General features: G+C 37.0%; 7 protein-coding genes, 1 long non-coding RNA gene and 1 pseudogene across 10 annotated transcripts; 4 read left to right on the top strand and 5 right to left on the bottom strand.

The window, feature by feature from the left end:
* Window positions 1-4,833: 4,833 nt before the first annotated feature.
* LOC126788833 (uncharacterized) lies at window positions 4,834-7,111 on the top strand. The gene is made up of 3 exons (XR_007671434.1): window positions 4,834-5,000; window positions 5,451-5,514; window positions 6,824-7,111. It is a non-coding gene; the product is annotated as an uncharacterized LOC126788833 (long non-coding RNA).
* Window positions 7,112-19,190: 12,079 nt separating this feature from the next.
* Window positions 19,191-20,257, top strand: LOC126785647 (small ubiquitin-related modifier 1). The gene is made up of 3 exons (XM_050511253.1): window positions 19,191-19,357; window positions 19,755-19,904; window positions 19,988-20,257. The coding sequence occupies exons 1-3, from the start codon at window positions 19,277-19,279 to the stop codon at window positions 20,051-20,053; spliced, it is 297 nt and encodes a 98-aa protein (XP_050367210.1). The 5' UTR covers window positions 19,191-19,276; the 3' UTR covers window positions 20,054-20,257.
* Window positions 20,258-22,554: 2,297 nt separating this feature from the next.
* Window positions 22,555-30,132, top strand: LOC126787146 (endoglucanase 11-like; annotated as a pseudogene).
* Window positions 30,133-33,545: 3,413 nt separating this feature from the next.
* LOC126788711 (uncharacterized) lies at window positions 33,546-34,485 on the bottom strand. Its single transcript, XM_050514727.1, has 2 exons — window positions 34,278-34,485; window positions 33,546-34,155 (listed from the first exon to the last, which is right to left on the bottom strand). Exons 1-2 carry the CDS (start codon window positions 34,371-34,373, stop codon window positions 33,895-33,897), a joined length of 357 nt encoding a protein of 118 aa, XP_050370684.1. The 5' UTR covers window positions 34,374-34,485; the 3' UTR covers window positions 33,546-33,894.
* A 4,437-nt stretch (window positions 34,486-38,922) lies between these two features.
* Window positions 38,923-42,744, bottom strand: LOC126785991 (adenylyltransferase and sulfurtransferase MOCS3). Its single transcript, XM_050511688.1, has 11 exons — window positions 42,443-42,744; window positions 42,135-42,227; window positions 41,987-42,042; window positions 41,766-41,830; window positions 41,517-41,591; window positions 41,293-41,371; window positions 40,715-40,753; window positions 40,471-40,579; window positions 40,114-40,232; window positions 39,609-39,725; window positions 38,923-39,501 (listed from the first exon to the last, which is right to left on the bottom strand). Exons 1-11 carry the CDS (start codon window positions 42,708-42,710, stop codon window positions 39,121-39,123), a joined length of 1,401 nt encoding a protein of 466 aa, XP_050367645.1. The 5' UTR covers window positions 42,711-42,744; the 3' UTR covers window positions 38,923-39,120.
* A 149-nt stretch (window positions 42,745-42,893) lies between these two features.
* Window positions 42,894-45,300, top strand: LOC126785992 (uncharacterized). The gene is made up of 9 exons (XM_050511689.1): window positions 42,894-42,954; window positions 43,498-43,620; window positions 43,703-43,786; window positions 43,893-43,973; window positions 44,045-44,184; window positions 44,288-44,402; window positions 44,483-44,552; window positions 44,892-44,954; window positions 45,039-45,300. The coding sequence occupies exons 2-9, from the start codon at window positions 43,559-43,561 to the stop codon at window positions 45,114-45,116; spliced, it is 693 nt and encodes a 230-aa protein (XP_050367646.1). The 5' UTR covers window positions 42,894-42,954; window positions 43,498-43,558; the 3' UTR covers window positions 45,117-45,300.
* A 610-nt stretch (window positions 45,301-45,910) lies between these two features.
* Window positions 45,911-47,030, bottom strand: LOC126788579 (uncharacterized). Of its 3 annotated transcripts, none has more exons than XM_050514582.1 (2): window positions 46,804-47,030; window positions 45,911-46,340 (listed from the first exon to the last, which is right to left on the bottom strand). In XM_050514582.1, the coding sequence occupies exon 2, from the start codon at window positions 46,327-46,329 to the stop codon at window positions 46,120-46,122; it is 210 nt and encodes a 69-aa protein (XP_050370539.1). In that variant the 5' UTR covers window positions 46,330-46,340; window positions 46,804-47,030; the 3' UTR covers window positions 45,911-46,119. The 3 variants fall into 3 exon arrangements, with proteins under 3 accessions (XP_050370539.1, XP_050370540.1, XP_050370538.1); XM_050514583.1 differs by having other exon boundaries at window positions 46,841-47,030; XM_050514581.1 differs by having other exon boundaries at window positions 45,911-46,332; window positions 46,841-47,028.
* A 15,439-nt stretch (window positions 47,031-62,469) lies between these two features.
* Window positions 62,470-64,765, bottom strand: LOC126788401 (protein ACCELERATED CELL DEATH 6-like). The gene is given in 5 exon segments (XM_050514390.1): window positions 62,470-63,029; window positions 63,032-63,349; window positions 63,446-63,936; window positions 63,939-63,977; window positions 64,081-64,765. Coding segments are annotated over 5 exon segments (1,983 nt in total). The 3' UTR covers window positions 62,470-62,579.
* A 372-nt stretch (window positions 64,766-65,137) lies between these two features.
* LOC126787740 (GDP-L-galactose phosphorylase 2-like) lies at window positions 65,138-68,042 on the bottom strand. The gene is made up of 7 exons (XM_050513640.1): window positions 67,349-68,042; window positions 67,005-67,126; window positions 66,849-66,908; window positions 66,499-66,741; window positions 66,227-66,412; window positions 65,852-66,100; window positions 65,138-65,755 (listed from the first exon to the last, which is right to left on the bottom strand). Exons 1-7 carry the CDS (start codon window positions 67,467-67,469, stop codon window positions 65,396-65,398), a joined length of 1,341 nt encoding a protein of 446 aa, XP_050369597.1. The 5' UTR covers window positions 67,470-68,042; the 3' UTR covers window positions 65,138-65,395.
* Between the last annotated feature and the right edge of the window lie 3,536 nt (window positions 68,043-71,578).

Here is a 71,578-nt window from a genome sequence, read left to right as displayed (position 1 = left end):
GCTTGAAATTCCGATAGTATCAAGGACACCATTAAAGACCTGATCACGATCTGTATCCTTGTCAAATTGAAATAGGTACTTCTCACCAGCATCATGGATAGAAAGACCATGACATTAACGCCATATAGGTGGTATCGCACTCTTAAAACAAGGGAGTTTGAAGAAAAGAAGTCAACCCACAAGATATAAATGACGACTGATCGCCGCCGCCTACCTCGCCGAACTAAGGACCACACAAGCGGAGCCAGACAACCCGGAGGAGGAACCACGAATAGGAGATTGATCAACCATGCTGAATTAAGGAGATTTTGTTGAGCTTTTTCTGAAACCTTAGTGGCTAGGGTAGAGAGAAAAGGACAATAGGGTATTTTTTTAATATAAACTTGATATGCTATAGCACTATTTAATAATACTTCAAAAAAAATTCATCGATTGATATTTATGACACACCACCAATCATCCTTTTGAAAATAAATAAACTAACCACCGACAAAAACATACATTCTAAAACATTTCCACACTATTCAATCTAATGGCTATTAATATTGGATTTTGATCAAATTACAAATAATATAATGCTAACACGTGACCCTATCAATTTATCAAATTTTGTTGAAAAAATGTCAACAAATAGAATTTGGTTTTTCAATACACACAAAATATGAATTTAACAAAACATCACAATTTTGTATCCTTCTAGCACTACACATGTTTTCCCCCTCATTGCAATGAATAGGTTGGGGATAATATTAAAGATGATGAAGCGATGTTGACGACCAATGCAAACTTAAGCTTAGTTATTGTTGCATCCACATACCTTCCTTGAAAGCATGGTTCTAATTTCGGTCGTCATCCAAACCAAGAGATAATAAATTATGCTTCAAGAACTAGTTTATCGAACGTCTAATTTTTATAGATCAGAAATTTTGAACTCAATATAGAATGAGTCCAAACATTTTCCAAAGAATACGTGGTGACCGTTGCCGATATGATTAATAATTTGTCCAATAAATCAAATGCTGCTAAGCAAGCTTGACAGCTTACGGAGCTGAAGATGACAAATTTTTGTGAATGCTTGCTTTTGATGTTGAAAGATGTGCATGGTCGAATGGAAAAATCTATGTCCATTGAGTTTTTTTAGAGATTTACAAGAGGAATTGCTACTTTGAACATTAATGAGCGTTATTGCAGTTCATCATAGAAGACTTCTAGTTATAAATGAGAGGAGAGGCTTTTAAAGGATGATTGGGAACATTTATTGTAAGATGCTAGGTAGTATAAGATTATTTTAAAATGATGTGCTTGAAGCTATACAGCGTAGAGTGCATAGATATACCTTTAAATGCAACAATAATGTATGATTCTCTTACCATAGTTGGTTCCAGAATCTTCAGAACCAGTTTCATCTTGAACTCGGCTCAACCAGAATGAACACGTTTATTATGTTTCGTCACATAGGAAAATTGCCAACACATTTTATACTTACACAACTTCATCAACACAAGATGTCCACAAATCTTGTATTCTCTGATATGAGTGTTGATCTGATGGCATGCATTGATAAATAAAAGTTGATTAACATTGTTGTGGACTAGCTTAAACAGTTGTTTCCTTTGTCTACTTCATAAATGGTATCATATCTAAATCGACTTCGTTCAAGAATTTGTGAGTTTTCTTTGTCATACGATCAATTAAATTTTCCATGAACAATCAACATTCATAGAAGTTTTCTTATATTTTTCTTAATAATTATATTTGTTATTGTAAGATTGGTATAGAGGATCTCATAAGGTATCTATTATTTTCTTCCTTAGATGTAAGAACCTTAGTGATTTGTGGTAGTGCCCAACAATACCATAATTTCACTAGGCCAAACAACAATTCTTGGAAAAGTGCATACCAATAATTCCTTGGGAGTAGGGATATAGACTGATTTAGATATGTGATATATCCAATGGGTAAGATAAGTTTTATCAATCCTGATATGGTTGAAGCATTAAATGAGGTCTGGGAATGAGTATATTTAGATTCGATGAATGAAGATATATTATGCCACCTTTTGGTTTAAGCATTTTGATGAATTAACACATCAACTAACCAAATACTCAGGAAGACATATCCAAAATGCCCACTACGTCAGTATTACTGGATTAATAGGAGTGACACAATCCTTAATTTTCATCGTATCCTAGGATTGGTGTGCCTTGATGTGGATGACTTCAACCGTGAATACAAATTCAAGAATGATATGTTGGAGGATAGATATTTGATATTATGAAACTATAACTTAATTATGTAGTGAGGAGGTTGATTATTTGGAGTGCTTGAATTACATAAATTAGATGAATTTGGGGATTTAGTCTGTGCTGAGTATTATATGAGTGAGAGTTTATTCAAATCTTTTTGGGCACTCAGATTATAGATAACACATATTTTTCGCATAAGTTGTGCATTATTTTCTTTAGTTTTGATTTTGTTTATGTACGTTGTTTCATTTTATAGTTTGTTCTGCTGGTTTCTAAGATAATTCATATTATAGAGAAATAAAAAATTATGCATGATTAACTAATTAACCTTGAGTAAAGGTGAAATTGAAGCTATTTCCTAGAGGAATTTAATCTATAGCCGGGCTGAGAGGGGCTGGAGATGGTTCATGGTGAGTGCATCTGATCCTTGATCAGTGACATTAGGACTTGCATTTGATGTCTCAATTTTGTATTAACCACCAATTGTGCTTTAATCATACTCCAATGATCCTTGATATCTTTGTTGAGAATATCTAGTTGTTAGTTAAAACCATTTCGAACAAACCAGTTACCCCATTGTCCCACACATGTGTGTTCCAGTTGGTAGTGTGATTTAAACGGGTAGATAGAGCTACATATTCCTTTGATTTATCACTCAGCTCAACAATAGAGTCAGTGGACTGACAATTTTGGATGGTGGCTTGCATGAGGTCTTTCATGATAGGGTTGGATTTCAAGAGTATGATTAAACTTCATCAACTTATCCGTGTAGAAGAGTTTGTTTTCCAGTGCATGCTTGACGACATCAATAATGAGTTCTATCAGCTTAGGGTTGGACTTGACCTTTATGTTGTCCATAACAAAACTTTAATGTGTGCCAAACTATGCTAATGATTTTAAATTTCTACAAAAGTTCAAATGAAAAATTTGTAATTCTACTTCATTGTCTAAATATTCAACATTTGTTTATTTTACAAAAATGGCTATTTAATGATAATTATTTATTTGAAAATGGGTAGAATTTTACCCCAATTTAGGAGAAGTAAAAGTTAAAATGAAAGAAAGAACGAAATAAATATAAATATTCTTCAATAATTCTCAAAAACCCTACAATTGAACCAATACACCCTATTTTCCAGTCACATGCACAACATATATCCAAATCAAACGACTTTAAAATCAAACCAAAAGATCCATGTTTGGGTTGATTAATTTCCTCTCCACGTGTTTTTCTATAGTCTACTATCATTTGGAAGGAAATACTACATCTTAAATTAAATTTGCATTTTCTTAAAATATATTTGTTGAGATTATATATACAAGATGATTACATTAACGTTTTGAATATCTTATGAATGTAATAAGTCGCATGTGTAACAGTTTCAATATTGAAGTTGTTCATTCATTTTTATAAAAAAATGTAATTAATTGATATCTCTATGATAAGATTGTCATTACTCACTTTGAAACCTACTTTATTACATTTTTTTCTCCCCAATTTTTGAAGTCATTGTCGCTGGTATGACTGTAGGTGGTGGAAATGTGGGAGTAGTTCTAAGGGCATCTTTATCAATGTACTAAAAACCTATACCCAAACTCAAATTTTGAGCTCCTTGGTTGTTTATCTCCAACAAGAGTAACTCAAACTCATACCCAATTTTATAGAGATTCGCGGAGCCATCGGGAATTAAAATCAACGCTGTTGTATTTTTTGTCCTATGCGAGATGCAGAACCAAACCCATGCTCCAACGCGTTATATCTCTGCAATTGAATGTGTGGGGCCCGCTGTAATAGTAATGAGAATTCCTATTTAACAGATGAAGTAATATAGGCAAGGATATAGGCAATTAAGCCAAATGCATTTTGGGTTTCATTGTTGGAGACAATTTTTTGGTAGATGGCAACCCGTTTGGGTATGAGTCTAACTGGTTGGAGATGCCCTAACCCAATTGATATTCTTCAAATGATCCAAGTACTTAAGAAAGGCAATGATCACTCTAATCGAGATTATGATCATATGTTGCACTCTCCTAATGGCTTTGATACACTTCGCACAATGGGGTGGAATGTTTTGTAATAACCCGAATTTTTAGAAACTAAATGCCGAGTATTTTCAAAGTGTTAAACTTGTGAAATTAATTCAAGACGACAATTGGAGGTTTGCGACATTTCGAAACGAAAACGGAAACGTTCTCGGATCGTTTAATTAGAAAACGTAACGTTACCGCAACGTATAGATCGACTTTTATTCCGTCACTCGGTTGCGAAAACTTCCTTCACGAAAGTCGTAGAACTCATCAATACGAATTTGTGGACACATCATGCGTTCGAACCGGACGTCGGACGCGAAAGTAATTAACGTCGGAAGTTCGTTTCCGATTTTGGAAATAGTATAAAAGGAATGAAGGAGATTAAAAATCAGAAAATCAGATTTTTCTAAAAATCAGCTCGGGTACTGTTCACCCGAGCTCGTGCACTGTTCACCCGACCCAAAAACCTTCTCCGGCCGATTTCTCCACCATCCGACGTCGCGTCGTGTCGTGCCACTTATCAAACTGACGGGCCCGACGAGCTTCATCTTTTGGGCTACGCCTTGCACTCCGGCAACAACCACACACGGTGTAGCAACCGCCGGAAGTTACTGTTGTGGCGGCGCCGCCTCCTCCGGCCACCATGGCTCGAGATTCTTGGGGGGTTTTGCTTGTCTCAGTCCCAGCAACATTCCCACAAAAGGAATCGAGCCAAATCGAAGTGTAAGTACCCGAATCAAAATTTCAATTTTCTAGGGTTTGTGAATAGTGCCGAATATATGTTCTTCGTTGTTTGGACTGTTTAGACTCGGATTTAGAACTTGGTGTCAACTAGGAAGTTGTTGGAAATGTTGTTTAGGTTGTGGTGGTGAAATTTGGTGATGATTGGTGGCGGTCGGTGAACAGTAACGCCGCATGAATAGTAACTGTGAATAGTACCGACGCATGAATAGTAGCTGTGAATAGTACAGGCGCATGAATAGTAGCTGTGAATAGTGCTGGTGCATGAATAGTACTGTGAATAGTGATCTGTGAACAGTAGTTTGTAGAAACAGTGATTAGTAAACATGAACAGTGTTCCATGAACAATGTTTTATGAACAACACTTAGCTGTGCTGAACTCGTTACCTGATATTTTAAGTATCATTTTCTAAGCATTTATCGTGCTATTAGGTGACTGACGAAACGAGTGAGGAAATTACTTTCAGAGTCGTGGAAGTTGCACGCAGGAAAGAAGGTGAGTAAAATCTCACTTATTTACGAATCTACCCTTGCGGTGATTCAAGATTTTGCAAGAGTTTTTAAGATTAAATTACGACACGTATACAATATAGTGGATTACATATATATATCGTATAAATGGTAATAAGTACATATATATATAGTTTGTTATATTATATACTGTTATGAATTCATTGGAATTGGTCATTTCGAATGACGAGAATTAAATATTGAGCATGTGATTTGATTTTTGTACAATATGAGGTGTGATTATTGTACGTGGTTTTAACATGAGTTTGTTAAAATGTTTTGTCTTCGGACGAGTTTTGTCTTCGGACGAGTTTATGAAATATGACATGTATATGGTATAATGGATTATATATATATTGTATAAATGGTAAATATGTACGTATATATATAGTTTGCTATATAATATACTGTTATGATTTTATCGTGATTTATGTCATTTCGATGACAAGATTTAAATATCGAGCATGTGATTTTGATTTGTACAATATGATGTGAGATTATTGTACGTGATTTTAACATTGAGATTGTTAAAATGTTGATTTGTCTTCGGACATGATTTTTGGTACAATATGATGTGAGATTATTGTATGTGATTTTAACATTGAGATTGTTAAAATGTTGATTTGTCTTCGGACATGATTTTTGGTACAATATGATGTGAGATTATTGTACGTGATTTTAACATTGAGATTGTTAAAATGTTGATTTGTCTTCGGACATGATTTTTGGTACAATATGATGTGAGATTATTGTATGTGATTTTAACATTGAGATTGTTAAAATGTTGATTTGTCTTCGGACGTGATTTGGTACAATATGATGTGAGATTATTGTACGTGTTTGGCAAGTCGGAACCTAGCCTTTGGCCGGGCGAAAGTTACGATACAGTTAGAGCTCTAGTCTGTCTGTCGTAGTACTGCATGTGAGGTAACGGGTGGTTATCTGCTCATGGGTACTCAGATTGTTTTGGATGTTGGGTAGCGGGTGGCTATCCAATATCGGCGGTGTATTACGAGAGGGGTAACAGATGTGTACCAGCGTTCTTGGTACCCGTATTATAAATGCATTTGGGTAACCAGAAGGGTTACTTAATTTCTCATGAACGCTTCTTTTCATATTTCTTTGGGACAACCAGATGGGCCGTCCATTTACTCATGAGTGCATTTATATTTGTTTGATTTGTGGATGTTCGTATATATATTAATATGCGAGTTATATTTTCATTTTACTCATACGAGCTGTAAAGCTTACCGGGTTTGTGTTTACAATCCCGGTGCACCAATTCGATGGTGTAGTGGATAACTCCGCAGGTGTGGATTAGCGGGAATTGACGGACCGCTCAGAGGACTTGAAGTTATTTATCTCCAGCTTGTGTGAGGATTTTGTGTGACTATCTTGTGAGTTTGTTGTGAGGATTACGCAATTCCATTTGTTATAATATTGAATTATAATTTGGGTTGTAATAATCGGTTTAACTGAGTTGTATTTTGAACTCAGAGATGATCCGCTGTGGCATTTTAAATGATTTCGATTCGTTGAAATTGTTTGGTGTTTAACGACTTTGAAATTTTGAGTTTTTAAGCTTGAAATTTTGGGGTCGTTACATGTTTTTTGGTCCATCATGCGGTAATGGTGCAATCAAAGAAGACTATTACATGTCTGAATGGAGCATAAAGGAGAAGGAGAAAGGTTATCACCATGAAAGTGTGAAGTTTACTGGGAATAGTCGAAGAAAAGGAGGAAAACGAGACTTTGTAACCAAGCCATTTGATGAGGCTTCACCTACACATGTTTAGATTTGACCTCTACTGCGTCAAATGTAAACTTTGCACATTATCTTCTGATGATTTATGCTCATACTTTATAGTAGTTGAATTGATCAAGTAATGTATTGGTTTATCAGTAGCAATTCAACGAAGTAATAATGGTTTTGGTTTTTTTTTTCTTTCTCTCATCGTGTGTAAAAGTGTAAATTGGTAATATATGTTTGGGTTGAAGCCTTGAAGATATGTAGTAAGACAAATAAATTTCAGTGCTCCATGTGGATCACGTGGTTATGCCTAGGGGTCATATGCACTAATTAAACAATGATACATATACATGTAGAGATCGTGGGTGATTGCATAAGTTGTTTTTCTCTTCCTATCTTTGGCAGAATCCTCAATTTCAGCTTGCACGTTTGTGCATTTTGTTTAGCGATTTCATGATAGTATCCTTCAAATAGTATTTAGAATTTGGTGAAGAATAATAAATCATGGGCTATTATGGGTAGTTTAAGAATTTAACCATCTCATATTCCTTCTGGTTTATAGTAGGTTACTCTTAAAATAAATATTTGTGTGAGACGAACCCAATGAAAATTTCATTAACTCATATGGTTTTAATTGGTCTTCAATATGATGTTGCTCTCTGCCACATATAAAAAAAAAATTATTAGTTAGTTTAAAAAAAAACAGAAAAGAGGAACGATAACTTACATATGAGGCTCCACTCCATCATTATTATCATTATTAGACGAACTAGGCATTGAGGAGGACATATTACCTACACCTCGCACCACAGTTCTAGCATTACTCTCATCAAAATGAAGGACATCCTGGAGAATATCCGGAACCGACAATGAGCTAAATGCAACTTCTCTATATAATTTCGCAAAGTGAACCAAATGATGCGCTACACTATTTGCTTCACGACGAACATGAGTGACAGAAATAAAAGCAAAGGAACTCATCAAAGCACGACAATCATCGAGGACCATACTAACCTCAACCAGGTCACGAGCTTCATTGTTGAGAGATGCAACCAGAATGCTGCAATCACTCTCTACTTCCAATTCGTGACAACCTTGCTCTAGAGCAACTCCAAGGCTGATACGACTTGCCATTACCTCGACAAACAGAGGGGAAGAAACAAAATTCAATATGCTTGACCACGCGCTCTGAACCACTCCAACCTCATCTCTCACAATCATCCCAACACCTCCCCCTCAGACGTCCGTATGAAAAGAGCCATCAATATTAAGTTTCAATCTGCCTCCAGTTTCCTTGCACTTTCTCTCTTACCCTAACACGAGCTCTTCTAGGCTTTATAGGATGAACCTGTTTGTAGTCAAATAACATGTTCATAGCCCAATGCACCATACGAATTGGATCAAATGATGCTCCCTTCCAATCTAAATTGTTCCTCTCTACCCATATTTCCCATAGTAACATAAAGAAAATCTCAACTTGAGCAGAATTAAAAGATCTCTATACTACGCAAATACTAACTTGAGTTAGTTTTCTTATACCTTGAGTTGCACTTGACAGTAGCAATGTGCTTAACCACCTCGACCACACCACCATATATACCTAAACTATTGTTAAAATTCGGTGCCCTCTCTTCTTTGTGCACTGGTGAGTTGCCAAGTTTGCTCGGTAGCAAGGCTATGTCTGGGCCTAATCAAATGATCAAACATGATCGAACTAGCAGCAAACAACATAATCATATCAATAAATAGAAACAAAATTAACACGTCATAAGAATCCAAATCCTCAACTCAATGTGAGTCGCAACACGAAGCGATCAAACACGAAGTCACAATTATTGTTCCAAAAAAGAAACACGAAGTCACAATTATGCAATTAGGTCCAGTGCACGACTAGCAAGGGTTTCTCTAACAAAAATGAATTGAATTAGCACTCATTTTGGTTAGAGAAAGCTCACTGTAATTCAAAACAAGTGTGAAGGCGAAACCACATAATTAAACAATTACTAGTATATTACACATACGATGGATGTGTAAGACATTTATTTATTTATTTCCTTTTAAAGCCTCCTTTTTTTTCTTGAATTGAGTAGTGAGAAGTTATTGTATGTGTATATAGTGGGATATATTTTATATACATGCAGTTTTCCTTATTTTTTTATCAAATTTTTATTTTATTTTGTAACATCTCTAAATTCAGAACAATAAAATTTCGAATTTATAGATGCTAACACTCTGATATAACTTCAATAAATGAAATTACGTTACAACAGTTGATTATTATTACCAAGTTTAACAAAATACTTGGATTATAAACTGTAACAAAACGTAATTACACGAATGTAAGTTGTACAGTAATCACTCTCACAAGTCCTCACCAAAATCAAACTAAAATGAACAAAAGTAAAAACAACGCTCTGCTGTCACGCTGTGGAAAATCGTCCACCTCTACTGTCTCGCAGTACCTACAGTACTACCTCATGCACCAATAATGATACACCAGAATTGTAAACACAAACATGGTATGAGTAAACTAAAAGAACTACTCACAGATAATATAACATATTTCTAAACTCAGAATTATGTATAAAAACAACATTATCATCAGAACACTAACAACGTCAAACACACAACCAATGCCACAACAAACATCACATATCGCAACACATGCATAATCATAACACACAATCACATCGCAACACATGCAGAATGTTCTGGGTTAATGCGACCTTCAAGTCGCACCCAGAAGATTGACAGTAATACTAGAGCTCTAGATGATCATCCCCACAACCGGCCAAAAATTGGTTCTGACATATGTCTATGCCACTAAGGCCGCCACAAAGGTAGAACATTGAAATACATTTTGCCACTTAGATCGCCGCTAAGGCTAAATCATATGTATTCATTTTCTTTCGCCAAATTGGCCGCCCCTAAGGCAGAACCACTCACACAAATTCTTTTGCCTTAAAAAGGTCGCCACAAAGACAACACCACAACCCATGTAACAATCATACCAGAATGTACATTTTCTTCTCTTTCGGTAACAACATAACAACAATATAACTCAATAATGCCGGAAGATACATTTTCTTCCATCCCGACCACAAAACATAATAACACCGGAAGATACATTTTCTTCCCTCCCGGCCACACAATATATAAGCACTTCGACTGTACAAATATGTCATCTAAAATCCTCCAATTTACCGAGATGTACATTTTTTCGCTCAGTCTCATCGTCCACAATTCAATATAAACCAACTATAAATACACTATATATTTCACAAACATAATAGCTCTATATACTTAGTGATAAATATATGCATATCATATTACAATTTAGATATACATATATAAATCACCAAATATATACACATTTATATTTCAATCACACAACAAGTAAAATTATACAAAATGTAAGTTCACACGTCTAGTTACCACCAAGGGTAACTAGACCAAACGTGAGGTTTACTCACCTCTAAGCTTGCTCCAACTTCCAGTTCACCGAGTATGAAAACTCATCTCCACCTCAAACACCTAAGTGCCAACAAAAATCACTTAGTAAGGAAAATAACCCAAGACAACCCAACAACCCTCTTATGAACCAAAGAGCTAGGTTCTTCCTCTCCTACCTCAACCTTTCTAAAATAACCAAAAAGACAAGCTCCTAATTTACTAAGGCCACCCTCTCGGCCAAACTCACCAATCTTAACAAACCGAAACCTCACTACCCCAAGTTCACCAAACCGAAACTCTAAACTCAAACACTCCACAACCTTGTTGCCGGCCTTACTAAAACTAACCACCCTTCACCACTCAAATTCTCAAACACTCACCTTTTGCCCACACATCCATAGAAAACACAGTCACCAAATCATCACCAAACATAACAACTAACTCAACTTTCCTCTACCACAACACAGCAGCTCTGCTGCAGGCCTAAAAAACACACACCCAAAACCACAAAATTTACACTCACTAACTAGCTTCAACAAACAACCCAATGTCCTTAACTTTTAAATACAAATTTGAGAGAAAAGAGGGTATGCTTACAAGCTAGAATCGTCTGAAAAGGCAAGGGGATTGCCGGAAGAGCTTTTGTAACCTCCTTTGCCGAAAGTGTAGTTATGGCACATCAAAGCCACTGAGCTCCTCACTGTAACTTGTGCAACTGTAAGGACCAGGTAGGAAAGATCCCTAGCCCACCTCTGTTGATGGCACAACAGCTTGTAGTCCCTGTGTCATTCACTGCTGGAACGGCTTGTGTAGCAGCTCCTAGCTCAGATGTCGTAGTAGCTTGCTTCTTCGACCGGAAGGAATGTGGAATTAACACAGTTCAACTTACTCGGTGGTGATAGGTTTGTTGGTTGAATGATGAGATTGGAGGTGGAGAGATTTTTCTGAAAATGAAGAAGAAAGAGGTTGGTTAGAGTTTGAAGAAAAGAACTAATGGAGAAGAAGAAGAAGAAATAGGTGTGTTCGGTGGAGGGAGAGGGAGAAGATAAGTGTGAGAAGATATTTTCAAATCCTCTCTCCATTTTACCCTTCTGAGCAAACAACCTTCTGTAATTAATTTCTCACCCCTTCGACTTTTGAAAATTGTGTGCTTAATGTCTACGAACTTGTTTTGACGAGCTCTACAACTTTTGTGAAAGAAGTTTTCTGGAACGAGTGACGGGTTAAAAATCAACTCTCGAGTCAAATAAATTTAATCGAATAACGACTTATTGGTTCTCGAATCAATTTCTACTTTGAATGAATGCTATTTAAAAGACATAAAATATGCTATAACCAAAATATCATTTCATTAAACGCCAAGAAATGAATAACGAAATTCAGATTATTACATATTTATTATTTTACTATTTACTATATTATCCGTCATATGTATATTAAAAGCTGTTTTAAATTACGATATATTTATAGTTATTTCTTACCCATTTTTGTTGACAAAGTGGGTTCTCTTTTTAAGAGTATAGATAGGTCAACGGTTTCTCTTCCTATAGTTGAATAGGACAAGATGAATAATTGCCTGAGAAAGAATTAACAATCCGTGAGCATCAGGCGTACGTGAATCATCAGAAGAAACATGAAATTCATTTAAAGCTCAGATGGTCGAGTGACACAAATCGTAACTCTTAAAAAAAGTAGGGACAACAGGTTATGAAGTTTAATTGTGTGTTTTTCTTTTTGTAATTTCACTATTCGGGCATTGTTAGAATGCACAACTATTTAATTTTATATTATAAGTTTATTGAAGTTTAATTAAATTTCATATATGAGTAAAATTTTGAGGATGCATTGTTACATTGTTAAATTGCGGAGTGTTAAAATGGGGAGATATTTTATTCTATATTATGAGTTTGTTGAAGTTTAAATTTCATATACACAAGTTCTATGAGATAAAGTTTAACTTCTATTGAAAAGATACAAAATTATCAATGAAAAAAATGTCTCCATAGTTTGGTCTAATGTTGAGTAGAGGGTAATTTTAATTAGCTTGGTTGCATTATTTTACCTTCTATGTTTTCAAGGCTACCGAAATAAAGTACTATAGACGGTCCTTAGAAGGTTAATGTACGTTTGTTTATTTCGGATCTAGGAGAAGCTAGAAACTGAGTTTTCATCGGAGGGACTTTTATTGTCGGCCCTAATGAGTGTGTTTCTTTTTCCATTTAGTGTTCATTAGGTATTAAATTGGATTGGCATTTCTACAAAAAAAAAAGGTTTAAATTTCATATAAGAGTAAATGTTTAAGGGCCGCATTGTAAACTTTCACACAGGTTATTCAAAATGTTTGAGATAGCCATGAACATAACACATTATATTTGAAATGGGTGAGTATGTAGAATATATAATTCGAAATTGTGTTTTTTTTAAGTAACAATTCATTCAATAGAACTTGCCGAAAATTAGGCAAGAACTACACTACACCAATAAACATGAGATTGGCAAGGAAACAACCTACCTCATGAATAGGCATAGCTGATTACAAGATAATTCCGCTCACATTTAAGCAGGCCTAATACAAAACAACAGTTCTCATCCCAAAAGACGCCAAACTATCTATACTATTACATGTCGAAAACACGCATATATGGCACACGCAACACTATAGACACACCTTAGAAATATTAACCTAAGCATGTATCAGACTTGGAGATAAAAAGAATTAAACAAAACATGCCTCTAACCTCGTAGGGCACATGTTTCCATTGTTATTTCTTGTAGAATCCTAGGCCTAACATAGAACCCAAACCATACTACTATGGATAAACAAAAGGATGGGCAAACGTCTTCTGTCATCTCTATCGCTGACAGATTAGTCGGTTGCCCTTCCTAACGCATCACAACCATCATCACATGTAAGAAAAGAAACCTTGCAACTAACAGGTGGCGACCATTGATTGGCCACTTGGTGCCGCGTGTCATCACCACAAGAAAACCACCCACCTTATTCCTCCACTTGACACGTGTCCCATATGACTCACTCTAAAAAACGGACCAATGAGAAGGTGACACGTCACCATACGACATAAGTTCGACCAAATTTCGAAAATAGCTAAAAATAGTTCGAAACTTCGAACAATTTACTAAAATATATGGCGAATTCGTGACGATCTCTAATTTCTATTTTTCATAAGATAAAAATAGAATTTAACATACTCCAAAAATCAGGATATTACACAACAACCAACAACTCCATAACTATATAATGACAAGAGCCGAGGATAAGGATCTTCATCGCACTTACTAAACTCACTAGGTCAGGACCTAGAGAGAGAGAGAGAGCGATGCTAATTAAAATTTCGAAGTAGTGTTGAGTACGTGGAAAAAAGATGTAAATAAATAATTTGATTTAAAAATGATCCTTCTTTTAAAGATTTTTTTTATTTTTTTATTATTAAAAAATATATAAAATGTAGAATGACATTATTAACCTCATTTGCATGGCATGTGATGCAAAATTTGATGGAAATAATTAAACTTAACTGAGGAGTTGTAATAAGTTGGCAAATTTTACCAAGTTTAGGAGATAAATTGATTTAATTGAAAGTTCGGGGTGCAAACTCACAACTATGGCTAGGGTTGGGAGCAGTACATGACGATCCGAGATTATGCTCAAACCAATACCAAACTGAACAAATAGACCGTTCGGTACTTTTTCGATACCAAATTGGCAAACAACACCTACATATGCATCATTCATTACACTAACTAGGATCAATCATGAACAAAATTCACATAAAAGATACAATTGACACACTTCACATTTTCAGAAAAGCTGAAAGATACAAAATGAGAATAGTTTCTACAACTTGATATACTTCACAAATTGAAAGCTTTACAGTACACAAATTCATACTTCAGCATAAAAAAGTAACCACAAAACACAAACTCCTTCGATTTAAAACGAACACGAAGTCAAACCATAACACAAAGAAAGTAAAACCCAAAACCCAAGTTGCATATATGATTCATACTTTAAGATTTCAGTTGATAATTTGAGATTGAGTTAAGGTTTACATTCAGTTTTCCCATTGAGATTATGAGAGACTGTGATTGAGAATTAAGATTGAGAGTGAAGGCCGAAGTCAGTGATTAAGAATGAAAGACGAAGACACGAAGTCCCGAAGACATGAAGTGAAAGAATGAAATCGCGAAGTGAATGGAGGCGATGAGTTTTCGATGAAATGAGTTCGGGTATATGGGCTTTTGTGAATCCTAAAACCCCCCAAAAATATGGGCTTTTATAGTTTCGGTACGTGCCGATATATTCAGTATCAGATCCAATGAAACCAGCCCGTCCCTGTTATATGTTTCTGGTATTGGTATCAGAAATTTTTACTGATTCATCTTGTTTCAATGGAATTCAATATGGGGCGAACGGTTTCGGCACAATTTTTTCAGTACCAACTCCCAACTCTAACTATGGCCAAATTTTGAGTGTATTTTGACAATTTCGTCTTTTTTTACTGGAAGTCCTGAAAATAACGAAGTGAGGAGTAGAGAAAGTGTGAAAGAACTCTCATCTATTCTCTATTTAAACGTTGTAGGGGTTAGAGTTATCGTCAATGAAAAATATCTATCATTTTCTTCTTCATTTTCTTCTACCCCTTTGAGCTGATTGTGGAGGAATCACTAGTCCCATAGTCGATCACGCCGTTCTCTCTGTTGTGGTTAGGTGAAGTTGTTGAGATCGGTTGTAAATTTGCAAGACCGTGCTGTGGTGACGTTGGCGACAACATTTGTTAAGTGTTGGGTTGCTGCTGCACCTGAGATCTGTGAAAATCCAACAACATTTGTTTAAAATCACCCACCATTTCAATACGCAAAGATGAAACAGTGCTCTACAACTCATTCAATTTAGCAGTGTTTTCATCCTTGTAATTCTGAAATTCAAGTTCTAAGGCACCAAGATCACATGAGGATGAACCCCCAGCCCCTTTGATCTGACCATTGCTGGTCTCTGATACCACATTATTAGGATAGTGACCTAATTCTGGAGATTACTACAACTAAATTCTACAATTGAAATGAAGAAGAAAATGATAGATATTTTTCATTGACGATAACTCTAACCCCTACAACGTTTAAATAGAGAAAGGATGACACGATCTCTTAGGATTTATGTTACAGCAGTGGAATATTTACTTTTCCTAATTACTGTTATCTTAGTAGTATGATGTCGTTTAGGTATTACGACATAGCCCAGTTGTTTTAGTAAAATAGGACGGATCTGTTCGGAACCTGCAGCTGAGTCAATTTCGATAGAGCTTTGTGATCAGCTCCAAATGAACTAGGTTGTGAATCACATATCACTGGAAATCCACGGATGTCTACTTTTCAGAACATTTTACGGTTCATCCATACCTATTGTATCAAAGAGGTTGTGACTGTTTAAGTGCGTGAATGTCATACCACGTGTGAATCTGATTTTCATTGCAAACTCTTGTTTTAAGTTGTTATGCAATTCTCTTTCTTTTGATCCATGTACGGATAAGTGTACATGTTTGATTTAAGAATGTTTGGCGAGATTTGATTTTCAAGTCATTGACCCATTGCTACTTTTGAAGAATGTGAAGAGCGTTCGTATACGTTATCTATCTAAACTCTGAGATTGAGTTACCGATCATGGGGAGTTGTTTTGCAGACTTCAGGAGGAGTTTATTCCACATGTCATCTTCAATTGTAGTTGGTGCATTGTGCTCTTTTTCCCTTCGACCAAGTTTTTTATTTTACCTAAGAGGTTTTTGTTTTGCTTGGCAAGGTTTTTACCAAGGCAACGGTTATGCACCGTGACACATTAGAATTGTGATACAAGGGGGAGTGTTGTATGAGAATTATCTTTGTAATCTTCTGGTGTATCTTATCCTAATTAGTATATGTTAGAATAGATAAGGAAGAATATATAATCTCTTATTCTACAAGACACTCAATGTAATGCCTATATAAAGGCTCCCTAATCAATTAATAAAGATGGTGCTTCTCCCTATTTGATGCGTATTATATTCTTCTGTAACATAAAAGTCATTTAAGGTAGCCAATTTAGAAATGTGTATACATCAATTCTCTTTATTATAACTTTATTTGATTTTAGAGTATTAATTACATAACTAAAAAGTATATTAAATTTTATTATAAATTATATATAATTTCATACAATGAATGTTTTAATTTCTAATATTTTAATTTTGAACTATCTCGGTAGAGAAATCTGTTGAATGAACTAGCTCAAGGTTAAGCTAAAGTTATAATAGAGAGTCTAATGCAGCCACTAGTTTTTGTAAAAAGCTAAACATATTTCCTAAAATAGCTTTAAAATTATAATAAAGATTATGCTGAAGATGTTCTGATCATATGATCTCTATCTCTGGAACTATCTCCATTTCCATTACAATTTTTTTTTTGAAACTGTTAGGTGGTGGCAAAACCAAATGTAGGTTAATTTGTATTACTAGAATGACAATTGTGTAAGGGTAAGGACACACCTTAACCGACATTAGGATTTATGATAGAAAACTAAAAGCATAAAGACCTAAGAAGCACAGACATGCCCCTCAACTATCATATCGCGTGTCCGACACGGACATGAACATGGACACGAATACGGTGAAATATGCCTAAATACGCTTAGACACGTGCATTGAACTTAGACACTGATTGGATACAAGTGTCTCCGAAAATGGACACACAATAAGGCAAGACACGCAGGTTATTTTCATTATTCATGTTCTAAGAGAAGAAAAAACATATTAGGTCGATGAATCATACCTCTTCTCATATCTAAGCCGATCCCCTCGTTCGGGATCGAAAAAGATTATCACCAATCACGAGAAACCTTGACAAGTAGAGGCAACTAGCTATCTTACCATGTAGATCAGTGGATGTATGAAGCAGATGAATAATCCTCATTATGCAGAAGATATCTCTATCTATAGAAGTATACTTGCGAAAAGGAGAGGGAAATGATGAGGGAGAGGAACTAAATCAATGAACAAATGAGCTTCTTGGATTGGTGCTTCTTCGCCTATTGATTTGGACATTGATCCGAGGCGAGTTGAGTTCAAGATCATTTCTGGCTAGGATTGAGAAGAGATGAAGGCTGGGGTTAAGGAAAGATGGCAATGGTGAGATTCGGATCAGATATGTTGGTGTAGCAAAATGGTGTGTGTGGTTTGTTTAGGGGGAAAGTGTTGAGTAGTGGCCCTCTCACTATTTCACCAAACGACGAACGCACTTAGAATTTCGACACCGCACCTTACCTACTTTCTAAATTATGATATTGCATACTATTATTTAGAAAAAAAAACATATATACATCATAAGATATATGCAAACACTGTAATTTTATCATGATGTTAATTAGTTGAGGTTGCGTTCTGAATCGAGTGTTGGTTTTAGGATAAAATAAGAAAATGGGGAGATGGAAGAGATGAATCAATATTTAAGAAACCAAATGCAAGGTGGAGACTCTACCATGAATTCAATGATGTCATGGTTGCAACGTGAGAAGGAGAACGAGCTATTGAGTTGTGTCCCATTTTCTTTTTCTATGCACATTCGCACCATTTTTTTTTTCAAAGAATTTTTTCTTAATGAAGGTTATATTTTTTTAAAATAATATTTAATTGATTTGTCCATCGCGTGTCTATATCCCATCAAATTTTCATTCGTTGTATCCACGTATCATATTGTATCCAATATTTGTGATTCTTATATCAAGACCAAAACGTAGGTTAATTGTAGGGGTGGGCATAAAAAACGGAAATCCCGATCCCGTCCTGAAATTCATAGGGACGGGACGGGACGGAGGTATAAAAATGTTCGTCCCGTCCCGATCCCGTCCCGCTTCATAATAGTGGGACGGGACGTGGGACGAATAATTTCTATCCCGTTTCGTCCCGTCCCGTCCCACCTTTAATAAAAACTTAAAAATTCTTATATATTTATATCAAAATGAAACTAATTTATGTTCTTAATAACTCTAAAATAAAATCAATTCAAATAATAATGATAAATTATAATATTTTGAACATAATATGCATTTTTTGTTAAAATTTCATTATTAAATGTTACTTTGTTATGAAAAAAAATAAAAATATAGGTTTTTATTTAACTTAATAAGAAGGTGGGATTTGTCCCGTCCCGTCCCAACCGGGATTAATCCCGAGTGTGATGCATTCTTAAAAACCCTCGTCCCGTCCCGATTTAAAAGAGTGAGACGGGACGTGGGATGAGCCCCGTCCCGTCCCATCCCGTCCCGTGCCCACCCCTAGTTAATTGGTTAACACGAAATTGAATGACAAACATATGGGCCGTATCAAAGAAGGCCCAGATCAAGAATGAAACGTCATTCACGGATGTCCGTCCATATCTTTCTCTTGAAAGTTGAAAAGGACTCAAAAGGGGTGGTTGAAAACCAAACCGTCGACTTGAACAAGAGTTGAGTGTTTTAGGTTTCTTAAGTCTCTCAGTCCATCACCGCCGCAGAGAGAAAATGTCCGGTGTCGCCAACCAGGAGGAGGACAAGAAGCCCGCCGACCAGGCCGCTCACATCAACCTCAAAGTCAAGAGCCAGGTCTCTCTCTCCCTCTCTTTCCTAGGTTTAGGTTTTGTTTCTCCAGAATCTTGTAACTTTAGAATCTGATTTTGTTTGTTTGTATCGTATTCAGTATATATTACTTATAATTCGCCATGTTCCTGTTAGTTCCTGACTGCTGTTGTGATTATCCTCCAAATTTTATTTTTTCTGATGCTTTATCTTCTTGGTTTGGTTTCGGATGATTGTTTTTTTATTTTTTATTTGAACTGATTTTATTTGTTGGGAAAATATAACCTCGATTACGGTCTTCTGTATAGTAAAATTGGCCTTGAAGTTTGTTGGTGAATGATTTTGTGATGTGCTTTGTATGTGAATTTTAACTGGTTTTTGAACAGTTGAGGTTGACCTGCTAGTTTGGTTGTGTATTTTGTAGGATGGGAATGAGGTGTTCTTCCGGATCAAGCGGAACACTCAATTGAAGAAGCTTATGAATGCTTACTGTGATCGTCAGTCAGTTGACTTCAATGCTATTGCTTTCTTGTTTGATGGCCGTCGTCTGAGGGCTGAGCAGACTCCAGATGAGGTCTGTTTACGAATCTAATTATTTGTGTTTGCAGATTTTGCTGTTCAGATTTAGGATTTTTGACGCAGTTTTGTTTGTTGCAGTTGGAGATGGAAGATGGGGATGAAATTGATGCAATGCTGCACCAAACTGGAGGTTCTCCTGTTTAGTTCGATGCCTTCATGAGGTTTCCGTTAGTTTAGTACATATAGACTTTGAGTACCTGGAATCCTAGTTTTATTATTATTATCTATTGTGTTGCTACTCATGTTTGAACTTATTACTAGTTGTTGATTGTCAAGATTTGGCAATTGTTTGTGTATTGAACATGCTTGATCTGGTTTGAGAGTAAGTGAACTGTATTTTCTCGGTGATTTCCTTTGCAGCATATATTTTTTCTTCACACTATACTTGGCTGTTGTAATTTGGAGGTTGGAGTTTGCTCATCCTCATAGATGCATAGCTGTGATGCTGGGCAAAACATCCTTGGCTGTTAGTTGTTGCGTACTTTGAGTATTTAGGACAGAACCTGGCATTCTTTAGTCTTGTGATTTCTACACTCCATTTTGGGCGTGCTCTGCTATGTTTCTTGTCCTCCCTATGTTTCCCTCTCTGTAAGTCATAGGTTACATTCTTTTACATTTACACGTGTTGCTTTCACCCCTCTAGTATTTAAAAATTAGGCCATAGCTCTGTCATTACTCATCATTTAGTCTCATGATTCCTCCCCTCCCGATCTTTCTTCTATTGAGCTCTTATGTAGACAAATAAGAACAAAAAAAAAGTCTCATGAAAGGTCAACCTTGTATTTATCTCTCTAAGGTGTACAGTTTACATCTTACACATTCACGTGTCGCTTTGCAATCTCTTAATCGTGGCCGGTATCTGTTAAATTTGTCTATATCAATTATTTTGTGAAGTTGATGGAATGTTTTTCGCTTTCAAGTGTTGTTGATTGTTGGAAGTTATTCTTATTCTGATGTTTGAGGCTAAAACCTACTGCTAATCTGCTATTATGTTGACATCTTGTTACTGTGTAGTTTTGGTTGATGGTTTCTCCATCTTTCATGCTTTCTAGATTGTTCTTGTCGTGTTCACTTGATGATTAAAGAATTATGTCGCTTTGGTTATCTAATATTCAAAACATATTCAGCAAATCTGGCCTATTTTAACGAGCAATACAAATGTGAACTGCAGGAATTACCACTATTAGTTTAGTTTAACTTATAAGGGGTTGAAGTAGATCAGGCATTTGTAACACCTTAACTACCAAGTTTTATATTGGAGATGCTGGCTTTGTAAACTGGGGACTCAGAGAAGATGAAGCATAAAAGCTGTTCTGCTCTTGTTATTCTAGAGATTTTATCAGAGCAGCAGGGTCAGGAGTCCCACCTCCATTAGGCCATTGCTTTTGTTCATGTTCTAGCTTTTACGTGGGCAGAACCTGCGGCACCAAAGCCTCTTGTTTTGCAAGTTCTTATTAAGTCCATAGAACTTATTTTCACGGGAGTATAGTGGCTGCAAGTCCTAATATAAATGTCATTGTGATGACAATCTTCTTTCGTCGACTCCATTGGGTGGTTCAATGCCAGCAGTAGTTAACAAATTAAGCATCAAAACTCAGCTCTTTATGAACAATCATTATATCCTATTGCGGCATTTCAGACAATCTGATGCATTTTTTTCGGATCATCTATGTGATTATGTCAAGATGCAGTTTGGTTGTTCATTGAGCTGCGATGAAGTTTCCGACCTCTTTGGAGATTGTCTCGACTAGGCTGCACTTCTGCTCTTTGTTGGTCTTAATTAGATCAGTGACAGGACGTCAAAAACTATTGTATTAAGACGACATTTTCACCTTCAGCCAAGTTTTCAACGCAGACAATTGCTTCGTGTTGTCAAGTCCCCCGTCTTGTTTTGATCTATCAGGCATTCTGGTTTTTATCCCATCTGTTTTCGTTCTGTTTTGTTTTTCGTTCTCTGCATATTTCCTCTATAGCCTCTGTTAAGTGTTTGCACTTATTATTTTGTTTTGTTTTGTGTTTAATGGTGCTCTCCCCTTGCTGCAGTGGGCAAGCTTGTTTGTATACGCCAATGAATGAGGTGAGGTCGCGTTTGAATTCCAAAATCCAAATTAATTGATTGAAATTCCCATTATCAGTATGATATGAACTCCTATTATCAGTATGATATGAACAAGAACGTTGCTAGAATCTAATTTATTTCTCTTTTGGATGTTTCCAACAAAGAAATGAGCGAAGTGTTTTCAAAATCACTCACGCTACCTAAATCAGGCACCAAGCGATTAATTCTTTATAGTAAAATCATTAATACCCTTAATTGTGTATAAATTAAAACAATTACTATCAAGTATGAAATATCAATCTAGGAGAACAACCTCAAATACTTATATGGAATAACATCTCAAATTTTAATAAGCGGCCAACAAATCTTCTGTACCAACATGCATCAGGACGGAGCTATAATAATTCCAGATTGATTTCCTTTCCAGTCAAAAAAATTAACTGCAGCTGGATTTCCAAATCATGTCCAACGACGACTCTTTTGGAGGTCAAACGAATCAAATATATTTCACAAAATTTGAGCTCACGTGCTCCCGACCTCACCGAATGAACATGCACTATAATGACTATATATATATACTTATTTAGTCATGAAGCGAGGGATGTGAGGAAAAGAGAGACCAATAGTATGGAGGAGGACAAGAAGCAAGGTATTGTCCTCCAGAAATGGTGTGTTCTACTCTCCATATCTGCTCTCTTTCCCTTATCTCAGTCCTTCGACTATGGCGAAGCACTATCCAAGAGTCTCCTCTACTTTGAAAATCAGCGCTCCGGTCGCCTACCATACAACCAGAGGGTCACTTGGCGTGATCATTCCGGCCTCAACGATGGCCTAGAACAAGGAGTGCGTCAGTCCCTTATTTCATTTCAGAATGATCGCATATACATAATACGAATGGTTTAGTTATTTGTCTGTTTGGTGCTATGTAGCACCGACACCGACACCTACACAGACACCTACACTGCGACACCGACACGGCGCGACACCGCGATATGGCAAATTTAAAAAACATAGATCCCGACATGGCGTCGACACGACAATTTATATAAAATTTAATATATTTATTAATGCATAAAAGAAATATATAACATATGAAATAATGTCAAATTAAAGTTTCAAGTTCATTCCATTGCATAACAATTCAAAACAAATAAATATAAGGAAATAAGAAAGGGAAAACAATGCACTGAAATATAATTTGGGTTTTTTTGTCTGTTTAATTTTCATTTTCTGTTTTTATAATCTAAAATAATGACGTGACATGTCGGGAAGTGTCGGACACTTCGACACTCCAACTTTAGAAGTGTCGGTGCTACATAGGTTTGGTGTAATTTCAGGTGGACTTGGTTGGAGGTTACTATGATGCTGGTGATAACGTGAAATTTGGTTTTCCAATGGCGTTTACAATAACGATGCTTTCATGGAGTGTCATAGAATACGGGAAAGAAATGATGGATTCCGGCGAGTACAGTCATGCCCTTGAATCCATTAAATGGGGGACAGACTATTTCATCAAAGCTCATACTCATCCAAATGTTTTGTGGGCTAATGGATTGTCAAAAAGCTCTTGCGGGACTGATATTTTGGACGTGCCGTTTGTTTAAATATGTGGTACATTATCACATTAATTTATGTTATATGCTGTGGTATCAAATGTTTGGTCTGGCACCAGAAAACTAAGAAAAAATATACGTTTTCTGACCAAAATGTATGCTAGATTAAGTGAACTATTTATGTCTTCAATGTGGTGCAGGTTCACAATAGCCTTCTAATAACGTTTAAGTAATTAGTTGATTGAGTTCTATATATGAATCTCTTTCAGTGTGTCTAATTTAGATTGTTTGGATGTGTCTCATTAGGTGGGTGATGGATACACGGATCACTATTGTTGGCAAAGACCAGAAGACATGACAACCTCTCGTCAAGCTTACAAGGTCGATGAGAAAAACCCCGGATCAGATGTTGCCGGGGACACTGCGGTCGCAATGGCAGCTGCTGCCATTGCATTTAGGAAAACGAACCCACATTACTCCGGCCTCCTTTTAGACCATGCAAAACAGGTAACTCAATCAGAAGTTATGTTAAATAGAAATGTATATATATAAGGTTAGTATACTGGTTAATGGTTCTGGTCAATATACACTTAAATTTGTTAAGTGAGTCATAAAAGATCTTCTTAGACACTCCATTTGTTAGCATATCGGCAAGTTGCTATTCTGTGGGGACAAAAGGAAAACTAATGATCTTCGCGTCTAGCTTCTCCTTTATAAAATAACGATCAACATCCACATGTTTTGTACAATCATGTTGCACAAGATTCTGTGAAATATCAATAGCTAACTTGTTGTCACAGTACAGCTGCATATCACACTTAGGCTTAATACCCAAATCTTGTAGCAAATTTTTAAACCATAACAATTCGCACACTCCATGAGCCATACCTATGTACTCTGCTTCAGCACTACCACTTTTTGTTGCTTACTCTTCCACGTAAGAAGATTACCCCCAACAAAGCCCTGATGTGGATCTCCGATCTATAATATTTCCAACCCAGTCTGCATCTGTGAAACAACAAACCTCAAGGTTATTATTGTGATTCGAAAACATTACTCCTCTCCCTAGAGCTGACTTCAAGCACCTCAAAATCTTTACAACAACATCTATGTGGTCCACACTGGGATTATGCATGAACTGACTCACTACACTTACTGCATACACAACATCTAGTCTGGTATGTGATAAATAAATCAGGCGTCCAATTAGCCTCTGATAACGAGTTTTTTCAGTAGGCACTTGATCTGAATACTCTGCTAACCGATGGTTCTGCTCAATAGGAGTATCAATGGGAGTGCAATCCAACATACTTGTCTCTGTTAGTAGATCAAGGATGTACTTCCTCTAACACAGATAGATACCATCACTTCCATAGGCTATCTCAATGCCCAAGAAGTACTTGAGTGTACCTAGGTCCTTCATCTCAAACTCTGTGGCTAGCTGTTTCTTTAATTTATCCACCTCAACAGTATCATTCCCAGTAACTACCATATCATCAACATATATAATTAGGGTTGTTACCTTCCCTTGTTGATGTCTGAGAAATAATGTGTGACATGAATTACTCTGTTTGTAGCCAATTTTGCTCATGAATTGTGAGAATCTTCCAAACCAAGCACGAGGTGATTGTTTAAGACCATACAAAGACTTTCTCAATCTAAATACAAAGTTACTTGAAGAAGCAGCCACATATCCAGGCGGAAGATTCATGTACACTTCCTCTATAAGTTCTCAATGAATGAATGCATTCTTAACATCAAACTGTCTAAGTGGCCAATTTAAGCTAGCAGCAAAAGAGAGCAATACCCGAATAGTGTTTATCTTTGCAACAGTTGCAAATGTCTCATCATAGTCTATGCCATATGTCTGGGTGAACCTCTTTGCTACTAGGCGTGCTTTATACCGGCTCACTGACCCATCTGGATTATGTTTCACAGTAAACACTCAACGACATCCACAACATTTTTGCCATGTGGTGGAGATACAAGCTCCTAAGTATTGTTCTTTTGTAATGCTTCCATCTCTTCCTCTAATGTTTTCCTCCATTTTGGATCTCCCAATACATCATGCACTTTGTTAGGGACTGATATAGTTAGTGTTCGAAATATCGGATATATCGCCGATATTGCGAATCTGATGCGATAAGGGCATATCGGTGAAAATTTATCGGTCAACACAAAAATGATGGTCAACGGTCAAATATCGGTCAAACTTTGATTTTTTTTTATTTTTCAATTTTTGTTTAATTTTTTAATATTTATTTCCTCTCTTTTTTTTGAAAAACTTATATTTTTTTTTCATTTTTTCATATATATTTTTAATTTATATATATTTTAAATATATATGATGAATATTAAGTCTAAATAATCATTCTTAAATACCTATTTTTATTATTAGATGTCGTTCGTGTACTTTAATTATCACAAAATTAAGTATTTATTTTCTTTAGTTTACTTAGTACCGTTTTTTAGTTTATTTGATACATATTGGAGTATAATTTTATAAATTTTATTGAAAATAAGCAAATACGATAAAACAGATATATATCGATATATCCCCGATATATCTCCGATATATCGTTTTATCCCTCGACCGATACGATACCGATAAGCGATATTTATACCATTGGATACAGTATATATTTGAATTACAAATGATTCATATGACTTAGACAATCTTTTGGTAGACATAAAATTTGCCACATGATACTTAGCTTTAACTTGAAGGGTAGGTTCATATTTTTTTGTTGGTTGACCCCGAGTAGACCTATTTGGCAAGACATATTGTCTACTATTAGCCTCACTAGTATTAGCCCCAATAGAATGACTAACCTCATATGAGTGATTTATTGTACCAGGAGAGCATTGGTCAAGTGTATAAACAATAGTACGAGAGACATGAGGGGCAGTTGTGTTGTCATCTTCTAGTGCCTGAATCTCCGGAGTGACTACACCGGAATCATCCGGTGGTGCCTGTGTAGCTGACACATTGGTAATCTTAACAGAACCTGTAACCATATCTACTGGCTCACTTGTCTCCCCATTTCCATGATACAGCTCTTCAAAATATGAATTCTCTCCCTGAAGAGCAGTATCAAAAGAGGTAAAATAGCTCATGTCTTCAAAGAAAGTAACATCCATAGTGACATAGTACTTCCTCGTAGGTGGATGATAGCATTTCTGATGTCCTCCATACCCAACAAACACACATTTAACTGCCCGGGCATCCAACTTAGACCTCTGATGGTTTGGAAGATAGACAAAACACAACCGAAAACACGGCCAATAAGATTATGAAAAGAGGGTAATGAGACATGAGATGCAAGCACCTCATATGAACTTTTCTCTGAAGAACACGAGATGGAAGACGATTAATGAGGTGGGCGGAAGTTATGACAGCATCATCCCAAAGGTATTTAGGTATATGGGTACTAAAAAGAATACACCGAGCCATATCAAGTAAATGACGATTTTTCCTTTAGGAAACTCCATTATGCTCAGGTGTGTAAGGACACGTTGTTGGATGAACAATTCCGTATGTGTTAAAGAACTCTTGAAAGACACGATTCACATATTCCCCCTATTATCAGAATGAAGAACTCTAATTGTGGCATTATATTGTGTTTGGACAATGGTATAGAAGGCTTGAAAAGCCTGAAAAGCCGTAAAAACCTCATCTTTAGTTTTAAGAAAACAATCCATGAAAGACGTGTGCAATCATCAATAAATGATACTTAATACCGCATTCCTGACACAGTAGATTCTTTGGATGGTCCCCAAACATCAGAATGAATTAATTCAAAAGGAAGAATACTTTTATTAGAAGTACTAGGGGAATAAGTAGATCGATGATTCTTGCCCAAAACACATGACTCACAATGTAAAAAAGACTCATCCACACTAATAAACAAAGTAGGCATGAATGTTTTCATAATAATAAAAGATGGATGCCCTAAGTGACGATGTAGATATCTGGTTCCTAGACTAATTAAATAGTTGCTTTCGCCTTGAGATGATAATTATGCCTTTTAGGCCTAAGGTGTGGACACAACTTCCAACAGGTCGCATGAGCATGATTAGTATCATGACAATAAGAGCAAGGAATGCGGGGCTGAGTCCCGAAACCTAGTGGTGGTCCTTGCTGATGAAGTGGAGCTGAAGTTGCTTGCGGAATGGGTGGTGCTGGAGATCTAGCATCAACAGTAAGGTTGGAAACCACAAATTGTGCCTGATGACGACTCTCTTGCTAAGACTCATCCTTACGGATATATGTGAAAGTCGTGATTAGGCTAGGGGTTCAGTCTTTTTGAGCAATTCTCATTTCGCACTGTTATGCTTTGCATCAAAACCTTTTAGGAAATGGTGAACTTATTCAAGCTCCTTCTCTTTTTGGTACCAAACAATATCTTCATGATTCTTGATCATGTAAGGACGTTTCACATCAATCTCAACCCAAATATTTTTCAGTTTGGTGAAATAGTGCGCCACCGGTTGCCCATCTTGTTGCATCACCAAAGCTGTGCACATTAACTCATGAACATGTATGAAATCAAAGTCATTAGTATATAAGCCTTCCAGTGTTTGCCATATTGCCTGCGCAGTGGTACATGCCTCCACCAAATCAAATATCTCGTCATTTATAGTTTTCCACAAGACTGACATTACAAGACCATCATCGTCGTCCCACTTAGTGTATTAAACAATACCATCATCACTAGGAGGCTTAGTTACTCCGGTTACATGCCCCATCTTGTGCATGCCTCAAAGATGATCTGTCATAATTCTCTTTCATTTACGGAAATTGGTCTCATTGAGTTTGGCACCCCCAAAGGAACCACTTTCAGAATTCTTGACAGATACTTTAAATTTTGGAACATCATTGATCTGAGAACTCTATGCTTCGTCTCCAGAAACCATTAAAAATCAAATTAAAAAATCAGGAATTATGCAGCGGAAACATAAAAAAAACTGATAAGAACATGTCTTGGGTGCACTTGAACTTTCGGTGAACCTACACTAACAACCAAGACTACCGAATTTGGACCGGGCCGGGTCGGGTTGAATTTAGTCAGGGTCAGGTCGGGTCGAATTTAGGTCGGGCCGGGTCGGTGCGAAGAGAGCTGAAAAACAGGTCAGAGAGTGGCGACGTCGGAGGGCAACAAGTTGAGTCTGAGGAGTGACGGCGACGTTGGAGGGCAGCGGCAACATCTGAGGAGTGACGGCGAAAGTGATTTGGGCAGTGCCGGAGTGATGGCGACGTCGGAGGGCAGCGGCGACGTTGACGCGCAGAACCGGAACCGGACGGGCACGTCTTGGCAAAGCACCTACGTCGGAGGGCAGCGGCAATGTCGGAGGGCAACAGGTCGCACGAAGACCGTCGGAGAGCAGCGGCGATGTCGACCCGCAGAACCGGAACCGGACGGGAACGTCTTGGCAAAGCACCTACGCCGGAGAGACAACATAGCCGTCGAATGTGGCTGGTCGCTGCACGCAGCAGTTCCACGCCAAAAACACAAACCCAGAAAAAATAGAGGATGAAAAAAATTGGCTCTGATGCTAAGTAGAAATGTAAATTGATGATTAACTTCTTACACTAAAATGTTCTATAAATAATCTAACAAGAGTACAGTTAACCTACATTTGTATATTCCTACCACAAATCACTCCTTAATTTGCTCCCCTTGAATCACGCCCTAATTTGCTCCATTACTCACGCTAACACATACAGGTGGTTAAAGGCCACTATACATCTTGGAGTGGATACATGGATGAGTTGATATGGGCAGCTATTTGGTTGTACAAGGCTACAAACAATGAAGATTATTTGCACTATGTTTTGACCAATGCTCATGCTTTTGGTCCATCGCTGTGTTTGGCTGGGATGTTAAGTATTCTGGTGTTCAAATCATTGCTTCAATGGTACGTAATCCCAATCTTGACCCTCTAACATATGATGTTATCAATTAGGGGGTGATAACAAATGCCTCACTAGATATTGTTACTCTCTACGTTTGTTACAACTGTTTTACTGTTTAAGTTTTACTTAGTTCCTTAACCGTCACGTACGTTTTGTTTTCTTTATCCAGTTGCTCAAGGAAGCAAAGCACAAGAAGCACGAGCACATACTGAAACAGTACCTGTCAAAAGCAGAGTTCTACATGTGTGGTTGCCTTGGCAAGAACAACAAGACCAACGTGCAGCTCACTCCAGGAGGCTTACTGTACATCCGCCAATGGAACAACATACAATACGTATTAACTGCTGCATTTCTCCTCACAGTTTACTCTGATCATCTCCAGGCAACTCATCAGAATTATCTAAACTGCGGACAAAGGCCAGGTTGGCCCTGAAGAAATGTTCGCTTTTGCCAAGTCGCAGGTCGATTACATTTTGGGGTCTAATCCAATGGCCATGAGCTACTTGGTCGGGTACGGTTGAAACTACCTCTGAGACTGCACCGAGGAGCATCCATTGATTCCTTCAAGAGAAACAAGGGTTTTATTGGGTGCACGTACAACACTGCAACGTTGGTTGGGGTTTTTGCCAAGTTGCATAGTTTAGAAGGTGATGATGATTTGTCTCTTCATCAACCTCTAATAGCTTCTGGCTAGTATAGTACATGATAGAACTAACCAACGTATAGATCGAGTCATTTATACATCGGCAAAAGAACATTTACAAATGGGGTGATGAATAAAACAATAATTCAATTACATGATAATTCTACCGTAATTTCTTTCTTTTAGAGAGGTACGTACGTACGCACAGCCCTCGATATGATCAGGTTGGCTTTTCAATACAAAATTGACAAATAAAGGTAACAGAAAAAAAAAGAGCCCTCAATTCGCGAGAATGTACCAACCGGTTGAGTATCTATTGTGCAGAATTCAATCAAAATTACCATGTTCCAAACTTCCAAGACGGTCATAGATTATCAGATTTTTCAAGTAAACAAATTAAACTAAGAAAAATAGTATCATGTAACATATCTATATGTTGAAAATTATATATTGAAAATTATTCAGAACATAAGGTTCAAGTGCGCATAGCTATCTCAAGGACTGACTTTTCGCCTCATGTCTAGTGTTGGGTCTCTTTACAATTTGAGTTAACCAACTTACTGGGATATATATATATATAGTCCATATTTAGAGTGAAGGTTCACTCTGAAATTACAGAGTGAAATTTCAATTTTAGCACACTTTTCGGTCAAATTTTTTCACCATAAGCGATTCAATATTTAAGTATGTTATTCAAGATTATCTCTACAAAGTTTCATCCAATTTGACAATGGTTTGAGCTTTCAAAATTGATATTTACACGAACAGTTCACGTTGAACAGTTTTAATTCATTCATTGATTTAATCTAATTTCAATACCTTAACGATGTTCAAATTAGATGAAATTTTGTAGAGATGATCTTGAATAGCATACCTAAATATTGAATCGCTTATGGTGAAAAAATTTGACCTAAAAGTGTGCCAAAATTGGAACTTCACTCTGAAATTTCATAGTGAAGCTTCACTCTGGATAGAGACTGTATATATATATATCTCTTTAAATTTCAACCGTAGATTTATTGAAAAATAAATCCAAACCGTATAAATCTACTAACCTTAATCTAATCTCTCTGAGTTTGTTTCTCAAGTACACTCTTTTTCTCGTCTTCCATTTCTTTATTTAATTATGAATGAATCGATTCAATCGAATTCCCAAGTACAAATGTTTAGACCTATCAGTAGCACCATCACTGCTTACAACATGTCAACATATATCGTATTTAAACCTATCATTTATTTTTTCAATTGTTTTGAGAACTCAAAAGTACTTTTAACAGTTTGACTATTTGAACTTTGGCTTTCTATTTATGACTTTATATTTGGTAATTTGGTTGAAGTTACATACGACTTTGAAATTCTATTGCTATTTCATTTATTTGTTATTACTTATTTGGATTTAGCCTTTAAATTTTTGGGCCTTAAATATGTTGGTACAAGCCCATTACCAACCCTACCAACCGAGTACCAACCGTACAACTTAATTGGTATACCAACGTTATTGGTTGGTATAAATTGTGGATTTTTCATACTAAATATATATTGGTTATTATATGGTATTGGAAAATTAAGACTGGTATACCAACCAATCTAGCCCTACGACGAAGGATGGTGTTGGTGATTTGGATGTGTGTAGGTGGGTCTCCGTGGATGTAGATTGGGTTCCTTGTTTTATTTTCTCTTTTCTGGTCTTGGTCTTGCTAAAATGGCACGGTGTTGGTTGGTTGCTTGGTGATATAAGTGCTACTAAGAAGTTTGATTTCGAGTTCTAGGTGTACAGGACGATGATCAACTAGTCTAATCTGGGTTTTTGATCTGGCTTAGGTTTATCTTCTTAGTGGGTTTCATATTTGCTTTGGTAATTGATTAGCTGTGGTAGATTTTGGAGACACTGATGGTGTTTTGGTGCACTAATGGGTAATTGGTTGATGAATGATAGTATTCTCATCCCCTCGTAAGCAACTTATGGGTTTTTGAGCTGGTACAAGTGAGGGACTGAGTAGTCAATGGTGATGAGATGTTGGAAGGAGATGGTGTTGATAATAGGGGTGATTATCGTTTATATAGTCTCAAGTTTGAGAGGTCAGCATTTCAAGTTTGTCGGGTTCCATTCACAACTAGTGTCGACTGGGTCGATCAAAAGCTGGTCATGAGGACTCTAGGTGGGGAGTTATTGTTGACACTAGTTAGGTTGAGTTTACAAGGTGGTGGTGCACCAAGGTTGTTCTCTTGTGTCGTCTACAGTTTTTTTCTGCTATAGTTGTATCTATTTTAGTTCCAGTTAGTTTTTTTTTTTGAGTTTGTTGTCGATATCTTACCATATCTGAAGGTGATTCTCAATCATCTTTCAATTTGGTACATATGTCTTGTTAGTTAGTCTTGTCTCAGTTTGAGTTGGGTTGTTGCCCTTTTAGTGTAAGTATTGACTTTTAGCTTGAAGTTCAATATGAGCTACTTATTAACTCCAAAATTAGTGTAATTTCGTTATTAATGAAGTTCTTATTTGATAAAAAAAACCATGGATCCCGATAAGCAAACTTTTTCACAAAGTTGTAAGCTTACACTTATCTTCGTCAAATTGTGCAAGAACCATAAAGATTTGCGTACGTGGTATATGCGTGACAATAGGGGTGGGCATAAAAAACAGAAATCTCAATCCCGTCACGAAATTCATAGGGACGGGACGGGACGGAGGTCTAACAACGTCCGTCCCATCCCGATCCCGTCCCGTTTCATAATAGTAGGATGGGACGTGGGACGAATAATTTCTATCCCGCTTCGTCTCGTCCCGTCCCATCTTTAATGAAAACTTAAAAATTCTTATATATTTGTATCAAAATGAAACTAATTTATGTTCTTAATAACTCCAAAATTATATCAACTCAAATAATAATGGTAAATTATAATATTTTGAACATAATATGCATTTTTTGTTAAAATTTCATTATTGAATGTTACTTTATTAATGAAAAAGTAAAAATATAGGTTTTTATTTAACTTCATAGGAAGGTGGGATTTGTCCCGTCCCGATCTCGTCCCGTCCCAACTGGAATTAATTCCGAGTGGGATGCATTCTTAAAAACCCTCGTCCCGTCCCGACCCCGTCCCGATTCAAAAGAGTGTGATAAGACATGGAATGAGCCTCGTCCCGTCTCATCCTGTCTCGTGCCCATCCCTACGTGACAACTTATCTTTATCCGCTTCTTCAAAATATAAAAGCAGGAGGCATATATATGGATACTTCTTAGGAGGGCCACAATTGAATTGAAATCGACCCCCCAATTCAAGCTGAAGGGACCCTCGATTACGGTCAGGCGTCGATGACTCGTGGTCACAGAGGGACCATCATTATGAGCTTCCTTGCCGGTGGAACAAGGATACACAAAATATCAAAAGCTATCTGATCAGTTCAAACAAATGAAAGAATCAAATGGATATAAACTTAATTTTGTTTGAGAGATGGAACTACGTACGCACATGTTGATTGACCTCCTTATAACCAGATTGATATTACACACGGATTATTTCTAACTGAACATCGAGCTTGGTTTTCTTCGACATATTACACGAGGGTTTTCTTTATTCCTCACAAAATCTAAACAAGTTCAATTAAAATGATCACACAGATCTATGTTGTGTAATATACATTACATAGTTTCAGTGACAACCTTAATCAAATCAAATCTCCCTTCACTCTGATGGAAATTAATTCCAGTCTTACAGAACTATATATGGGATTCTGGGAAGGACATGAGTCTCGACTTTTGGTAGTTTAATCAGTAGTCTAGCTGATCATATTGGCAAGAAACGATTGTCTCAATCATCATGTGGCCTCTTACGATAGTCAGCCCCCGATTCATGCTGCTTGTACTTTTCCTTGACGGACTCATGTTTGCTGTCGTCGATAGCAGCCTCCTCAGTGCCATCAGAAGTCTTGTCAAAAGTCTGATTGGCCAACCCTTGCTCGGCTTGCTTCAGCTTCTCCTCTGCAACTCTCTTGAATTCTTCAGCTGTTGATGGCGCCCTAGTCATCTCTTGCTCCCCCTGGCCATGGCTGCCACTATAACATCTCCCAAACTTCTCCCAGAACAAATAAGATATCATTTAGGCAATTTAGCATAGTGATACTGATTGATTGCTAAAGGTTTACAATGAAATATGAGATTGCATGGAGAAGGAGATCGAAGTGACGTACTGACCTGGTTAGGAGGAGGACATGATGATTGTGATGTTAATAAGGACCTGAAAAACAGGGATCTCGAGGATGATGAGGGGATCAGAAGATGACTTCTCATTACTTTGAAGTTGAAGACTCGAGAATAGCTATACTGAAGTTTGATATGATCTGATTGCTGAAATGCAGAAATATAAAGGACTTTTGGTAGTTTGGTAGCAGCAAAGGAACGAATGGTAGAAATGGCTGAAAAGCTAGCTTTAGCTACTACCTAGTACCAACAGACAAAGTGATAGAGCTAATAATTTCAAAAAATAAAATAAAATAAGTGATAGAGCTGGAATGATGCTCTACAGTTGTCTAATGGGGCAGGTGGTACTATACAGACGTGGACCTATTTACATTTGCCATTTCATTCTGGACATGCAAGACTATGGGAACAAGTGAATCATCTTGGTTTTGGGAAGATGATCCAGAGAGCATTAGGTTCATACTGGACTGAGTGTAACGGACGAAACAGATGACAAATTTGTCACTAGAGATGACTGAAATGAGCTAGGAATGGTTGCTCATAATTAATGATCGATGATGGTGCAATTAGGTAGATCGATCATTCGTTAGTCCAGTAATGGAGGGTCATCATTTAAAGGGTGTATTGGAATAGTGTTAATTGTTAATCATTTCCCACTCTTAATTCCTCATTATGTTTTCATTGTCCATACCATATGGACAATATCTCTATACGACTATACATGTATAATGTATTGTAACTAAATGTAGTGAAATTATGTTTCAAGCTAGCTATGGTGTGTTGATGTTTCTTATTTACAATTTTAATACAAGTTAGATTATTGAATGTAAAGGCTAATGTCCAATACTTTTACAAATCGGTGATAAACTTTTAAGCAACAAATTGTGCTTGTAACTTTCATGAAATGCCAAAATGCAATCAACATTACAAATTGTAGGCCTTAATTAAAGCCCCCTAACATTATTCTACATGCTAATTATATTTACTGGAACGAAAAATGTGCATAAGTATATAAATACATACGTTAAAAATCCATTGATGGATCAGGTCTAACATATGATATGTTGATGAAATGCCTTTCTTGCTTGGAAGCAAAAATGAGGTTTACCAAATTTACTCACGCTGTTTCTCCCACTCTAATTACTTGAATGCTGTAGAAGTTACAAATTTACGATCAAGGAGATGTAGAGTCTTTCCCAAGTATTGTATAACTCGTTCATAGACACGTAATTTTTTGTTTCTCCACACCAGCTCCACCGGCCACAGCAGTACTCATGCAAGAAAAACATGATCAAGAAATTTAAATAATCGATTTCCCAACTTTTATGTTACTTATATGTATAGAATTAAGAATGATGAACTCTTCATCTTGTGTATGCATCTTGAAACAAAATCTGCTGGGAGAATCAAATGAGAATAAACAATAACATCATTCACCTTAGTATGAAGTGGAATAAAGTCACTTATTCCAACACTAGTAGCAAGAGGCTCACCTAACCAATTATCTTTCCAAAAAGATATCCTCTTACTATCCCCAACACTCCAATGCAAAGAATTTAAAAACATTTGCCAAACTTTTTTGAGACCCAACCAGACTGAAGATCTCTTATAAGACTTTATAGGTTAAAAATCATCTTTAAAAAAACCGAGCTCTAAGCAAAATAGAGGCTGGAAAGGAAGAAGATAGCATCTCCCAACATCTCTTTATTAGAAGAGCACGATTAGCCTCAAATAGATCACGTAACCCCAAGCCTCCTTCCTCTTTGGGTCTACAACAGTGACGCCAAGCAATAAGAGGCATGTCTATTTTCAAAGGGTCTCCAGTCCAAAAAAAATTCATGATCCAAGATTGAAGGTCATAAAGTAAACCAGCCGGCCACTCATAAATCTGAAAACTATAAACCAAAATGCCTTGAATCACTGACTGAATAAGTTGTAGCCTGCCCGCTTGCGACAACAGAGAACATTTCCAAGAGGACAACTTGCATCTCACTCTATCTACAATGGCCTGAAAATACACCCTCTTGGGACGTCCCTGGAAAATCGGAACCCCAAGGTATGTGAATGGAAGAAACCCCTGCTTGACACTCAAAATTTTCTGGATAACAAAGCGTCTACGGTGAGCATATTTCCCAAGAAACACAAGCGATTTAGATTTATTGACTCTTTGCCCTGAATTCAAGCTATATTCCTCTATAAACTTCATTAGATTCTTTAAAGATCTCTTGGTACCCCGCGTAAAAACCATAATGTTATCTGTAAATAGAACATGCGAGGGTGGAGTAATACCAAGAGGAGCTGACAGTAAATCAATAAGTTCATCCTCATCCAGCTTAGTGAGACCTCTACTTAAAACCTCTTCCGCAAGACAAAAGAGAATATGTGACAAAGGATCTCCTTGACGAACACCACGAGAACAAGAAAAAAACCCTTCCATCTCACCATTAACTAAAATTGTTAAGTGTGCAAACTCCAAAATTGCTTTAATCCAGTCACAAAAAGGATCTGAAATACCAAAAGCCTTCAAAACCCGAAGTAAGAAACCTCAATCAAGCGTGTCAAATGCCTTTTGCACATCAAACTTAATTACAATGTTACCGTCCTTAAAATTACTATCCAAGAGGTTAATGCATTCTAAAGTCAATATGGGGTTTGCAATAGCCCTCAAGCAGCAGAAAAAATTGAGCGCATTGCTCTGCCTGATGCAGACACATCTGACTCTTTTTTATGGCCGCACTCCTCCTCAAGAATTCTGATAGCAAAAGAAGCTTTTGTTTTCTTCTCAAATTATGGTGAGCATAAAGACTGGGGTAAAGTGATCTGGACTAAAACAATTCAACCCCGCAAAGCTCTTGTTGTTTGGAAGGCTCTTCATGGGCGTTTACTAACTGATGTTGTTTTACAACGGCAAAGTTTTTCACTTCCATCTCGTTGTTCCTTTTGTGGAAGTCATGCGGAATCGGGTACACATCTTCTTTTGCATTGTTCTGAAATTGTGGCTTTATATAAATGAGTTTGCCTTCTATTTTCTCATTCATTCTCACCTTGGGGTACCCTTGATGAAGTGTTTAATGGTGTTGGTATTTCAGCGTTCTCAAAACCTAAACGTCGACTTTGATTTCTAGTCTCTTATAATCTAATTTGGTTTATTTGGATCATTAGGAATCTGGTGTGTTTCGAATGTAAGATTTTTAATGTGTTGGAAGCCCAACGTCATATTTTGGAATTGTTCAAAGAGTCTGCTCTGCATTCTTTTCATCCTTACAAGAAGCATCACGATATGTCTATTTTCTCTATTCTTGGTATCTCACAACTGTCTGCCAATGCTACCAACTTCATCCCGTCCTTTAATTAAGGGTTTCTTGGCTGAGAGTTTACTATTTGCTAGGAGTTTTTATATATATGGTTTTGCATGGGTGAGTGTGCACATGCCGGATTGAGTTTTTGATTATCCTCTTTGTTGGAGTTTATCAGACATAGGAGGTCATGTTATTTTGTCTTCCTCTTTTGTTAGTTTGATTTCAATAAATTAGGTGCAGTTAGCCCTATTAAAAAATATAAAATAAAATAAAATGCATCTTGAAACAATGCTACTTGCCAAGGTGGAGATTGTCATTTTATTACTTCTACTATCGCTAACCCTAGTTTTGATAGCAGAAGGAGATGATGATATCTCATCTTCGGTGCTGCAAAAGATCAAAGGTAGCTCATCTAGGTCTCCATTTCTGAAAAACAAATCGTGGAGTGACCAAGACCTCGTGATCCGGGATGTCAGAATAGGCCGTGGACATGTCGCCGGCCGCAGGAGTTTCCTCGTAGATGGCGATGCTGTAGAAATCAATGTGTTGAAGTGACCTCCGACGTGAACAATTGCGGACTTTGTGGAACTAGATACCCCTTTGGATGGCAATGTTGTGGTTTCTGTGTGAATACAAATATCAGTATTTTCAACTGCGGGAGATGTGGTAATAGGTGTCCATTGGGGGTACGTTGCTCCTTTGGAATGTGTCGCCGTGTCGGTATGCTGAACCTCAGCCTCGACCTTGTCCGACGGGGCAACCTCGACCTTGTCCTCACCCACCCCCAATGGACTAGATCGCTCTGACTTCGGTGCCGAATCAATTATCGCAGTATAATTATCAAGTACGTCGATCACTTTCCTTTGCTAGTTGTTCTGTTAGTTGTAAGTTCTTTCTTTGTAGTCTCATTTTTCATTTTTCATCTGGTCGAATTCTCGACCGAGAGCCTTGGTTCCTGCGGTTCAATATGCGTAGCGTACAGAAAGTCCTAAGAAAGTAGGAAGAAAAAAATTCTTTCAAGACTGTTTGTGTAATCACATTGCTGTTATATCTGCGCATCAGCGTATGTGTTGTGCTATTCAAGTTTACTTTTCATTACTATTCCATGCAAGTTTTGTTTTATTTGGGCAATGGAACAACTATTCCATGCAAGTTGGAAAACACAGTAGTTGTGCGCTATGGTTGCTACATGCCCTAATCAATTAATATGATCTCAAATCCTGTTGATCAGTTACACGTTACCTGCTCTATGGAAACTTAATCCACTTTGATTTAAGGAAATCGCCATAATGTACGTAGTCGAATGTCAATATTGTTGTCGACATGGAAAACACTCTGGGTCATTAATTATATATGAATTGCATTTATAATGTGGTACGTACGTACCAAACAGAACAACAAGCTAATTCCCAAACACTCCTGATTCCATATGTTTTTGAGTATTGCGTTACAAACACTCCATATAAATAGATAGTAAATCCCAAGTAACATATACAGCCGAAAGAGTTACAGCGCACAAATGTCAAAACTTAAACTTGCTAATAAGTAGGAAAGTTTGGATCTACATCACGAGCCCAGGCCTCCAGTCCCCCAATGATGTCTCTGGCTGAGGTGAAACCCAGCTTGTGGAGACTCTGAACAGCCCTCTGAGAATCATTACCCCTTCTACATACTACATATAGTTTGGAATTATTACCACTGTTCTGTTCCTTTTCCTTTAAGGCTAGAGAGATTTCAGGTAACCGAGCCTCCAAACTTGGGAGTGGAATGTTAAACGAATTTGGCAGAGAAACAATCTTGAAGTGGTGTTGTGGACGAACATCAATCAGCACATGTGCTTCCCCGTTAACAATTTTCTCATGGTACTCTTTAGTATCTATTCTGGAGTCTGCCTGAAGTATATTTAACGTCAAAGGTGACTGCATGTGTCATTAGAGAAGCCAGATGTATGTGAGACAAGATGCTACAACTGTAATGTCAGCTAATGCATATATGTATAGATGTATCAATAGGAGAGGATATGTACCGGAGTTAGTGGAGACTGAGTGAAGTTTCCATAATCAAAGTCCCGAAATTGCTCTTTAGAGAATGTTGCATTTTCACCACAAGCTACACATTGTAATGATCTACCTCGGATCTTGACCTGCAATGCCAAGCAACATTTCTGAACTGAATAGCTAAAACGAAAACAATCACAATATTATCGTCAATATTCTGGAATATCAAAAGTTCAGTACCTCCAGAAAATATAAACAGATGCCACAAGTTCTAGCAAGCAACTAAAGTTCCTTAACAGATGCATTAAAAAGGGTATTTGGGAGAGGGCTATCCCTGGTTGTGTGACCAAAACATTAATTATATAACAGAGTGGTTCAGTTAGAATAGAGAGAAAGTTTAACTTAATACATCTACAGATCTACCCAAAGCACTCATCAGTAATGTGCATTTTAAGACATTATCTACAATATCTAAAGTAAACATGAGTCTACAAATTAAAAACTGAAATTCATTAATTTTAAAATGACACATACAATTCGAATACGTCCCGATAATGAATCAAGTAAAAGCATCCGTCCTGAGAGTGATTCACCAACTTCACCTGCAATCTTAATAGCTTCTAGGGCTTGGAGACAGCCGATGATACCCGGAACTGAAAATAGTAAAGTAAAATGTTAGAAACAGGGACTGGTTTGCAGGTGAGGAATATAGCAAGTGAAATTTATTAAAATAAACAATTTATAAATGGCAAAGAAACTCCTATTGAAAAACTCCTATCCACATAAATTCTCCCACATCTTAACAACTTTGATCATTTTGTATGCTTAACACCGTAATACATCTGACTGTCATTCCATGGTTTTAGAATGATAACAATCTTATCAACTTACCTACACCAAGTACACCACTATCAGAACATCTTTGACATGCTGTTGTTGGTGGAGGAGTTGGAAACAGGCATCGATAGCATGGACCACCATTGTAATTGTATACTGTAAGCTACACAACATATATGAAGAAGTTAGAACTTGGATCTCAAAATATAAAAGACTGTTGAAATATTACAAAATGTACTAGACTTATGCTACAGAATAGGACAAGTTATCAAATCTTCAGCACAAATGCACAATGTACCTGCCCTTCAAATCCTAGAGCAGCACCAGATACAAGAGGCTGCGAAAATAAACATAGGATCAATCAATACTTCAGCGGAAAATACACGAAGACACATAATTTTACATAAAGATTATCGTTTCAGTTATACATAACAAGTACAGCTTGAAATATACATTTACATAGATATACAACAAAAATTGAGCATCTATGGCAAATTCAAACACAATAACACTATTATCGGAAACATTCTTTCACAATTCAGATTTCAATCGTTATTTCAGATGCACATTGTTATCATCTTTCTATTACTTTCCTTTCCTCCTTGTTGCTTTTATCAAACAAAGGATTTGCAATTGTGGGTTCTTCCACCTGGGAGACCATAATTTAAATACTATAGCACACTACTGGTTTCTTCATCACCCATCATTGGCAATGAACTCATCTATACTTGGTTCATCACCCATCATAGGCAATGAACTCATCTATACTTAGTAGACAATGGACTTCTTCATTACCCACTGATCAGTGTCCAGATAGAATAAAAAAATAATAAGCTCAAAAAGACTTTGCAAGATCACTGCAGAGCTAAATATTACCTTCCCTAGCACCACACAGCAATCACTAATCATGTAACGGCTAGGAGCATTGTCAGTGGCATCTACTACTATATCATATCTGTGATACAATCAATAGTCAAGGATGACGTAGTGTTTCAGCAATTAGGAACCAAAAAAAATGTAAGACTTCAAAATAAAATTCCCCAATTGCAGTAAAAGAAAAAATAAGAGGAAATAATACAAATGCAAAATTTCAAGGATACTTGGTCATGATTTCCAAAGCATTGTATGTGCGTAAGGGTTCTTGATATTCCTCAATTTTGATAGAGGAGTTAATCCTGCTCGCAAAACCAGAAGAGCAATTAATCAAGCTCGTGGGGGGACAAGTTCATGGCAGAAAGAAGCAACAAAATGAGACAAAACAGATCAAGTTTCAATTCATAGTATGCAATGCACTCTGATGTGACACCAGATTCTTAGAATAAAAATTAAGCCCAAAACAAGAATCGTACGCTCGACAAGCAGCCGCAGCAGATTTCACTTTTGGCTGACCAATAAACCTTTCAGTGTGGATAATCTGAAAAGAGAGACAACATTGATAGTTATCCAAAGTGAACAAACACGTACACATGCTTCAATGAATTTCACTAATCGGCATTGCTACGTCAGAAACTATACAACACATAACACTAATGAGAAGAATAAGATTAAAACCAGATTCCCCAACTTATACCTGCCTGTGCATATTGTTGAGCTCAACCACATCATGATCAATAATCCCCAATCGTCCTAAAACCAGAATCACAAAAACTCAGTTCCAAGAATCGGCCTAAAATTCGATCAAACGCTATAATCATACAAAAGAAGGTTTAAAATCTTACCAACACCACAAGCTGCAAGATATAGCAGAGCAGGGGAGCCCAACCCTCCAGCTCCAACCACCAAAACCGACGACTTGAGTAGCTTCGACTGAGCTAAACCAATTGACAATATCAACTTTCCATTAAAAATGTCCTCATTTCAGAAATGAAGCAAAAACATTTACACTAATGTTTCAAAAATCATATATGATCAGAATTACAATTGCTTCTTACTTATTGCTAATTAAGAATCATAAATTAATTACAATTAGAACTAAGTAAACCGATTCTATATATAAGTAAACTTCAGAAGTTGAATGCATAGAGACCTTGGACTCCAAAAGAAGGAAGCAAGAGCTGGCGGCTGTAGCGGTATATCATCTGAGGCGACAAATCGTGACCGTAGCCGGAATCAACGGACGACGGTACAGGAGCGCAAGCGCCATTTGAAACGGCGCCGTTCGGCTGTTGCGGAAGGCTAATCTCTTGCAGCCGAGTTTCGAGGGCCGAGATTCGGAGGTCGATTTCGCTCTTACTCGCCTTCAAACTTTCGAGCTCGCGAAGAATCGCACCGGCTTCTCCACAGTCGGCGGCCATGGATTTGCGGAAGAGAGAGAGAGTGAGGTTTACAGAAAGCCCTAACCGAATAAACGATCGTAGAGAGCGCGAACGCTTTGTCAATGCTTGTTTTGGTTGACTAAATAAGGGTATTATTGTCATTACAATTAAGTGAGAACCGAGACGTTAAAAAAAAAAAAATTAGAAGTGAAAAATAAAAATCTTTCTTCCGCTGAAAACCAAAGGTTTAATGGTTATGGAGGAATAGGCGATTATTAAAGCGGTGAGTTTCGCTACTGTTTTGTTCGTTGAATTTGATTTTGAGTCATGAAATTTCGATATATATGCGTGATGGCATAGAGAGTGTGAACTGTGTGATTTGGGTTCAATTGAGTACCGATTTCTTGGGGAGTGGAAGCTTGGATGGCTTTAGGTGGAAGATATATATGGTTTGATTGATAAAGGAGGAGTGAGTCATGTCTGTTTGCTTCATAGTGTATAAAATTTATACTGAAATATATTTGTCGGAACTGAGTTTGGTCAGAAACATGGTTGAAGGCAGCAGTATTGAAAGTTTAGAAGTTTCGTCTTTCAATTTAGAGTTGTTGCCTTGCGCAAGAATAGTCGAAAGCCCAGCATATTCTTCATTTCAGAGAGGACGGTAAATGGTTTTGTAAAAAAGATGATTTTGACAATATAGAGACACATGTTGAATCAAAGCTGATCTGAAACTATGTTGGCCTTTTCATTGGTAAAATGGTTCTTTTCTTTTTTGGGTTTCTGTTTTGTGGACTTAGTACAATGTCTTGGTCTGTTTGAAGAGCAGGACTACCTTCAATCGTAACGTGAGTAATTTGTGATTATTCGTTGGTTTTGGTGGTAAACAAATGCCTCGATACAAGGATGAGCTGCCTGCTGTTCGTGTTTACACAGTCTGTGATGAATCAAGGTCTCTATTGGTGTTTTTCTTCTGACCCAATTTGTATGTATGAGGTTCAACGTCTTCTTGATATTCTTTTTTTTCATGGCAGGTATCTGATAGTGAGGAATGTTCCATCCTTGGGTTGTGGTGATGAGCTGTTAAAATTGTTCTCTTCTTATGGAGATGTAGAAGAGTAATTTACTTTCTTTTCTTTGTGTGATTTTATTTTTATTTTTGTAGCTGGCAAACTACTTGCCATACGTTATTGTATCAATCCATGGTCATGTGCAAATGTTCAGGTGTAAACCAATGGATGCAGAAGATTGTGATCAATTCACTGATGTATACTGGGTAAAGTTTCGTCTGGTCAGTAATGCCAGGTGATTAATATATGACTTGTTATGAAGTTTTAATAGAGTTGAGTACCTGACTAATGGTCCTTACATTTTAGGTTTGCAAAGAGGAAACTAGACGAGTATGTTTTCCTTGGAAATCGACTTGGTGTTTCATATGCTCCTCAGTTTGAGAGCCTTGCTGACACAAAGGACAAACTAGAAGGCAGGAGAAGAGAAGTTCTTGCACGATTGAACCGTAAGTTCTATGTGCCCTGGCAATGGCCCTTATGTATTGTAATCAATTTGGTGTGGAATTCGAACTTTTACATATCTGAAACGTGATTCTTTTTCGATATCAGCTTGTAGATCTAAAGGTTCCACAGTTAACAAGCCAGGTGCTTTGACTGAGAATTCTTTTGATGCAACCCCTTCCCAGACTAACAGCGATCCCCAACTTTTAAACTGTACCCCAAGGTAGAAAGCATGTTCATGTTTATCTTTCTTCTCAGCAGAACATACTTTATATAGCTCAACTGATTGCCTTTTCTGTTTAGGGACTATGGACAATCACAACTTACCTCGCATGTTAGTAATCCTCCCATTCCGGGAGTTTCCTCTGAGAAGGTTTGTTATTGCTCTCAGATGTTAATCAGTCTTATGCTTAGAATACACTCACTTCTAGAACTATTTACCATAGCATTTTTCTAGCCAAAAAAAAAAGTAACCTGTTATTTCTATGGATTGTTTCAAGTTTGCAATAAGACACCATTCCCAGTAACTTTTCTTGGAGTGAAATCAAACCATGGGTTTGTTTCCAATAGATTTCTAGTCAATATTTTAAAGATGTGTTTTGGATGGGATATGGTTCAAAGTATTAAAAATTGTACAGAGTTTGAAATACTTGTGCTGAAGTTGCTTGTGAATCGCATATGGCTTATATGATCCACTTGTAATTTAATGCAGGAATATTTTGCGTCCCCATCCATGAACCAAACAGTGCAGATGGTGAGGGAAAAGCTCGATAAGGTAAGGGCCTCATTGGCGAAAATTTATGCTGAATCAACTACAAGCTTGTCATATATGTTTAGTACATTCTCTTCTCTTTTTCAGATTCAATCAAGTAGCGAGGATCTGCTAGAAGGGCATAAATCCAAGAAAGCGAGGGTTGACAATAGAAGGAGAATCTAATGCATTTGGAGAAAATGAGCAATCCAATTGGAACTGGAAGTTGTTTTTGGTCTCACCTCATCTGTCATTGGACTCTTGCATGCTGTTTATAGATGATTATTCTTTTAGGAGGTTCCAATTGCGTAGGAGGTTAGTTGATCATGTAAGATACAACCGAGAGAGTATAATGTAAAAGGCATTTTTGTAGAGGAAAAGCAATCTACTGATGTTAGATTGCTAATGCAAATGCAAATAGTTGATAGATTATCAAAAGCAAAGAATGTTGATCAATCTTACTAACGGAAGAACCTGACGTAAAGGATATAAAAAAGCTAGACAGGGATGAAATGTTTCAAACACCCCCACTGATCCGAAGCATTTCCTCAAGTAGCTGGATGGTCTCTTCTGGTTTGGACTAATTCTGGAATTGATTTTAGCCATCAGCTAGTTCTACAACTTCTACCACCAGAGTTTAGCACTCGTGAGCTAGTTTCTACAACTTCTACCACCATGAAACTTAGCAACAGTACTGCCATACCAATCGATCATCAGCTCTCTACTTATCTAGTTCTATCACATTATCATTGGGTTATCAAAACTACAGGAAAGAAGTGCAAGTTTACAGACCCCCATCTATGTCATTGTCAATCAGAACAGCACACTTTAGTCTTGCCTTCATGAATCATCATAACAGTAACAGAAACCAAATTATCAAAAATGGTATACAAATTCCATTCAGAATCTACAGTACTAATAGATAGTTCAAAAATCAACACCATATCAAGTCAAATCATGATACAACGAGTACTACGAGATTATTGCAATTGATGTGGAAACTGAACATAAGCCATCGAGTGGCAACACTCCAACTCCAGAACCACATGAGTCTTACTCGGTACAAAAATGCAGCGAAAGAGTAAGAGGAAAAATGAGATCAAAATGGAATCCCCTTCATCATGTTAAACATAACAAGCAAATGAGAAACACAAGCGTTTGAAATCAAAAACCCACAACAAGGTACCAATCACGGTTCCTCTTTCTGAGTAGGTATCGCCTTTTCATAACGTTGCCTAAACTTGGCAACCTGCCCAAGGTTCTCAGCCATTTGGCGCCTTGCCTTCAAGTGGTAGACTTTACCGACATGGTGTATCTTGGTCATCATAACATGCATCAATCTCCCACTCTGTGTCACATAAGACACCCATTGCATCTGAGGGTGCAATCCCTTCTTCATCTCCTAACAATCTGGCAATTTCCCACACCAATGTAAAAGAAAGTAAAATGAAAAATTGCAAAAGAATTACTCCGGCAATCACGAACAATATCACAAACAATGTCGCGACAACACTGGGCATCGTCAGACCAATAGCCACATCTTGAGTTAAGCATTATATCAAACAGGTGGTGTGCATTTCATTTCAAGCGCCACAATTTTACAATGAAGTGTACATTTTCAGTAGATTTAATTACGTGAATAAAAAAATAAAAACACCCACTTATATGCATGATTCTCATCTATAAACACACAAAAATTATCAACAATCTTTAAAAGAAACGAAAATGAAAGCAGTAAAATTTAGGATTTACTGCCTGAGCAAGCAGAGTTGAAACATCGACTTATGGAAGACAGACGCGAACAAGTTTATCCAATAAAGAACCAAACAATTACAACAATTTCACAAACAAAGAAACAATAGCAACCCTACACATTGAATTTGAACTGAAATGAGTGCTTTCTTATATACCTTCGGACTTCCAGTACAGCCTTGGATGACCCTGCGGTTGAAATCGAGCCGACGATCAGAGTGAGTTGTGGGTATTACGAACGCTCCTGTGTTTGTGCAAAAGGGAAGATGAATTTGAGAATGGGAATACAAAGAGAATTGCAGGAGGGGCTTGCTGGGCTTTAACCGAGGGAGGAGGGAGGGTATTACATACACACCCGCTTTGTTCTGTGGAAATGTCACAATTGTTCCTAATTTTTCACTCTTCCAAAATCTAAACAGGCTTATATAATGAGGACTTACTGGTACTTCACTATTGTCTACAATACCATTAAACACACTAGAGTATTAGGCCGCGCTTTGCCGCGGCTTGTGCGTCTGTTTTCGGATAGTTAAGTCTCATACAAACACTTTTTCAAAGTTTACGAACAGAGAATAGTCACAGAGATTTGGATTGTCTATTATTTATTTACAAACACAGTTATATTACATAGTTTTGGCAATGTAAGCCACCTAAGAAATTAAATGGTACAAAAAAAAGTAAATAACTACCTAAGGTTGCTCCATTCACCAGAGTACCAATATAGGTTGATAGCAGCTAGTGCGGAAAATATGCTGCAAATCTAATTAAAACAAAATTTAAAAAATCCTTAAACTGCGTATTTTAGTTTCAAGTTAAATGATATGAACATGATTTAAAAGTATAGTACGCTTACAATTACATTTTTCTCTAATGAATGTCATTTCAATGACTATGTCAAATTCAGTCGTCTCTTTCGAAGAAAACAGAATGAAATGTTCCTTTGCATATGTATGTTTACCTTCTGTATAAAATTAATTAAAGATAATGAAACAAACATAAGGGATAATTATGACAGTGAACATCATACACTATACCAGGGGATGAACAAAACTTACTGATCAATAACTTGACAATGAAGGAAATTGCAAACCAAAGCTGTTATTGGTCCTTACAGTATCGCATTAGGATAAAAATCATGACAGTGACATCATACACTAAGAAGTGTAATGAGGTAAACTTACTTGTCCCTTTTAATTGGCTAAATGCACAGTTGATTGGGAAGCTCTTGTTAACCAAAAGCAAGTACGAAATAACTGACCCACCTGCATTAGAAAGTAATCAGGAAACTTGTGAAACAACATACTTGAAGAAAAATATAGGTCACAACAAAGAAAAAATATCAACAGAAAAAATTCCTGAAAAAACGCAAGATGGAACAAAGATAAATTGACGACATTAAGCATACCCGAATATGATGCAGAACCAATAAAATTTGACCAATAAGAGCTGGGTGGGATTTTTAGTTGTACATAACATTATTATTATTTTTTCATTTTTTAATACTTCACTTTACTGGACATAAACTGAATTTCACAATCATAATAACACGTCTTTGAATACTATATTTTTTGTGTTTTTATTTGGTATCTCTTCACTATTACGTATTAAAAATTTTAGGCAATGTTTCGATGTAACGCGAGATACAACAACATAAAGTTTTCCATGAGTGAAAACTTGATCAAAAAGATATACGCAAACTTGATTAAGTGATTGACCTTGGTTTTTATTAATTGTCATCGCATAACATGGTCTCACTGGAAATTGTCGGCGTTTAAATTTAAATGGCCATTTGTGTTCGTTTTTATATGACATAATTCTTGGAATAAAACCTTTGTCACCGATATTACTTCCTGTCAGAATTTCAGCTTCAATTAATCTGTCGAATAATTTAGTTATTATTAGTCTAGTACCATTGCATAATCCACAAATTTGATTTAAATTTCTCAACAACATAATTGGCATAACGACTTTCAGAATTAATTGATGAGTTGGTAATCCACTAAACTCTTAATTGATTTAAAAATTCAATTGGATATAAAAGATCAATATTTTCATTACTACCGGTGTCATGAGATATTGAATCACAACTTAAATAAAACTTTTTATCACATGGTAGTAAACCAACTACATAATTATTTATTTCATTTATAGTTGTATTTCGTGGGGTCACAATAGCGCGTTCTCTTAAATAATCTAAATTGTTATAATTTATATTGAAATTAGGATATGTCACTGAAAATGCCTCAATTGTATTTAAATCGTATTGAACTAACAACTCTTCAGGAATTTCTATCCATGATGTATCATTATCACCTGTGTCAAAATTTGATTCAATTTTACCGTCGCCTATTTGTAGTATCCAATCTACAAATGTACTAATTTCTTGTTTTTCTTTTTCAGTCAAATCTTTTTTCATCAATCTCATATTTCAGTTAAATTAAATACTTTAAATAATTTTCATAAAGATGAATGGTTTATTGATGCTTGGATAATATGTTCTTTACCCTTTTCCTGAAACAATCGGCAATATATAACTTTCTAAAAAAATCATAGTGGTTTCCAAACTATCAAGACTATTGCATAATCAGGTGAATACATTAACATACAGCCCGAATGCCACTTAAATGTCTGTATCAATGCAATATCATGATTGAATCAATATTAAATGCAAAAAATAAAATGAATATGGAATAGACACTCAAACATACAAATTAAACTGTCGGCTGATGTATTGTTGCAAACTGTAGTCCCTTCAGTCAGCTCTAAATTTTCAGATTTTTTGGCAAAAACATATTGCCCAAAAGATATATGTTGGCATGCAAAATCTACAAAGAGCAAAATAAGAAAAACCAAATAACCACCCAACACTAATAAAGCAGGACATTCTATACATTATTACATCAAAACTATCACAAAATAAATAAATAAAACATTTGTAAAGTACATAAGTTTAAAAAATTATTATTCACTGTAACAACAAAATAGTTAAAAGAGAGTTCAAAACATATTTGAATTCAACAACATTAACTTAATTAAAACCATTTTTTAGTGAGAACAACTAATATATTATATTATTTAAATCATTATACCTCGTTAATCACATTAACCCAAAGTTTAAGAGATACCTGTCATATTAACTCTGTTATCAGAAAGATATGCAGAAGCGGGTTCTGTCTCAATTGGCACTTGATTTTCACCTTCATGAAAAACATGTTGTTCAAAAACCTTCATTCTTGTAGATAATTTGCGCTGGCGGGGTTGCCGTGGCATAGCTGCAATAGCATTTTAAAATAATAAGTATAATAAAGTCCTTCATATAGTTTTACACTAACAAACAACATACATTTTTAATATACAACTAAGCCTATTTAGATGACCTCGTATTTTAATAAACTCATCTTTGAAAACTTTAAAGTGAAGATTGATACATTTCTCCACAGCTACTACGATTATCTATTTCTATGATAAAAGTAATTGAAAACACACAATGACTTGCCTGATTTACTTTTAGTAAAAGAAACCTTGAAAGTATCACCCACTTTCCTCCCAGCAGCAGTAGCAACACAAAAATTAGACACCAACACTGTAACAGCTTGAATAAATCAATTGATTACAGAAAATGAACAAAAAGATGATAGCTACGAAAATCAAAATATAAACTTGAAGGAGATAACAACAGTGAAAGTAGAAAGAGCAACACATGGACAAACAACAAAAACCATAAATAAGATCTTCGCATAAAACCTGTAAAGATGTATAGAGAGCCTTCGTTAAACATGAGGATAATGTATACAATTTCTGCTTTATTCGACTAAATAAGATGAAGAAATGAAAAAATCTTAAGCGAAAAATATACCGTCCTCTATGAAGAAGCTCAATTGCGAGAAAATGAAATGAAAATGAAAACATGGAACTACTCATATGATCAAATACCATAACTCAGATTGTTCTGACTGACATCGAAAATGAACAAATTTGACTAAATTATGTACTGACGAAAGAAAATTTACAAATCTTGAGTTCGGATATAAATGACCAAGAACTTTAATGACTTGCATAAACAGAACCATGACGGAACTCAACAACGACCTGAGTACTCTTTCTATTAAAACATAATAAAACCTCAACTTTTTTCAGAACCAAAAGTGAAATCCATCCTCAGAAACATGAATTAAGTATTGAATTAGAATTCAGAACACACATCTAATTCAATCAATCTTTATAAGAATGCCTATGGAAAAACAAAATTGGCACAATAGCCTCTAATGGAAACACAAAGTATGGTCCAACAAAAATATAATAGTGAACTCATTTCACTTAACAAACCCAACTCATTATATATATATATATATGTATATATATATATATATCCTCTCACAAAATCCATTCACAATATCCTTTCAAATAAAGATCTTATGGCTAAATTGATCTATAAAAATTAATTCTAAAACAAACATAAGCAGATTTCTAAAGGAAAAAAAACCAAGCTAATTGAAATTGTCCACACAAAATAGAAGAACAACATGAAAGCTCTTTCTTCCTTGGCCTTTTAGCCTCTAATGGAAGTTGTTCCCATTAAAAAAAAGCCCTTTCTTCCCATCACTCCGTCTGTATTTAACCCATGACACAATTTGAAGATATTTTTTCAAGAACCCACAAAAGTCGTAAATTGAAGGGTACTTTACCCAAGTATGTATCCCAATTATGAATAAGGAAAATGAAGCAGTGCAATCAAATATCTAACCCTGGGATAGAAGATTTTGAGGAACCTTGATCTATACAAAAATAAAACCATGCCGTCCTTACAAATAAGAAGCATTGACTGTTTGGGTTTGGTATCATGCCGTCCTTCCTTACTAACTCACAATATTGAATTCAATGGGATATAGAATTTGAAATTCCCCAGACCTAAATACATGAGTGAAGAAGATAGATGAGAGAGACTAACCGAAAAGTCAGAAACAAACTCTTCCGCCACCTCTCTGTAAACCGATGAGCAGCCAAACCACTATGTAAAATTGTAAACAAAGCTCTCTCTCTCTCTGTTATTTTTTCTGGTTATGCCTCTCTAAATCCGCACTCTGCCTCGAAGAAACAAAAAACGTAAGAGGATAAGGGAGACGGAAGCACACACGTCAAGCAATAGGACACGTGTCTATATCAGGTTAATCAGCGGAGGCCCTAACACCCAGCCCAGATATGGCAGCCCCAGGCCCAAACAGTACTGTAGTGCGACTGTAGCGATACTGTAGCTATACTGTTGAAAATGCAACCGGTGTATAATATATAGTAAATTTTCTCTTCTTCTGATCTCAATGACAAAAAAAAAAAGGTGATCCAGATTCAAATTTCAATAAGTTTTTTTTTTTATCAAAGTTTACTTCACTCACTTAAGAGGAAGTACAGTGATTTTGGGACAAAATCCAACTCAAATATTAGTCGGTCAGATTTCATGGATGAAAATTTATAGAGACGCGATTAAACTAACAAAAATAATAACAAAATGAAAATACAAAAAAAAAAGGCCGAGACATAAGAAAAGAAACAAAAACAACAACAATCACAATCATGACTAAGCCGAGTAAGTAGAGGTCATCATTTGGCCCTTGGGCCCGAGCCCGCCCTAAAGCATGTCTTACCTGAAAGGGCCAAAGCCCGACCCCGCCCTCTTTTAGGGTAGACCGGCCCGACCATGGCCCGACCCTTTTCTCAAATAGGGTAGGGCTAGGGTTTAGAAAATGAAACTCGACCCTACCCTCCGGTCTGACCAGAGAGGTACACGCGAATATATTATTTTTCCGTATTTTTTCTATAATTTATGCTCATTTTTCACCCTCATATATGCATATTTGTCTATGGCGACGGGAAGTACAAAGCCTTCAGAAAGAACAATATTTCCTTAAGCTTATGTGTGTGATATTGAGATAGTGGATACAAGTCAATGGCTCCGCGATATCCACATGCGAGCAGCTGCGAAAGTCTGTGCAAAGATAGAAGGCTTGATATGGACGTATTTTCTGTAGATGATTATTGCTGGGAAGAATGAGCTTGATATGTTGACAAATGAACTTAGCAAATATGAAGTCGACTCATCAACAATAAAAAATAAATTGGAGCAGTTGATGACAAGCGCTACTTATATGACTCGGCAAGACTTGCATGCACTCACAAATGCGCCATGGGCACAAGTGCCCAAAAATTGGCAGAGACAGAGTCTGAAATCACAACAGCCTAAGAAATTCGACAAAATACTTTTGATCAGCGTTAGTATACGCTTGAGTCCCTTGAGAACTTGAACAAGAACAACAGAAGCTAGAGCAGACGTTGGACTCGCTAGATGCAAACCTTTTTATTCACGATGCAAGACTTGTTGATCTAGAACAGAAGAAGTGTCAAATCTGAGAAATTCCAGAACTGACTGCGACAGAGATTGAAGCGGCAAATAAGTTGCGAGCCAATTTTGAAGAACATCGTAGTAGCTTTAAGGGTTTAACCTGGATGTGATAGCTGACTTAAATGATCAAGACTTGCTCTTTTTTTTGTTCTTTTCTTTTTTCAATCATCATGTAATAAGTCGATTTTAAAATTCAACTTACTATCAGTGAAATAAGAATTTCTTTTATCATTTGATAGACAAACTCTTATTTTTATTTTAATGTGACTAAACTTAAGATTGTTATTCTCAAACTGCCTACGTATCCTTCTAAAGAATGAATCAAGTCATCACGTAGTTCAAGAGTTTCTTTGTTTTTTTGGTGTCTTGTGCAGTTTAAGCTCATGCAGGTGTGGAGCATTTTTATTTTGTTTTTGTTCATTTTTTTTATATTGTGCAGTTTAGGCTCGTGTAGGCGTAGAGCATACTCTGACGTTTTCAAGCATGGTACTTCTTCAAGAATTTTCTGTTAATGGGACCGATTCTCAAACCGTCTTCTGCCACAATTTTGTAAGCTTCATTGGTGTATACTTCTCTGACGACGCAAGGACAATCCCACTTTTGACTTGAATTTAGGGCCAGTCTTGTGCGTCATAATGATGGGTATTCGAACATCAAGAACTAAATCATCAACTTGAAATGACCGTGGTCGAACACCTTTGTTGAAGGCGTGCGACATCCGAGCTTAGTAGCATTCTAGGTGTTGTTGTGCATCAAGCCTCTTCTCTTCCAAAGCTTCTAACTCTTGAAGGCACAACTTGAAATTTTCCTCATTTGTGAGACCTTCTTGCAAAACAATTCTCAATGACATAATTTATTTCTCTAATGGTAACACGACTTCGACACTATAGACGAGAGAATAAGGTGTAGTATTTGTGGCTGTCTGATACGTCGTTCTATAAACCCAGAGAGGTTCGCCCAATTTCTCATGTCAATCCATCTGCTCTTTGCTGACAGTTTTCTTCAGAATGTTACAAAGCGTCTTATTGAATGCTTCTGCCAAACCATTTGCCGGAGCATTGTACATCGAAGAGAAGTAAAGCTTGAAGTCGTAACAAAACATGCCCTATACGGCCCGTTTAGGTCATTTTAATAATTGATTTTTTAAAATATTTTTTCATATCTTATATACAATATAACTTACCATATTTTGTAATAGATTATGTAAGGTTTATTTCTATAATTTATCTTTGTTGTGAGTAATAATAATCGATTTTGAGTGATTTAGATAGATGATACATAAATATAACTACTTAAATTTATATTTATAAATGTACAAAGTTGAAATTAATATACATATATATGTAAAATATATTTTTATAATTAAAAAAGAATCTTGTGTAACTATCCACCAATTAAAAAATTTTGATGAAAGAAAGGTCATATTTGGCCCATCTCAACTCTAATGAGAGGGCCGGCTCAACCCACCCTTTTAGCCCTAACTGAATGGGCCTTTAGAGCGACTTAGGGTTTGCATATTGAAGCATCGGCCCTACCCTACTTGACCCTAAACTATGTTGACTAAAGTCAAGCCCGGACCGACCCTACCCTAAGCCCTAAAATTAGGGCCAGTCCCTGCCCCAGCCCGGTCCATGTCGACCCCTATGAGTAACTATGCAGATTATATCCGAGCAGGTCAGCTTTCAGTCACAATGGTAGAACTGATGATCCTTTTGCACTTGAACCTCAGCCACCGCAATTGTCGATACCAGCTCAGTCAGAGGGCCCAAGAAAAATACAAACAACGACTTTCGGCAAAAAGAAAGTGGCACCACCAAGGCAACTGAGCACCAGCCAAATCTGACCGCTGAAAGCGTAGGATAAAACGACACAAACGAGAAAGGGAAGAGCACAACTAGAGAACCGCCACACGGGGTGGAAGACGTAGCGACTTCCGGCAAAGACGGAGAGCCACCAAGTCGCCCAAGCAACCCAGCAAGCACCCAATCCTTTAGCGCCAAATCTGGTCGAGCCCTAAAAACCCGCCCTATATGGCCCGTTTAGGCCATTTTAATAATTGATTTTTAAAATACTTTTTCATATCTTATATATAATATAACTTACAATATTTTGTAATAGATTATGTAAAGTTTATTTCTATAATTTCTCTTTGTTGTGAGTAACAATAATTGATTTTGAGTCATTTAGGTAGATGATATATAAATATAACTACTTAAATTTATATTTATGAATGTACAAAGTTGAATTAATTTACATATATACGTAAAATATATTTGTATAACTAAAAAAGAATCTTGTGTAACTATCCACCAATTAACAAAATTTTGATGAAAGAAATTCAATAAATATATTATTTTTGTTAAATAAAAAAAGTTCATATTTGGCTCTTTTCAACTCTATTCAGTGGACCGGCCCAACCCACCCTTTTAGCCCTAACGGAATGGGCCTTTAGAGCGGGTTAAAGTTTGCATATTGAAGCCTCGGGCCTACCCTACCTAACACTAAAATATGTTTACCAAAGTCAAGCCCGGCCCGACCCTACCCTAAGCCCTAAAATTAGGGCCAGTGCCTACCCCAGCTCGGTCCATGTTGACCCCTACGAGTAACTATGCAGATTATATCCGAGCAGATCGGTTTTCGATCACAATAGTAGAACCAATGATCCTTTTTCACTTGAACCTCGGCGACCGCAATTTTCGATACCAGCTCAGTCAGAGGGACCAAGAAACACACAAACAGCAACTTTCGGCAAAAAGAAAGGGGCACCACCAAGCCACCAAGGCAACTGAGCACCGGCCAAATCCAACCGCTAAAAGCGTAAGATAAAACGACACGACGAGAAAGGGAAGATCACAACTAGAGAACCGCCACACTTGGTAGAAGACGTAGCGACTTCCGGCAAAGACAGAGACCCACCAAGTCGCCCAAGCAAACCAGGAAGCACTCAATCCTTTAGGGCCAAACCCGGCCCAGCCCTAAAAACCCGCCCTATACGGCCCGTTTAGGCCATTTTAATAATTGATTTTTTTAATTCTTTTTCATATCTTATATATAATATAACTTACCATATTTTAGTAATAGATTATGTAAGGTTTATTTCTATAATTTCTCTTTGTTGTGAGTAACAATAATTGATTTTGAGTGATTTAGATAGATGATATATAAATATAACTACTTAAATTTTTATTTATAAATGTACAAAGTTGAAATTAATTTACATATATATGTAAAATATATTTGTATAATTAAAAAAGAATCTTGTGTACACGTATTCACCAATTAATAAAATTTTGATGAAATAAATCAATAAATATATTATTTTTATTACATAAAAAAGGTCATATTTGGCCATTCTCAACCCTATTCAGAGGGCCGGCCCAACCCACCCTTTTAGCCCTAACGGAATAGGCCTTTAGAGCGGGTTAGGGTTTGCATATTGAAGTCTCGGTCCTACCCTACCTGACCCTAAAATATGTTGACCAAAGTCAAGCCCGGCCCAACCCTACCCTAAGCCCTAAAGTTAGGGCCAGTGCTTGCCCCAGCCCGGTCCATATTGACCCATACGAGTAACTATGCAGATTATATCTCTGAGCAGGTCGGTTTTCGGTCACAATGGTAGAACCAATGATCCTTTTGCAATTGAACCTTGGCCACCGCAATTGTCGATACCAGCTCAATCAGAGGGTCCAAGAATAACACAGACAACAACTTTCGGCAAAAAGAAAGTGGCACCACCAAGCTACCCAGGCAACTGAGCATCGGCCAAATCCGGCCGCTAAAAGCGTAGGATAAAACGACACGAATGAGAAATGGAAGAGCACAACTAGAGAACCGCCACATAGGGTGGAAGACGTAGCGGTTTCCGGCAAAGAGGGAGGGCCACCAAGTCACCCAAGCAACTCAGCAAGCACCCAGTCCGATAACCAGCGAAAGAAGTGAACGACATCAAGCCACAAAGCAACATGATTCCCCACTAATTTCAGCAACAGAAGCGCAACAAAAGCGAAGACAAAACTCCGAAGACAACCTCCAAACAAGTGGCATGTATTCATATAAGAAGTAAAAAGATGTCAACAACCAAAGAAGCCAAGATTGAGAAGCACAAAGCACAAAGCCGACACAAATTATCTGATCAAGATCGAGACCCTACGCCACCAGAGGTCCGAAGCAAGGATACAACAGCTATTGTGTTGCACGACCATGAAACCACCTCCGTCACCCAATCAAACAAGCCAAGAGAAAAACGGTTGCCGCATCACCGTAACTAAACTACCTACCCTACCCAAACCAAGATGCAGCAGTGATAAACACCAACAACGTCCGATCGGGAGGGAAGCTCAAGCAAAGAGGAAAGAGAAAGTTAAGTCAGTGGAGTTGGGAGAAAACCCGCTAAGGGAGGAAAAGTCTTGAGACTAATGGAGACGGTTTTTAGATCAGTTACCGCTAGTTAATTTTAATAAGTTAAAGGATTCTGAATTTATTTAGTTCTGATATTATTTCTACATAGAAATTGCTATGTCAATTCTTTTGTGGCCCGTGACTCTGTGAGGCGTGATGGTCCTAAAGGGGTCACATAGGCCCTAAAAAGTCCTTACTTCAATTATACTCACAAGGATAGCAATAGCTTGTGCTATCATGTATGATAGGATACGAAGACGAAACATAATAAAGGTGCAATAATTGGGACAAAGATTTTTACTATGTAATAATAGTCTAATACACCATTTACAAGCTTGTAGCAACATCAGGATATCAAGCCATCTTGTATCCTATATAAGACTCTACCTAGTCTCTAGACTATCATACCACACTTATCTCTCAAGTGTTTACACAATGAAATCTACACTAACGCTAATCAAATAGATATCAGCTAACTAATAACCAGCCATGCTTGAAAAGACTTATCGTGACACTAAGTACATCAACACTCCTTACAAGTTTGTAGCAACTTAGGGATATCAAACCTCATTTGTATCCAGTATCAGACTCTCCTAGTCTCTCAACAATTTTACCTCACTTGTCTCTTAAGTGTTTAGGCTCTCATATATCAAAAACTTCAACCTTAAATCACACTACCTCACAGGTGATTCGATTGTGAACACTTTCAGGATTGCTTGCGTCACCAATCTCGCATCGTGGCATGCAAAATGATATGTATGCTTATGAAGGTTTTGTTGTTCAATCTCTAAGATTTTACAGTCAACAATGGAAGACTTAGAGCACCTGGAACAATGCAAGGGAACCAAGCCCCAAAACCAAAGAAAAAATGTAAAGCTACATTTTTAATAACCTAGACAACCAAGGAGCCAAAAGAACTTTATTTTCTTTATATAAGCTGAATGTGTGCATGATAGCAGACACGCTAACCAATGTGAAAAGGAAAGTTATGAAGCTTTTGTCCTTGGCAAAACCCAATATGTGATAAGACATATATAGACAAGCAAATAGGACAAAAGACTTTCATAACAAATGTTTAATTTAAATGCAGGAGACAAAAAGTTTTAAAGTTTTCTTCAAAAGTAAGATACATCAAAAACACTTTTTCTATGAGATCAAACAATGACCAGTTGAAAAATTGATTTGTGTGTCACAAAACCAGTTGGAGTCTTTGAGAACAAGTTATTAGGTCATGGGTTGGAAACAACCAGAACTAACTTGGGCTCCAAGACTAAAATACTAGTTTAGCTGACAATTTGAATTTGAACAATGAATTCCAAACATATATGGACAACTACAACTGAAGCATAGATAAAGAGACCAAGAACAAGACTCATAACGGGTAGCCACAAGATACCCAACAAAATCAGAATAGTAAGCATAACTGCCATCCTCGAAGTGTAACATACAACCCAACTCAACTGAACTAAGTCTAGCAAATGTGATGCTATTAAAAAATAGAAATCAAACCAGGGTATTCAAAGCTTTTGACTTAAAAATCAGTAAAGACACGAAGACATGCATTTTAGAAAACCTAGTGGGTTAGGATGGCTGATAGAGCTTCCATCCTCAGTGAAAAACATGAAATACATATGCGTGTTTTACCTGAGTGTCCTGATAACCTGTTGGGTCTTCATCTTGACTTGGGCCTTCAGACTTCATTTGGGCTTTGACCAACCTAGTTTGGTTGTGTTTTGTTCAACGGATGATTGCCAATATATTTTATACATACATGACGAATTGGATATTTTTCAATTTCCACATTATCAATGTAAGACATGACCTTATAAAACCAGTGCTCTTTTCTCTTCCCAAATTGTTCACAATTTTTCCATACAAAAAATTAAATAAAAGTACATAGATTTGTCATTTTGAAACGGTGACAATTTTTTAAAAAATATATTGAAAAATAGGTGGAATTCAATAAAAACAACCGTTTTGAGACACTCACAATTCTCAAAGTATAATCATTACCACAATTTTCAAAACCGCCCACTTTATTAAGATGACCCGTTGTCTCTTACTTTGAAAAAGAAGACCACTATTCAAGAACACTATTCAATCTATAAAATTTGGTGCTCAAACCATTGTTCAAATTATTTGAGAACACTCTATTCTAAAGGAGAAATGCTACCAACATTTTTAAACCGCCCACAGTATTAAGACGGTCAGTTGTTTCTTACTTTGAAAAATAAAACTATTACAGTATTCGAGAGCACTGTATTCAACCTATAAAAGTTGGTGCTCAACCCACTATTCAAACTATTCGAGAACACTCTATTCTCGCTGAAACGTTACCACAATTTTCAAAACCGTCCACTGGATTGAGATGTCTAGTTGTTTCTTACTTTGAAAACGGAAACCACTATTCGGGAACACTCTACTCGACCTATAAAAGTCGGTGCTCTCAAACCAAAACAAATCACATATCTACTATATGTTCATCCCACTTCATCGAGTAAAAATGGTGCTCAAGTTCTCTAAGACCTATAAATGCCGAGATACAGAGGGGATATGTTGCTCGAAGAGACTTAACACACACATTCAAACCATCGGATCAATGATTTACCAAATTTTGAGGGGTATATAGTATATACTTACTATTCTATTATATTTTTGTTTTATTTATTGTCTTTTTATGTGTGGTCTCTCTTTTCATTTGACTGATGATTAATTTTTGGGTTGTTGGTAGATGGAACACCGGTGGCCTTTAAATGGAGAATTTACAACTTCTCCACTTGCGGAGGAAAGAAGTATTCGCAGGTTTTCTATACTGATGATTATAAATGGTAATTCAAATTATCGATCACCTCCTAGTTGTGAGAATTACATTCTTGATAATTTGTGTGTTTGTTAGATATAACAATCACTTGGTTTGTTTGTGTAGGCGAGTTCTAGTGGATAGAGTTTTCCCCGACCGTCTTTATAAACCGAGTTGGCTAAATCTCAGTTCACTATCAACACTTTCAGACTGTCCCTTTCACTTTTACTCTCATGTTTTCTGCTCACTCCCCTTAGATTTTTACAATCTCATGGAGGCCGCAATGGAAAGGTATACCTTTCTTTCTCATACAACGTTTTGGGTTCTTAGTCACCTTTTGTCATACCGAATTTGGCTCAAATCTTTGTGTGCAATAATCCCTATTCATATTTTGATTGAGGCTTGCCTATGGTGAAAACCCTGATCCCTAAATGGTTATACATCTTTCAAAGTTCTAATCTTTTTGTTTGGTGAAAATACTGATAGCTAAAGAAATCCTCACACGAAATTATGCATTCTTTAATGTTCAACATTTACTTGTGTGTACGAAAAAGATCAAATCTTGTTTCCGTTGCATGATTACATATGGTTTGTGTGTGTGGTTTCTCTTGTCCATTGACTAATGATGGGTTTTTGGGTTGTTGGTAGATGGGAACACTCTGTCCCCGGAGGAGATATTAACGGTGCTGCAGTGGAAAGAAGTATTCACAGGCTTTCTATACTGATGATTATAGATGGTAGTTTCGAATTTTCGATCACCTCCTAGTCCTGAGACATACATTTTTGAAAACTTGTGTGTTTTTTAGATATCACAATCACTTGGGTTGTTTGTGTAGGAGAATTCTATTATATCCTAAGGGACACTATGCGCAGCACATGTCAGCCTACTTAGAAGCGACTGGCAATTCAAACCTGGCAATCGGGTGGTCTAGACTTGCTCGATTTAAGCTGATTGTGGTCAATCAAATAGACAACAGAAGATCGATAACAAAAGGTACGTTGTTTGTCTTCACTGTTGCTTTCCTTCATGTTTGTGCTTCTGTTTTGGTTTGTTGTATTGTCAACTGTTTTGCTCCCTTCATGTATGATATCGATATACATATAGTTTATGTGTTTGGTTTCTCTTGTAGATTCACTGATCAATGATGCCATGATGGATTTAGGGTTGTTGGTAGATGGAAGAGTACGGACGACATCATAACAGTGACCTTCATATGGTCATATGGAGAACTTACAACTTCTCCACCTGCGGAGGAAAGAAGTATTCGCAGATTTTCTATACTGATGATTATAAATGGTAATTTTGAATTTTATCACCTCCTAGTGCCGAGATTTACATTCTTGAAAACAAGTGATTCATATGATCAATCTGAGTTCATATTTATATAAGCCTAGGTACAAAACGAGAGGGAATGGAAGAAATAAATCCTGGAGTTTGGCATAAAAATGAACTCAAGAGTTAAATTAATCAAACTCAATTTTACAGGATAAAAAAGAACTCAGAAGAAAAAATTGAACGTTTTGGAAATTAGGATTCGCTCCTCCTAAGAGACCTATCTTCTTGATCAGTCTATTTGAAATTATTCGTTTCATTATTTTTCAGGAACGGTGCATGCATTTGAGAAAAATGACAGCCACTGGGACTTCACCTCGTTAATTCCCTGACTGTGCTCAATGTGGACGATATCTGCTGCTAACCTGCATCATTGAAGCAAATGCTGCAGTTCCTAAGGATTCTGCAACCTTAGGCAATCAAACTTGCACCGTTGCAGCCCTTGGGTGCATAACTACCAGTGTATGCCGTGTCGACTCTCTTGTAGTCAAGAAAGCGACTTTTTTGTGCTCCTTGCAGTGTCGAAACCGAATATTGCACACGCTTTGGTAAAGTTGACAAAGCCTTTGTCCAATTTCTGCAGGAAGTTTGTTCCTTGAAGGTGAGCTAGGCCATGGAAGGGTGAGCCGTCATCATAGAAAGTTCTCTTGTTCTGGCATAAAGGTTGTAGGTGGTATGAGAAAATGTTTTGTTTGCTGAAGATATGCAATGTTAAGGCAGAGTTCCATTAGGATATGTTTTAAACTTGTGAGATGGTTTGACATGTCTCCCATAGTTTGTAACATCTTGTCTATATATATGACCAACTTGTGCAATTGAGCAATTCGGTGAGTTTTTCTCTTAGAGCAATCGCCCAAGGATATTCATTAAAAGTCAAGCATCGGTGATCAGCTTAATACATAAATGTTATCATTACAGAAGATCATAACAAACCTATAACACCAGACCAAAAGAGCTCTGTCCAACTTGCGGTTAATCTTCTTCTCCTAGGTCGTTGTGACTTCCAGAAACCAGTACTGCCAAACAGAAAGGATAAAAGACGATGTAACGAAGTACACGGAAAGAAGAGATGGTTGGGAACAATTGGGAAGGGAAGAAGAGTGGAGTGAATAGTGCTACGACAGTGAAAAGGAAAACTACACCCATGATCATCACAACGTTAGCAAGCCACTGAAGACTGCTAACTACAAAAACTCCAGCCATGAATGCTAAGGACAGCATTGTGAGCGCAAGCCCCAACAATGGCAATGCTATACGAAGCGGCACCAAGCTTAGATCCCCTAGCTGTGCCCAAATGAGAGTGACTGCAACAAGGACAGAACTATACATAGCAAGTGTGTTACAAATCACGAAGATTTGGAACATATCGTTACTGAGGAAAGTTGCCATGCCCTCATGAGGGCCAGAGTTATTATAGGCTTATAGCCCCCTGGCATTGTGAAACCAGCAGCAAACGATACCGTCGCAATGAGTGTCGTCACCACCAAAAGAGTATTGACTGTGTCTTTATTGCTTTGCTTGTTTGGTGGCACTAGCTGAATGGAACTTGTTGTACAAGAATTTGTATCTTTTGCTGTAACATCTCCAACACTTGTTCCGGCATCTCCACCACTCTCTCCAAGTGATTTAGTAGCCAAGGTTAACAATTATTGCGGTGCATTCTGTCTTATTTTCCTTGGTAGAAGATTTGGTGTTTGAGCTCGCTGTGCACCTGCTGATCTCAGTGCTATCCATACTAGCCTCTATATGAGTAGTAGAATCACATTCTTAATAAGTGGATGAGAATAGTATCATCGGCAAAGACCATGTAAACAAGCATCAAAGAGTTATTAACTTACCGCATGGAACGATGCATTAGTTTCCAACGTATATTCTGAAATATCAAGAGCTGTCATGCCTCTAACATTCAAGAGCTTCAAATTGGTCCTTTTATCCCAAGTCAGGATGTTCACCACTGCTGGATGTCCATAAATTGTAGCCAAATGTAAAGGATTATTTTTGGCTCCGTCTTTTTGGTTTATCAACATCTTAAATTCACCTTTCTTGAGAAAATATTTCACAAGTTTGTCTCTACCCCACTTTGCTGCAACATGAAGTATACTTTCTCCATTGGAATTCCTTAATTCCTTTCGATCAGGATAATGTTCAAGAAACAAGTTAACTATATGAACATGACCTTTGCTTGATGCAGAATGGATTGGAAAGGTGCCACTACTATCTGCTCGATGAGAATCAGATGGACATCTTTCTAATAGAAGGCGGACCCCTTCGAGATAACATGTCGACGCTGCATAATGCAGTGCAGTCCTCCCTGCCACATCTTCAAGTACTTTAAGTTCAATTGCATTCGTGATATTAGGCCTAGGACATCTACAACCGAAAATTGAATCATATAGAGGGATCAGTACCAAATGAGTTATCAAATGTTATTTCATCCTCTATAGTAATATATCAAGTAATGATAGGTAAATACCTTCCTTCTGGCAGAAAATTGCAGCATGCACTGGAGACTTGCCCTCCACCACAACGTTTATATGCGTAGCTCCACTACCTTGATCACCTGTGTTATTCTGAACTGTAATACTATCATTTATTAGCGTCACAATTTCAATAAGCCCTGCTTCTGCAGCTACATACAAGGGAGACTTTCTCTCCTTGTTAGCACAAAATGAAACTGAAGAATCAGCCTTGATCAAATACTTTGCCTCCAAGTGATTACCATTTTCCACATCATTTTTCATTCTGAATACTGATATATCAACCGTTTCGATGTCTGTGGCTTCACCTTGGCAGGGATTCAGATTCACATGCTCCATAATGCACCTTATCATATTAACATCACCCCCTCCGGTTTTGGCCGCAACATGGAGTGCAGTGTCACCTTCAAAGTTCTTAAGCAACAGAAGTGAGGGGTGAAGCTTCAAAATCTCAACTGCTAGACTTACATGCCCGAAAGTCACCGCCGTGTGAAGAAATGAGTCATTCAGTGGGCTCTGCCGGGACAGGAGCTGAATGGAAGCATTTTGGTCACGATTTGCAACACTCTGAATAGCTGTGGTGAAGTCAGTTTTCCTTCCCTCACTAGCATACCTGTACAACTGGTTGTACAATTTTGAGTGATCAGTTAGCTGACTCTGCTGGATTTGATCTTAATGCATTCTTTGACGCAGTAGTAATTTGATCCAGCCTTAGGTCAACGCTGTTTAAGAAGTTTTTGATGCAACTTTTACATAAGAATCTAGGGGGCTCTGCATAAACATTCCCTTCGTCTGTTAGTTAACAGTAGGTAAACTTAGCTTTCATCTGAAAGCCCACCCAATCAGATAATAGTCGAATTTTGCTATGGTCAAAGTCAAACTTGGAATGTTTGATAGACTTGGGAAATGATTGGAAATCGATAAACATCAGGGATTGAACAAATCCAGGCATGTGACCAATTTGGCAAAACCTCGTAAGCTCATATAAAAGTTGCTTAGATCTTATGTGCTTGTGTTGCAAGATGAAATATAACCTGCTGCAAGAGATCATCATAGAATAAACATAACATTTATTGATCATCCATAATAGCAATCTCTACAGAGAAGTATTTTACAAAGTACCATCAAAGCACCCTAAGCAAATAGATTGAAGTCATTATGCAGAACATACACACTGCAAAAGTAGAGCTGACTATGCAAACCCAGTTTTGCTTATTTAGGCATCGGCTAGCATCCATTAAGGTACAGACATAAACCCAAATGGCAAACTGCAATACTAGAATCACAGGTACAGAAGCGCTAATCTGCTCATTACTGCAGAACAATGCATTCCTGTGTCCCGGACACCATAGCATGACGGGAGCTTTTGTTGATGGCATTGAGTTCTTCATGAGAGCGAGGCTTGACATCTGGATCCTCTAGTAAATTTGCATTGCCATCATCCAAACCACAGGCAATGGCTTCAAATATAAGAGCATTCACCTCCTGGAACCTCTCCTCAGAAAGAGAGACCTCAGCAAGGAGCTTCCAAGCATTTTCATCAGATGCCTCATCATAGTCCTTCTTCCTCTTTAAGACCATATGTCCACTGATTTCCCACACAGCTGGATTAACCTGAGTATCCAGAAGCTCTGCTCTAACTTCCCCAAGGGCTTGTTTCTCAGCATAACACTGTATTTAAAAAGAGCGCGGATGAGTGAAACTGCCTTTAGATCATAAACATGACGATGTGTATATAAAATTTATAAGTTTGTTAGCTACATATACCTGTGGCAATAGAAAGATCCGCTTTCCACAGTCAGATATGAGGACATTGTAAGGAATGTTGTTCTCTTGAAGGCAAATGCAGGCATCAGAGACAGAGTTTGACAAATCTTCCAGAGTATTTCCACCCTCAAAAACAAGACCCCTGACAGGATAGTTCAGAAGCTCAGAGATCTTAACTCCAACATCCAAACTGGTTATCTTCTTAGTAGGCGCCTTTTCAATGGGAAAGGTCACAGCCAAGTAGTAAGCCTGTACGAGAGACAAAAATCAGAGAATTGGAATTGTGGACTAATAACTCTAATTAGTAGTGAACCACATCAGAAGCTGAAACTTATAGTTAGTATCAGCTAGCTAGAAAAGTGGGCAGCTATAAACCTGGAAGTGAAGGTGATTGATGGTAGCAAATGCACCCAAGCTGTTGTAACCCAATCGGAAGTATGGATTCCCTGCTTCAACCGCCATGTGAAGTGCAAGCAAGAAGCTTTCACGATCAATCCTTTGAGGCAAAGACTCAAGAATACGAGGAATCAACAGCACATGCCCATATTCAATTGGACTGACCTGTTAAATGGTGGATGGTTAATGCTAAAACCTTTCACTCAAATAACTTATTTAGAGCAAACAATGCACAAGAAAAGAAATCATACATTGATGGCAACAACGCTAGGAGAGTTGTCCACATCAATAGGTGCATTAGGGTGAAACTGAACTTCACCATCTTCACTCGCTTCAAACTGGAACAGAACCTCCTCTTGGCCAACTTTAGTGAAGTTGAACTTGCTACCATCAAAGGGTTGAAGAACCTTGTCAACACGAAACTCAGTTGGTCGCTTCTTAAGGTGGCGCCCCTCATTGAGCTGGGCGATGAAGCCAAACTTGCCTGGGATCACCTAAACCAAATCAAGTAGAAAATTGGTACCAATATCACCATTAAGATATTATGTAGTTTTGCAGCTTAAATCCAGTTATAAACAACAAAGGTGAGCAAAAATAGTACCTTAGTTTCGCAGGCAGTGACATCATATCGAAATAGCCCTTTCTGCATGCGATCCTCCCACTGCAACCATTTCATGAACAATTTCAATAACTACCATACATAACCTGCTATAATCAACGCTTGCGACTATTTCTTAATCTTCCTTAACTAAATTACCTCTCCAAGAACCAACGAGTCAAGAAAAGCGACCGGAGCCTCTTGCTTCTCATGTCCGGAAAACTCCTTATCACCAGGTGAGTTGTTTTGCTTCTTGAAAGCATACAAGGGAAGTTTCGCTCCTACACAAACCCGGAAACCATCAGAACAAGAGCCTAAAAGCACAAACCATATAACTTGGCATGTTAAGAAGCTACAAATGAGCTCTACAGCTACTCCATATCCCAAATAGAATCACAAACCCCCTGATAACACTTATTGCAACAATCAACCAAAACCTGGATAATTAAACCTATAATGCATTTTCTTGACAAAATATTCAAATTCGAAACTCAAGAAAATACCTGGAATGCAGCATTTGTTAAGGCAGTTGCGGCCACATCCCCCAGCACGGCGGCCCTCATCGGCCTCATCCTTCTGGTAATTTGAAACCACAGTAGGAACCCTCTTGATCTTCAGCATCATCTTTATTTCTCTCTTCTAATTACCTCTCTCTCTCTCTCAAAACAAAAACCCAAAAACCACACCAACGACAGCAACACCAGGATCTACTTTGCTTACAATCTTCAACACAACAACAACAACAACAACAACAACAATAATAATCTCCCCGAACTCAAAAACCCGAATCTAGAGACAACAACAAGACAAAACAAGAAGGAAAAAAAAGCTAGAAAAACAAAAGCAAGTGGGAAGCGTTAAGACCACCGCCGGCGAGGAAAAGAAGGTCGGAAGGACTTCCTCCTTCAGACGGCAAAGCACCACGCCCGCCGTGCGGCGAAGGGTTGGTCTCAATTACGCAACCCTTACGTCGGACAGTCCGGACATGAATGAGTGGCCGTGAACCTCTGTGTATAGCCGTGATGTCTACAACTCGTCGACCCGGGTTTTACCCCAAACCGGATATACACAACAAATTTAGAACAATCTTCCGCTCCCTCAATAAGAACTAAGAATATTCGGATCGACAGAGAGAGAAGAGAAGAGAGGAATGGGAAAGTGGGTTGTGGGTTATGTGGTGGTGAATTAGAAGACGGAGATGAGGGAATGGTTATATAGATGAGAGGGGGGGTTGGGTTGGGTTGGGTTAGGTTGGGTTTAGAGGGGGACGTGGTGGTTGTGGCTGAGGATATGCCGTGGGGTCTCTTGTGGGTTTCGTGGTCTTGGTTTTGTGCGATTGGAATTTACTCTATGAATTTATGTACGTAGACGATTATTGGGAAATTTGATATAGAGAGACTCGTCTGAGAATTTGGCCGGAAAGGGACAAGTTTTAAGGGCACGGACGGGAGAAGCCGACGTCTTTTTTCTTTTTACATAAACCCCACGGAGAGTAGGGCTTTTGCTTAAACCGCCTTCCAACTAATTGGGTAATTTAGAGAGGGGGGAGGTCTTTGGATTTTAATTTTACTTTTCTGCTAAGATAAGGACACCTCTTCTAATCTTTGGCCAAATCATGACGTTTTGTTCCTTGATTTAATGCTTGCGTAATGCTAATCGTAGTAGTTGACTTGTTTTAGATAAATTTCTCTTTCGTACAAAAGTCACCGGTCGTTATTTTGTGTTAAATTTATTTGCTACTATGTTAAGAAACTTTACGAGTTCTATTTTATGTTGCTTTCATTCACCAAATTAGCTAATTTTATCTTGATTTTGTTAACTACTCTTTATGTATACTGGTTTTGCAAGTGAGAAGTTTTAAATATACACTGCATCTCTATTACTATAAGGCCAGCACCTCAAGTATTAACAAATTACGAACTTCTAAAAATACATTTTCACATCTCACATTGACATACAAATAAACAAAAATTTTATAGTCAAAACATAAATATTTTCAAAAAAATCACATATTCACAATAATAACCATCCATTTTTCCACACTTGGGTGTGGACAGTTTCTAGTTTATTTTAATACATACATACTTCTTAATACACTACTAATCTAAAATTCCATGTCAATTCTTCTCTAAATGCACACCCCAAAGTACCAAAATTAACCTTATATATATATATATCATGAAATATTTTATTATTTAGTATAATTATAATTAAACTAACATAGATATTTTTCAAATCTTTCACGTTTTTTGTTATAAACGTTTGATCATATAGGAACTTATTATTCAATAGTAAAGTCTTGTAACCCGACGTCTCTACTCAACTATGATATATGTATCAAAAACAATTCTACTATGTCATCAATCAGTTTGAAAATAGAACACATAGCTTAACGGAAGGATCATATAAGGTCCTTCATATAATTACCTTAATAGTCAAAACTCAGTTCATAATTTATGGAGAATAGATAGTATAGATTATAGAACAAATTCAACAAAGACGTCCGAGGTATATAAACAAAGACGTCTAAGTAAATTCAATTTTTCTTTTTTCATTTCTCTTTTTTTTTCTAATGATAATATGTTTATTATGGTCATTTAACTTACTTAAATCAGATTATATGAAAATTAAAATAACGAGGTGTATTAAGAGATATAAAATGTGTATTTAAAACCTTTATAAGGGCCTATTGAGTTATTATATTGTAAACGAGATGACTTAGCCATCTTAAAAACTTGAATTTAAACTTTCTTCTTCTTCTTTTTCCATTAAAAATCCTTTATCAAACTCTACTCTATTCTAACCTAGTTTTCCAAATAACTATCAGATTATAGTTTTATCAAAACATTGTACCTAACTTTCCGGAACCCTACCAGATTATAGTTTGTCACAACATTGTACTATAGTTTTTCCAAATGGACATATCCCCGGCCATCATGCAGCTTTCTAATTCTCCAAATACGAGTCATCCACCAACAAACCACACTAATAGAGCAATAGGCATAAAGAGATTGTTAACTAGAAGCAAGAACAATACTGACACTAGTAGTCACATAAGTCACAAAATACGTCAATCTGTAAATGATAAATTTCTACTGCGCAAACATTATTTCCACAAAGAAAGTGAGATGCCTAGCTAATAGAAGTAATAGGCAATGTCACAATGACACTCATTTGAGACACTAAGATAACCAAATTGTCTATATTCTTAATGTCAATATTTTTTCCTTTTCTATTTTTTGCATTTTTGGTAGTAGAGTTTCTATTTTCCATCTTGGGAGACTTGGACCATAACCCTAACATCCACCTGAGGAAATTTCCAACCTTAGAGACAAAAAAAATATCAGCCAAGTCTCACCATCCCCACCGTTAAACTCCACGGCCACGAAAATTCCTACACTCCCAACCGAAGCTTCCTCAAACTTTATCCTAAAACCCACATAAAAATTTCCTAAAAATGGCTGCTAAGTGAAGAAAATAACAATTAGTTTAATTCCCACTTGGGACCCGTACATCAAAAGAGTCCGAGCATTCTGATTAGCTGCAGGGAACACGTGACTGATTGCCGTTTGATTATTGGACGAGGCGGGTCCCGCCGTAGCAGACAAAGTTTTATCGGAAAAGGCGTGGGAGATTCGGAATCTTACGGAGCAATCATTCTGTGGAAGCGTACGCCTCGTCGTTCGCTTTCGAAAGGGACTTTTGGTTGGATGCCTAGTTGCCTACCATAGTGTGCTCTTTCATATAGTTATTAGGGTTAGGGAGGGAATTCTTTGTTTAATTTCTCTCGGCCATGGTCATGCAGCTAGCTAGTAGGAATTGATGTGATCGTCTCTTTCACTTACGGGTGTGTTGTGCAACTCATAGACGCTCAGTCCAGAATTCAGACACTCGGAAAGAGGCGGTCATAGTGGTGCCGCCGCACAAAGCTCTTTATTGGAAGGATTTTTTTTTGTTTGCAATTAAAACAACATGATTCATAACATTACTAATGTTCTGGTTCATATGATTTGGGCCATTTTTAAATGTAAGAACTTTTTTATGGGTTCGACCTTCAGAGTTGCTGTTTAAAATTTTTATTTTATTATTTGTAATAATTTCCTTCATTAGATTGTGTCTATTTATTTTTTTCTTTTAACGTTTCATACTTTTGGATTGGGTTTAGTGAAACTTATTCCAATCCAACAAATGAAACCTTACTTAAAAAAGAGTTTTTTTCACCAACAGTCCCTCAACTCTGGTGTACCTACCAATGTGATACCTCAACTCTTAATCGTACCAATGTGATACCCAGACTCTAGTATTGCTATCATTGAAGTACTTCCGTTAGTTTTTTTTAACTTTTCCGTTATCTTGGTGACGTGGCATGTACGTGAGGCCCACAAAGAGGGTTAAAAGACAAAATTAACCTCATCTGAGAGGAGCAATGTTTTTCCCGCCCTTTACCTTGAGAAAGACACCCAACAATTCCAATTTTGGCGCCAATTTTCCCTCCCTACTCCTTAATTTGTGTCTCTTATCTAAACTAAAGAACTACCGCCAACCAGTCGACCACAATCTGATAAAACCTAGATCAATCTCATTTTCTATTTTTACCCTAGCACTTGTTAAACTAACAGAATAAATATAGAAATTTATATGGAACATCTCATTTCCACAATCTCATAAGAATATAAAAACACATAACTTAACGAAATTCAAATACATGTTTAAGTACCATTAGTTGCTATGAA

Source organism: Argentina anserina, chromosome 3, assembly GCF_933775445.1.
Source record: "Argentina anserina chromosome 3, drPotAnse1.1, whole genome shotgun sequence".
Taxonomy (NCBI): domain Eukaryota; kingdom Viridiplantae; phylum Streptophyta; class Magnoliopsida; order Rosales; family Rosaceae; genus Argentina; species Argentina anserina.
This window is presented reverse-complemented; position numbering and strand designations above follow the sequence as displayed.

Bases quoted from the DNA above. Each gene is read 5' to 3' on its own strand.
- LOC126785647 (XM_050511253.1), top strand. From the start codon at position 19,277: ATGTCCGGTGTCGCCAACCAGGAGGAGGACAAGAAGCCCGCCGACCAG. The intron at 19,358-19,754 runs GTCTCTCTCTCC...TGTATTTTGTAG, and splicing joins ACCTCAAAGTCAAGAGCCAG to GATGGGAATGAGGTGTTCTT. The intron at 19,905-19,987 runs GTCTGTTTACGA...TGTTTGTTGCAG, and splicing joins CTGAGCAGACTCCAGATGAG to TTGGAGATGGAAGATGGGGA.
- LOC126788711 (XM_050514727.1), bottom strand. From the start codon at position 34,373: ATGAGAAGTCATCTTCTGATCCCCTCATCATCCTCGAGATCCCTGTTT. The intron at 34,156-34,277 runs GTCAGTACGTCA...TTCTGGGAGAAG, and splicing joins CATGTCCTCCTCCTAACCAG to TTTGGGAGATGTTATAGTGG.
- LOC126785991 (XM_050511688.1), bottom strand. From the start codon at position 42,710: ATGGCCGCCGACTGTGGAGAAGCCGGTGCGATTCTTCGCGAGCTCGAA. The intron at 41,831-41,986 runs GTATAAGTTGGG...CTCTCTTTTCAG, and splicing joins TCAACAATATGCACAGGCAG to ATTATCCACACTGAAAGGTT. The intron at 41,592-41,765 runs GTACGATTCTTG...TTTTGCGAGCAG, and splicing joins GCTGCGGCTGCTTGTCGAGC to GATTAACTCCTCTATCAAAA.
- LOC126785992 (XM_050511689.1), top strand. From the start codon at position 43,559: ATGCCTCGATACAAGGATGAGCTGCCTGCTGTTCGTGTTTACACAGTC. The intron at 43,787-43,892 runs GTAATTTACTTT...GCAAATGTTCAG, and splicing joins TCTTATGGAGATGTAGAAGA to GTGTAAACCAATGGATGCAG. The intron at 44,403-44,482 runs GTAGAAAGCATG...TTTTCTGTTTAG, and splicing joins CTTTTAAACTGTACCCCAAG to GGACTATGGACAATCACAAC.
- LOC126788579 (XM_050514582.1), bottom strand. From the start codon at position 46,329: ATGAAGAAGGGATTGCACCCTCAGATGCAATGGGTGTCTTATGTGACA.
- LOC126787740 (XM_050513640.1), bottom strand. From the start codon at position 67,469: ATGATGCTGAAGATCAAGAGGGTTCCTACTGTGGTTTCAAATTACCAG. The intron at 67,127-67,348 runs GTATTTTCTTGA...GGGTTTGTGTAG, and splicing joins TAACAAATGCTGCATTCCAG to GAGCGAAACTTCCCTTGTAT. The intron at 66,742-66,848 runs GTACTATTTTTG...GATTTGGTTTAG, and splicing joins TCACTGCCTGCGAAACTAAG to GTGATCCCAGGCAAGTTTGG.